The sequence below is a fragment of the Haliotis rufescens genome, unplaced genomic scaffold (genome assembly GCF_023055435.1).
Source record: "Haliotis rufescens isolate VD_foot unplaced genomic scaffold, xgHalRufe1.0.p SCAF_13, whole genome shotgun sequence".
Lineage (NCBI taxonomy): Eukaryota > Metazoa > Mollusca > Gastropoda > Lepetellida > Haliotidae > Haliotis > Haliotis rufescens.
The window spans coordinates 1,564,027-1,627,831 of record NW_025963813.1 but is presented as its reverse complement, the minus strand read 5'-3'; the positions used below and the strand labels follow the sequence as shown (position 1 = coordinate 1,627,831).

Genomic DNA, 63,805 nt, shown 5'->3' with positions numbered 1-63,805 from the left:
CACAGTGATTGACGACCTTGGCCTTAGTGGCTGGATGGTTGAACGGAGTATAGTTTAATTAGTATGGATAAAGGAGTTTAAGCGCGCGGACGTCGTAGAAGACAACCGACACGGGAAATTTGGATCCCGATCCGAGAGGGTGAGGGTTTGTTTACATTTATGTTATATAGGATGAGTAAGTTTGTCATCTCGGCTCAGTCAGTCAGTCAGTCAGTCAGTCGTTCAGTATTCAGTCAGTGGTCAGCCAGTCAGTCAGTTAGTCAGTCAGTCGTTCAGTAGTCAGTCAGTGGTCAGCCAGTCAGTCAGACTAGTGAGTGAGTCAGTCAGTCTAGTCAGTCAGTAGTCAGTCAGTCAGTAGTCCAGACGTCATGGCTTACTCAGAGAAGTCAATCAACAAGTCCCTCCTTAGGGAACTTGTAGGAGTTATACTCCCTCTCCTCTCTTTTAGGGTAGCTCACCATACCCTCAACGCCGATCTCTCGGCGGGTACAAAAGCGCTCACCATTACTTTTAATGGCAACCAGCGTAAACAGCCCCGACACAGGAGACAACCTACTCAACTACAACCTCAACAGCCTACTCATGACCCTGCCTCGGACACAGCCTCAGCCCGAGACTCTGACATGCATCAAACCAACCAAGCCCAAGCCCAAGCCCCTGGGACTCATGTGACTATTATTTCTCAAACTCTACCTGTATCAAACTCATCTAACCAGTCTATGGACCCTCCCCCCCCTCCCCCTATTTCACCCCTACCCCCCACCCCCACATCCACATCCACCCCCTCTGGCGCTACCACCCAGGAGAAAAAAGGAAGAGAATTAGTACCCCCCCCCCCCCCCCCCCCCCCCTATTAGACCATGCTACCCAGACTAAAATGACACCTATCCCCCATATCCCCTGTCTAGACCACACTACACAAACTCTTGAAATTGACCCCCCCCCCCCCCCCCCCCCCTCACCCAAAGCCACCACCATAGACTCACACACATCACCCATCAAGGCCCCTGAGCTCTTGACCACCCCAACTCAAACTGACCCCTTCCAAAAAACATTTGTCACAGAAACCCAACTAACCTCTGATCTCACGCAGCATGCAGACCAAATCCTTTCAACTCATTACCTCCTTCCAACACCACTAACACTTGAAGCCCCTGGCATTCGCATTTATAAAAGTGCCCATGACAGATCAAAACTCACTATTATTCAATATCTAAATCAAGAGCGTTTTGAACACGAAATTTCCACCATTCAAGGTCAAAATTCCTTCCTCATTGACATCCAAGAACAGGGCATCCAATTAACCTCCCAGTTTATCACAAATACAACAGCCCATTTTATAAAAAAAATCCTACCTCCCGCTCTCCCTCCATAACTACAAACTAACTAAATTTCTCCTCAGAGGTTCACTTACTTCTATCACATAGGCCCCACGTGCCCTCTTGACCGCCTTCGCCATCCCCGTCTCCCAAACCACTAATTGTTACACTTACCACAGTTAAAACATTTAGAACTTCCCAAATAAAATAATGTCACTTAAGTATCGCCAAAGTAAACAAACTTCTTCCCTTTCGGATCGGGATCCAAATCTCTAGCGCGGACTGACTTCTACGACGTCGCGCGGTCAAACCTTATTATCCAGCCTTAACAATCTCATTACTGTTTAACCATACAACCAAGCTAACCAATCCCAGCGAGATGCACAACGCACGACACAATACCGACACCGTACCCCCCAACCCACCCCCAGCGAATCTAGACTTACCATAAGCTTTTTACCCATTTTTCTTTGTTTATCTTAACCCTTTATGATTAAAAACTGCAGCTGAAACTGTCACTCTCACCCCACAATGCTTTACACTGACTAGGATAGCTATAGATACTAGGATAATTCTATCTCTACTCCCCCGCCTCTGTGATAGGTTATGTCCACCCCTTTTACAGATTTTTGGGAATGGTTGATTATCTTTATTACTATATTATTTATTGTTTCTTTCCCCCACCTTCCCCGACTGCAAAAATTGCCCGAGGCAGAAAGCGGTCGTAAAAATCTCCAATTTAGTAGTAGTCATCTCCGCTATCTCCACTAACTTCCACTACCAAAAACCATACAAACAACAACACGGCCGAACTCTTAGCAATTCTCACTGCAATACACTCCACTAAAACAATCAACAATCACAACTTCCTAATCATCTCCAATTCTTTAAGCGCACTTACCCCAAACAAAAACAAACACTCTAAAACCAGACCCGACCCGATTAACAATATCATTCACCTCACCAATCACCTTACCACATGCAAGAAATAAATACATCTACTATGGTCCCCGGGGCACTCAAACATCCCAGGAAACCAATTAGCACACACATCAGCAAGGACCGCCACCACAAACCCATCACTAGAAATCCACTTCCACACATCTAAAACAGAAATCAAAACCCTTTTCAAAAAATCTATCAGCACTCTTAACCACAACCAACTACTTTATAACTCTAACTCCCAATGGATAAAAACACTATACGTCAAGCCAAACATTAAATGTCGCAATTACAGCAATCACCCAAACATGGACAAAATATTAACAAGAATCATCAGCGGCACCATTAATCTAAATTACAACGTATTCAAACAAAACAGACATGCAGATGGAAACTGTATCCACAGCAACACACCCGAGGACCTTAACCATGTTTTCAACAACTGTCTCAACTACACCACCCAGCGCACCCAACTCTTCACTGCCATCCCCTCGTCTTTCCAACATAACATAGCCAAACTTTTCTCCCCAGATAACCCACAAAACATATCCAATGCTATAGCCACATTCATAACAAACACCGACACAACAAACCGTTTCTAGGATTATCCGCTACCAATACCTGCAATTCCCAAACCATATCCTCCATTTAACAACAACAGGATCGAGATCTAAATTCCTCAGCTAAACTCACTTCTCCGACGTCCGCGCCTAACCATAACCATACTATAAACTCAAAAAGCCCAGTTACCCAGCCCACTGCCTCCGGCACCCCAAGGCCACCAACCACGTCACAACATACAGGGCGGTCGGGTAGCCTAGTGGTTAAAGCGTTCGCTCGTCACGCCGAAGACCCGGGTTCGATTCCCGACATGGGTACAATGTGTGAAGCCCATTTCTGGTGTCCCCCGCCGTGATATTGCTGGAATATTGCTAAAAGCGGCGTAAAACCAAACTCACTCACTCACAACATACAAGTAACCAAGGTCCCCTCTACCCCCCAGCTCCCCCCCCCCCCCCAGTCATTGCCCCCATGACTTAAACAGCCTTTTAACCCGGCATACTAGCAGCTTAACTGCTACTCTATTACACCCCCTTAACACATCCCCCCACCTTACCCTAGTGTAGGTTACACCCATCCCATCCCAGTTACAGTTTTTTGGGTACGGTGTTTATGTATAGGATAAAGCACGACTCCGAGGTTATGCTTGGGGATTTAAAACCCGAGGCGACAGGGGAGAGGAAATGTAAGACCGAGGGCGAAGCCCCGAGGTCTTACATTTCCGATCCCCGATCGCCGAGTGTTTTACATCCCCAAGCATAACCGCGGAGGAGTGTTTTATCTAGCTTAGAAACCGTGGGGAAACTCTTTTTTTGCAATAAAATGCCAAAATTTGCTTTATATTGTCCTGAAAAATTCGATTGTATGAGAACTATGTTTTGATTCGCTGTACTGACGTAAGTTATAGAAAGTTGATCAGATCATGCATGTGCCGATTACTACACACTGCACGTGCAGATTGCTGGTACTTGGGAGAGGTTTTACAATTGTCATGTCATGTTAGAGATTTTTGTAGTAAGTTTTGGGCCATTTTAACGCTTTTAGTGCGGATCCAGAGGGCTCCATCATCCGCGAATTTTGATGTGTTTACTTTGGGGTGATAGTCCCTCGAATAGATCGTTAATCATAATATTGAAGAGTGTTGGGCTTAGGATGCTGCCCTGGGGAGTGCCATTTTCTAGGGGACATTGGTCCGATAGCGTTTGGTCTATGCCCACGGTGATCTTGCGGTCTGTTAGGAAACTTTGGATGTAGTTAATTATTTGACCTTTAAGACCTATTTTTTGTAGTTTTTGTATTAGCCCGTTATGCCAAACCATGTCGAATGCTTTGGAGAAGTCTAGAAAGATGCCTGTAGTATATTGTTTGTTATGTTGGCCTGTTTTAATGTCCTGCTCTAGTTGGGCGATGTTATCTAAAGTTGAGTGAAACCGCTTTGGTCTGGATTTATTATGTTGTTTTGTTCTAAGTAGTGTTGTAACCTGTTTTTTGCCATTGATTCCATTACTTTGCAAAAGTTAGAAGTTAGGGAGATTGGTCTGTATGAATTAGCCTGGTCAGCTGTTTTATTGGGTTTGGCGATTGGTTTGACCAGACCCACTCTTACAAATGTGGAAACGTCATAGAACAAACCAGATGACGTCAAAGTGAGATTGACCAATCAGAGAGTAGAACTACTAACCCTATATAAGGCAGTAAAAATCCAAGATGGTTGTTACTGACCTGATTTGAGTCCGTATGCCGTCAAGAACACCCACCTCACATATTTCACATGACAATTCTGGTACAGACATTCGTCATTCGACACTGTTTTGTTTTTTAATATATTATTAATTGTGATGTGAAAAGACATTAATTTTCAAAGAAACCCCGTTCGTAACTTTATTGATAAAAATATCGAGAGAAAAAGCTTCCAACGGAGGTAACTGATTTACAAATAGCAACGTCATAGAACATACTATCGGATGACGTCACAAGAAATGTGACGCCAATTACGTCACATAGCAATAGAATAGATAGCAGCCCGTCGTAGGGGGAAGGTAGACTGCTATCTAGTTACAGTTGCCCGCAGATTTCAGATAACATGCTGGCATTTTTATGATAATGCTATCCATTTTACCTATAAAGCTTGTTTAAACGTTCGCATTTAGTGTTTTATATATTCCGTTGTTAACATTCATGTTTACATGAAAATGTTGTATCGGAAAGATATCTACTAGTCCTTTCGTTATACCGGTTGTAAGTGTCTGGTTTTCATGTGCGATAAAGACATAAAATAATGTGAACTTACCCGCTGATTTCTGATAACATTATGGTGGTTTAATGATAATTCTATCCATTGTACCAAAATAAGGTTGAAGTGTTATCAAATTATTACTTCATAATTCAGGTGAGCTACAGAGCCTTGTGGCTCTATTTTTGCAAAAGGTACTTATTTTGTGTACTATTTTAAGTTATAAGCACACTCTCATGAACGAATTTGCAGCGTTCGTACACGCATACCTTGTCCTCAGTAGTACCATGTTGTCAAAATTAAATAGAGAACTTCACCTGGTCAGTTGTGTAGCAATGGTTTTTGTTGGTTTATATGTGCACAGCTGATACACGCCTTTGAATCACGCCTTGGATCAAGTAGATCTAGAAAGATTAGTGTTATCGGTACACAGCTTGCCCATATCATTGAACCATACTTATAACAGAAAGTCAATAGAACTGAGAACAGAGTTTCATGGATTTGCTCAAAGTTTCAAAATAACAAAAAGGTCACAATATGCATGAATGATGTTGGTAAATGACCAAATGTCACTGTTCGTCGTATTTAAAGTAGACACCTTGGTTAAAGTGAATCTCATTTCCCTATACCCTAAACATAGTCTCATAGTGTTCGGTCCGACTTGGCCCGGGCAGTGAAAATCAACTTTAACCTCACATGTGTATCATCAAATGTGTTTACATCTATATGGTGGTATTATATCTACCTAAATACCACTTTTTAGTGTCACAGTACATCGCATTTAAAGAAAACTGGTCAAACACTTTTACTTCATTTTCTTAAGAAAATCTCTGTCACATGTGTTTGCTCCGACTTGGCCCGGGCTGTCAAAAACATCTAAAAACCTCACAGATATATCATGAAATGTGTCTATATGTATATATATTAGACTAGTACTATATCTACCTAAATACCACTGTATAATGTCACAGATCCTGCTTTTTAAAGCAAGCACGTTGTTCAAAGTGAAGCCTTTTTCCCTCAACATTCTCAACATAGTCTCTCTCAGATGTGTTTGGTCTGTGTTCAGTCCGACGTTTAATAGGTCAAACTGTTGAAAAAAAAACCCGTTTTTATTCCTTATCCTATAATTAAAGCGTGTTGTGATCACTAAATATGTCTGTATCCTAAACATGTTTGGAATTGTTAAAAACCAAAACATGTTCATAATCTAAACGTGATTACAGCTGATACACACCTTTGAATCACGCCTTGGATCAAGTAGATCTAGAAAGATTAGTGTTATCGGTACACAGCTTGCCTATATCATTGAACCATACTTATAACAGAAAGTCAATAGAACTGAGAACAGAGTTTCATGGATTTGCTCAAAGTTTCAAAATAACAAAAAGGTCACAATATGCATGAATGATGTTGGTAAAGGAACAAATTTCGACCAAAACATTTGTATCTGTTCTTTGTACTGACTGAAACACATGTTGTCATGTATGTTTGTGTTATAAGAGTGAAGAACGGGGTGTTTTATTTCTATATAACAAACTATTTTGACTAATTTACACTGGTGAATGCATGATAGTTCGTACACAACTATATCGTTCATTAAAGAGATGGTACAAATTAGATGGCAGTTGTAAGTAGAACGTTTTAATTAGAAAAGAGAAAATATTACTCCCTATTGAAATGTTGAATTTGAATCATAACATTTGCTAAAAAAAGCGTTACATATTATATATAATTTAAAAGAGACCTGCGCAGTATTAGTAGAATGGGTTATAGAAAATGGTACACATATAAACATGAAAAATGGAATATATGCCTCAAATTTTACATACATGTGAATAATGACTTAAGATGGAGAAAGCATCAAACAGATGTGAGAGATGGCACAGGCTCATTACCTTGTGATCATGTTAACGTTATTCTTAACAGTTTTGAAGAACTGAAAAAATAAGAACTGAATTAAACTCGAAAGTGAGAGAAGAAATTAGTAGTTAATGTTTTTCATAAAAACCTTTACGTTTAATAAACAACGGATATTTTAGTACTTGTCTGGAGGAATCCCATTTTCAAAAGGGGCACGGGTGGCCCAGTCGTCTAAGGCGCCGCGATTCGCTGAGCAGAATTGCGTCCCTTGGGCACGCCAGAAACCTATGATTGTGGGTTCGAATCCCGGTTCGCCCCGATTATGTTTCTAGGTTTGTCAGCACCATACCCGTGCTCGTGGGTTTCACCGAAGTGGTAAACGTCTAAGACCTGCATCACTTCGGGCTTTCCTCCCACATTAAGCTGACACGCCGCGATATAACTGTAATACTGTTAAAAGCGGCGTTAAACCCCACTCACTCACACCCATTTTCAAAACCTTCTCTTACTCTGTAAGAGTATATGATGTAAACATCGAAACAAAACAATGAACGTGCAACAAAGCATATCCATGGACTTTTTCATCATCTTATTGTTCATATAAATGTGTTGAAGTTACTTAAAAACATTGTATGTATATTATATACAATGTAGGCACTTCTTCTTGTGTTACTTACACTACAATGCCTCCACAGAAACCACATGGGAGCCAAAGGTTGTAACATTTCAAGTTTCATTCATTACTATATCTACTATACTTTGCTTCCGTGTGTGAATGCGAGTAACCCGTGTCTCCTCAGTTCTCAGTGTCATAATGTTTTACACAGGTAGTATATTCAAGCAGCTTTGTAGTGTCTGTGCAATATCGTATACTTGGACACCGCAGGTGCACAGGAAAGCTGTTGAGTACAACCAGTCCCGATTAAAAGCTAGTTCAATTTGTTTCACCATGACCTTCTCTACAGTTATTTATGCATTATTATATTGTTTCCTGAACCTAATTTCTCATGTCCGTGACTGATTTTAAACCGTTTGTTTTGATGTACCACAGCCAGTGTCCCCAACCCTCGTGTATCAGAAAACATTTTAATGTTTCGCCCTCGTGATCTAACGTCCTAACATTTCAGAGCCCAACCATCATCTAATACACATGTTTCTAGTACATGTTTCCACAAACATAACTGTTTAGCGAATGTAAGAAATGTAACAGAAAGTGGATCTTCCAGTAACCTGACTTACTGTCGGTAATATCAGCAAACAATAGGACTGTTTATAATAACAACATAAGATATTCAATGAAAATTTTCCCATCTATCATACAATCTGTCGACACTGACACCGCGATAGACTCAACACAGTTATTTGCGCGCCGATTAGATAACTCCTGTCGACAGAGTGGGGAGTGGTTCAAAGCGAAACGGACAACACTTTCTTTTGCCTCATACAATGCCAATTCATCTGTCGAGTTTTCGCTTTATGTGTGTGTGTGCCCAGTGTATCCACAGTTAATTAGAATGTTTCATATCCACAAACATTATATACAAGCTAGGTACCCCGCCACTGTTAGGTATTTGCCCATAACAAATATTTATTTGATTTATTGCGTCAGTGAGGTTTATAAACACATGTATAACGAGATAGACACAATTTTATGGATAACAACTTCTTTAATACCGTGAAAAGCGACGTTTCGGTATAGATCCTTACACCGTTGTCAAACAAGACTTATGTCCTCCGTCAACTTCTCAGTAATGCCTATCAAACAATTTAACATGTATTACGCTTATTCACGCTTGGTGTGGCAGATAGAAACTGAACATTATGATAGCGTCAGCAGGGATTATAGAGGTCATAAGACATAACTTTAGTTGCTTTTCAGGCCACAGACACTGACATGTGAAGATAATACTTGAACATATTTAAGTTGCATTGCAGCAAGGTAGATTATTTACAATTTACAGTGCATAGTTTGTGTTCAATTTAGCAAACATAAACATGGATAGATTTACATATACATGGTGTTGATTATTTGTTGCTAATTTATGCCAAAATGAGAGTAGTTGTTCTTTGTTTATTTCTAAATTCACATTGTGGATGACAGACGTTTACACAATTTAAGGTTTAAAGGTGTTTAGGTTTTCATGTTGTGACCAAGACACCCTACATGCCCGATCATTATTTAATAAATACGTCAAGTAAAACCTACCTGTATCCCCACTTAGGCTCTGGTACATACTGCAGTATTCCCCTGTACGTGACCGGAGAAGCTTGTCCAGAACCATTAAAGTACGTGCATTCAAATGATGGCAGTTCCCTCGCATCCTGGATATGTCTAACCAATGCTATTACCCTGATTATAGGGACATCAATGTCGTCGTATATTGCCGAATACACATACGTGTTGAGAGTGTCTCCAACTCTCTGGAATCCCGTCTGAGATTCAGAATTGCTTTTTTCTGGGTTTCGCCTTTTGGTCCGGCTTATGTGTTGGATCTGCGTATGGTGATGTGCATCGGTATCTTGTGTAAACCCATGAGCTGACGTCATCATAGACAGGCTTTGCGCTAACTCCCGATCGTGTACAGATTGTTGAGCATTAAATAAAAACAGCAATTGAGGAGGGTGGTGGAGTGGTGAGTCGCCAAAATTTATCACAACTACAGAGGTGGGGAAGGGAGGGGGAATGAACAATATCAGTTCTGTGGTTTGAAAAAAATGTAAGGAGTTGTTTTGGTGTTGACGACTGGGTGCACAGCTTCTTTCCCCACAGACATGAGTATTTGCAATAAGCAGTCAATTCATGGGAGAATTACTTTCTTCTTTGGTCTCCTCCGATTAGTAAGACAGCCCACTTGTGAGACACCTTAAAACAACAATGTCATACCTGGTTGCACATGTTAATCAGGTAATTAACCCCTATCATGAAAATGGACTCAAAATGCTTGATACCCTCTTTTACTTTATTTCATTCAACAATTTTAATTCATCCATCCCTTAAATCCATTGTTTTAACATATTCGCCACTTAAAGTTGAAACAGATGCATATAGTCTGATTGATTATGTTTAACCTTTTTTGTTAACAATGTAGAACACGAACATGCTCATTAATATTGCAGCCAATATTAGGAGTGAGTGAGTATGGCTTTACGCCGCTGTTAGCAATATTTCAGCAATATCACGGCGGGGGACACCAGAAATGGGCTTCACACATTGTACCCACGTCGGGAATTTAAAACTAGGCGGAAGAACGTTTGTTAGTGTTGAAGCTGTGAATTCGAAGTATGATGTGTAAATATATTGTCTGTGTTGTCTTCCTTGACATAACTGTTATCACAAGGCCTTCATATGACGATAGTGTTTGGAGGTTTTGAAAGGTTTGCTGTGTAAAAAAAGGCTAGTTTTCTTATAACTTGTTTTCAAACGAAGGAGACTTACTACTTTTTATCTATTACGATAGTGTTGTGGACAACGACCACCCCATTAATAATAACTATTGCACACAAGTTCTACTGCATATGTAAAATGTCAATAAATAACGATGATTATATTTTATTGTTCGCTAAAATCGATGTGAGTACAATACCACTGTCGTCCGTGAATATGGATGGTTTTGTCTTCCTTGATTCGTTGTATCCGAGCGTGAATGGTTTATTATCACCACTACCAGCAACGATCCTTCTGTACTTTCGTAGGTTAGAAACTCCATCTGTATCATTGCTGATATGTTGATACACTACATGAGGCCATTTGTCACATCCCCATCATCATCCCTTAGAGTCATTACACCAACAAACCCGCCACAAGAAGCAAGCACATCCCATCACCCACCCAACACACACCCACCCTAACTACAACGTCCCAAAAACCACACATTCAACATGACACCCACATCCAACCTAACACCCACGCCCACCCCAACATACGCCCGAACCCACCCAATTCAATACAACTGCCGTTTTTAGCCCATACTTATACCCAATTTCACCTTCACCACCACCATCGTAACAGGGACATCTGTCAACACCATCACCCCCCACACACTTCTAACACCATCCGTGAAGATCCGGGGTAGAATAGGTCTCCAGCAACCCATGCTTTCCGTATAAGGCGACTATGCTTGTCGTAAGAGGCTACTAACGGGATCGAGTGGTCAGGCTCGCTGACTTGGTTGATGCAAATCATCGTATCCCAATTGCGTGGCTCGATGCTTATGATATCAATCACTGGATTGTCTGGTCCAGACTCGATTATTTACAGACCGCCGTCATATATAGCTGGAATATTGCTTTATGTGGCATTGAAAAACAAACAAACAAACACAGTCTAACATCATCATGTCTCACTACATACCGGGGGCACGGTGGCCCGGTCGTCTAAAGCGCTTCAATTCGCTGTGCAGAGTTGCGTCCCTTGGGCACGCCAGAAACCTATTCGAATTCGGGCTTGAATCCCGGTTCGCCCCGATTATGTTTCTAGGATTGTCAGCACCATACCCGTGCTCGTGGGTTTCACCGGGGTGGTAAACGTTTAAGACCTGCACCATTTCGAGCTTTCCTCCCATATTAAGCTGACACGCCGTGATATAACTGGAATACTGGTAAAAGCGGCGTAAAACACAACTCACTCACTCATAAAATACCATAGCAACAGGCCAAACCCACGTCTTTGCCTAATCCAACCACCTGCTACATATTTGTTATATATATGTCATAAACTGGATACGGACAAAAACAATTTAATGATCCTAACAATTAGAAACAACAACCGCTCATATCTATTTCAAATTTAAAAGAAAATTAAAGCAACAACATACATGTGTAAAAGACACAAGATTCCTACAAATAAAACATAACATGAATGTGAAATTAAACATATGAATAACACTAAACACGTTTTTAAACACACAAGAATACATGAATCATGAATCTTATGAAACTAATATGAATATTATGCTCCAGACTAAAACGTGTTCCCACATTCGCGGAAGAGTAATGAAATATCCTTCATGACGTTTGACAATGACTCGTGTCAACGCCATCCGTTGGATGTAGCGAAACACATAAATTTGGAAAAATAATGTTATGATGTAAAAATAGTCACGTTTTACCACAGGACACTATACATTACAAAACTTATGATGTAAAAACAGTCCCTTTTTACAACAGGACACTATACACTACAAAACTTATGATGTAAAAATAGTCACGTTTTACCACAGGACACTATACACTACAAAACTTATGACGTAGAATAAGTCACGTTTCACAACATGACACTATACACTACAAAACCTATGATGTAACAATAGTCACGTTTTACCACAGGACACTATACATTACAAAACTTATGATGTAAAAACAGTCCCTTTTTACAACAGGACACTATACACTACAAAACTTATGATGTAACAATAGTCACGTTTTACCACAGGACACTATACACTACAAAACTTATGACGTAAAATAAGTCACGTTTCACAACAGGACACAAAACACTACAAAACCTATGATGTAACAATAGTCACGTTTTACCACAGGACACTATACATTACAAAACTTATGTTGTAAAAACAGTCCCTTTTTACAACAGGACACAAAATGCTACAAAACTTATGATGTAAAACAAGTCACGTCTTACCACAGGACACTATACACTACAAGACAATGTTTAAAAGAAACATGGGGTATGGGATGAAAGAATATCTCGGAGTAATTTTGTAATGATGAAAAAAACCCTAGATTCCCTAAAATTAAAAAAAAGGAAAAAAAAAGAAATTATGTAAAATTCGTGTGCTAACATAGAACACTATTCGTACCAACGGATTATACCAAGTTGCCAGATATGTTAAATTCTAAAACTTTTTTTTATCGTGAAGACATTGGTGTATTATGTTTCATGGTGTGTATATCCTGATGTCATTATTAAAACTGAAAAATATATCCGTTTAACAATTGAAAAATATTCTGTACTGTCATTTAGGGAATAAACATGTGTTGTCAGATTTGCTAGTGTCACTGAATATTCGATATACAATGACATACACGTTCTCTACTGAGGTTCTCGGTCTGACATGATTTGTTGACTTTCGTTCTTTCTGTTCTCTTCTGATCGTGATTTCGTGCAGTCCTCTCGGTCCGACCCGCACAGAGCTTTTGAAAATATATAACGTCAAAGCCAGAGAACAAACAGTTTCGATTATCAGACGAAACGGATTCCTCTGCACGTAAAAGGTCAAATAGCTGTTAAATTAAATGAATGAATCACTATGCATAGACTCGTTAGTCCAGCCAAAATGTAACTCCAGAATTCCAGCCCAGTTCGGCAAGGGTGGAAACTGAACTTTTATTCTCCCTTGCCTCGGGAAGATGATGATGTATATTTCTAGTTACAACTGTGCTCATACATAATGAGTACAAGTACTTGCATGTCATGTCCTATATCATGCATTTCAATGTGACTTACTAACATAGTAAAATAATCTTTCCCAATACTACTCAACTAAAACATAAATCCAACTGAAGCCTAGAATAAAGTGAGGCTAAAACTAAACGAAACATTGGATTTTATCTTGTATTTTGTAGATCCTGTAAATATTTGTAAATAAGAAAACTTTATTTCCGACTGAGGATAGGCAGTCAGGTAACCGCTCGGGGCTATATTAAGCAGCGTGCGTACACTACCAGCACCAAAGGAAAGAAAATTATGATGCACCATCTGTCCAAGGGCGTAAGTTTCGGCCCTCGGATGGTAGCTCAGGGTGATGACGGAAGACAAAACTCAGGGGTGAAGTTTAAGACGACAGCAGCCATCTTTATTGTTGATAGTTTGGAATAAGTCGAAAAGGTACATGTTGATAATAACGTGACAGAACGCACACCGGGAACTAGTGGCCAGTTTTCCCGGGTGGAGACTCGCTCTGTCAAGTTCAAGTTCTTTATTAACTCAAACCGCCGACCGGTGGTATATGAGCAACATAATAGCGTACATATATACAAAAATACAATGTGATCAAGTGGCAACAGTGCTTTACTTTAGTGCAGAAAGTAATATTTTTACAAATTTAGACAGTTTTTTAAGATTGTCAGTTCTCATATTTGACATCAAATGCTTAAAGGAAATAATGTTTGACCAGTTTAGATATCTATTATCAATTAATGTTTTTCTTTGCTGGTCAAAATATTCACATCTGAAGAGGTAGTGGAACTCGTCGGCTATGGCTTACATGTGCGATATTCGCGTGCCCTCCCAGCGGCCAGTCTCAATCGGTAAATTATTATTTAGGGTTCTTAATTTTAAAATTGGAGTAAAGATTTCTGGTGATAAGAGAAGATATTGTTCAAGTTTGAAATTTGTTTTGTAAATTCTATAGCTGCAATAAATTGATCTTTTAAAATGATTTCAATTTTTGAGACTAACCAGCCGTGACTTACAGAATCCGGTTGATTAAAAACTACAGAAAGACCACACCTGTTTAATAAGCTCTTAATGGACTCCACGCAGTTGCTTCTATTGTTATTAATATTATATATATAATTTATGTATTTCAATATTAGGGTTGAACATTTTATAACAGGTCGATTATTACTTATATGGTTGTGCCAAAACGAGATCATTCTCTTATATATGAGTATACTTATTGGAAATCTCCCAAATTCACCATACAACATATAATCTGGTGTTGAGTTTCTAAGATTGAAGGCAAGTTTAATGAATTTCAAATGTACTCTTTCCAATACTGAATGGTTTTCGTATCCCCAAGTTTCACAACCATAGGTTAGAATAGGCAAGATAAGAACATCAAAGGCTTTGAGAAGGCAATCAACAGGTAGATTTAAATTCTGTGCTCTTTTTAATAAGCAGAAAATGGCTTTTGTAGCTCTGTCAGCGAGGTTTTTAATTGCACGTACAAAACGACGGTTTCGATGGAATAAAATACGAAGATGGACATAACTATTTACAATTTCTAAATCAACGGAGTTAAAATGAAACTTCAAATTCTGGGGTAGTTTGGTGCCTGATCCAAATATTAATATTTTAGTTTTGCAGGTGTTTAACTCTAATTTCCATTTTTTGCAATATTTGTGAAATGAACCAAGGGACTTTTGAAGTTCAGGTGCGTTGTCGGCGAATAAGACTGTGTCGTCGGCGTACAGGATAATAAGGAATTGTAAAATTATATCGAAATGTTCTTCTGGTATGTCAAGCTTTACACCGTTACAATTATCCGCGGATAGGTAATTTTCCAAGTCGTTCAGGTAAAGCTAGAATAGAAGTGGTGATAAGTTGTCGCACGCCGGAAGCGGTTACAAAATAGTCTGACAAGTTGTTTTTTGAGCAAACGCATGATTTAATATTTCGGTACATATTTTTGATAACATTCAAACATTTTCCACTAACACCTTGTTTTTGTAATTTATCCCATTGGCCGACTCTCCAGACTTTGTCAAACGCTTTTGAGAAGTCGATAAATGCGCAGAATAGCTTTTTTTTGATTGTTTAAGTGTATTTATCAGCATGTGTAAAAAGAATATATCACTTGCCGCCTGGCTGTCTCCCCGACTGACCATGTCAGTCGGGTTTTTGTAGAGCGAGGTATTACGTAACGTGTGGCAAGGTCATTGATCCACGTGTATGTATGGTACCGTATGTATATAAGTAAGATCCGGCGACGTAAGGAGGTGTTAATTGAAAATTTATAGATCGCGATAGAGATTAAGGGTCCTGCCCGGAGGGGCTTATGACAAGAGGGGATACGCCGAACGTTTGCTGAATATATTAAACAGACAAAGGGCATAGAATTTCGGTGCGCTTGGAAAAAATATTGAACCAGTTAGGTATTTAGATAAATGAAATGTTAAATAAATATTGAAATGGTTTGCACTATTTTAAATAAAAGTATTGAAATGGTTTGCACTATAACACATTTAAAGCGCTACTGAACAGGTCACTGATAAATATAACCGCTCGCAGTCACCTGACTGTCAATTATAACCCCGTTTGTAACAACGAGATGAAAACTCAATAATGATGTTTACAGCTGAGAAAATGGACACACATTATATATATTGTTGGCGATCCCTACCAGTCAGACAACGTGATCTGATATTCTACATGGTATATGAACAACTGATTTCTTATTACTTCATCACAATTCTTGAGTGGGTGAGTGAGTGAGTTTTGTTTTACGCCGCTTTTAGCAATATTCCAGCATATCACGGCGAAGGAAACCAGAAATGGGCTCCACACATTGTACCAATGTCGGGATTCGAACCCGGGTCTTCGGCGTGACGAGCGAACGCTTTAACCACTAGGCTACCCGACCACCCCTCACAATTCTTGAAACAGTCCCTTACATATATTAGATCCAAGCTTCACTCCTCTCTGTCTTGCCTCAAATCCCGGACAGCCACCGAAAACTACCCCCTTTAAACCTAAACTAACAAGCAAAGCATAATACCAACATATAAAATGTCAAAATGTATATAAAACGGTGTATAATATGAAACTATAGTTTCATATAACATTTTAGTTTCAAGAAAACGCTGCCAAAATTGTTAATTTGATCAGAGACCACAAAACAAAATTATTTTATGGTCTCTGATTTGATCGCTCAAATACATAATAAATCAAAAGTGCAAAACGATCTCCAATCGGTATAATTTGAAATGGGGGTACAACATCACAATAATCAAACTGAGATTATCACCAACACGTTTTTGAGTTATTGTGATTTCATCTCTTCGCTATGTAAGTGCAATAATCTTGGACGCGACGTTAAACCCCATTTCACCTCACCTCACCTCATCTCTTCAATGATATTGTGTATGAAGACACTTACTATTTGCTCGAATGCTGCACACTTGACCTCACCTTCATAAGTGTGCCCGTTATTATCGGTGACATTTTTTTTATATGCTTTTACACAAAACATATGATGAGTTACCTTCCAAATGAAATGATCATTTGGTTTTGAATATCTTTATTGTCTTTCCAGAAAATGTATTTTTTGTGTTTGGTAAGATTTCTTTGTCACATCAGTATATATGCAGAATTCACATTGAACCACATGGTCACTTTGTCAAGTGGAAGTGCACGATGCTTGCTGTATTCTAAATATCTCAGTCGGTCGGGTAGCCTAGTGGTTAAAGCGTTCACTCGTAACGCCCAAGACGCGGGTTCCATCCCGACATGGGTACAATGTGTGAAGTCCATTTCTGGTGTCCCCCGCCGTGATTTTGCTGGAATATTGTTAAAAGCGGCATAAAACCATACTCACTCACTCTTTACGAAAAATTATTGTCCTTCCTTGTAGCATCATTTCACACTTTGAAGAAACATTTTCTCATTCTCACCATGTACACACCTGAATACATGCAAACCGTCAAAAAACTGAAGGTTCTTTTAAATTAATTTGCATAGACAATGTCTACCAGCGACGCATTCCTTGTGAACATGCTCAGCTGAGAGATTTTATAAACCCGCAAAACTGTCACTGCCATTGTTGTGACTGTCGTGTGACTTTATGAGATTCTACCTCCAAAAATGAGTGAAAACGTGTTATTTATTGTCACAATCAGCAATACCACAGCTGTATTATGATGGTCATACTGGTATCAACAGCATGAGCAATGATCTACACCAATGAGTGTACTGAACCATAATCCTCAAAGTCCTAATTTGATACTGAAGTGGGGATTTTTTCAATCCAGAAATCCAGTGCCAATGCTAACTACAAGAGAACAACCCACAATCCACCCCACCCCACCCCACCCAACCCCACCCAACCAGTCACTGAATCCCATGGATACTCATTGGTCAAATGAACGAAGCCAAAGTCTTGTGTCCGGTCATGCTCACTCACTAAACATGATTTCATAATATTGCAGAAGCTGAATTTACTTGGGCATGGAAACACAATGGTATATTTGTTCAGTTCTTACCATTGTGATTTTACACTTCAAAAGTCACGGTCTGTCTATCAAAGTTTAACTGGGTTATTCTCTCGATCACACGTTTAACAATTTTATCAGAATACTTCAGCAACGTGGCGTCTGTTGCTCGGAAGGAGCCCCACTCCTTTGGTGGTACAATACGGTAGTGGTGCAGAAGGCACCGAGAATACTGACATATGCAACCATCGTGTCCTTTCCGAAATCGTTCAACTTTATGTATACCAGCGATTTCAACACCTGTTGGCCTGATGATCAGTTTTGATCTATCCTGAGGTAAGTCGATTATTAAATGACTTGTGTACAACAGGTGCGTGAGATTGAGTCTTCTTGCTTCTTGCTTCAGAGTGAAATTCCCCATATGAGGTTGAAGGTTCAAAGGGAAAAAGGTATTTCGGACAAGCAGACAAGAACACGATGGTCGACCTTTCAAGTTGTCAACGATCATGTCTGAAGTATTGGCATACACCTTTGGTATGTAGACTTCATCCGTGTCTCCAGTCAGTATAAAATCGGAGACGTGCAAGTTTCTGTACATACACTCTTGAATGACAGCAAGTTGTGCAAAGTAATGAATCTCAGATCGGTTTACAGGTACATCCCATGGCAAGATTTCTAAAACTCCCAAATTACGATAATGTTTTAAAACATTCATAGCAGATTCGTGTATACTGTAATTGTAAACAATGAAATGTCCAACACCGAACATGAGGCTGATTTCAAGTGTCTGTATAAGCTGTAATGTGTCGCTGAAATTTGAATGAAGTGCTGAGAAACATCTTGTAAGCTGTCTTTTTTTCTTCAAAGGATAGATAACTCTCAGCATGTTACCAGCCTCTGCGGATTTATTTCCACTGATCCTTACTGCTGCTGGCCATCCGTCTTTGGGAAACCCACACTTAATAAATCCGGAATGGTATCTGAAAAAAGAACATTGATAATAATATATTTACAAAAGCGCAAGGAATATTCAAAGGATAAATGTAAAATTTGTTTTGGAAGATACTGAGTGTCTGAGAGTTGTTAGTGGTATCCCACTGAAGTTGTCAGTATAAATGAGGTTTTATAAAGTCTTGCCGTACTGCACCACTCACGTACAATAGGTGGAATCCAGGCCATATCACCTTTTACAGCAGGGTTTGAATCATATTTCCTCAGACTTACATAAAACCACAAAGCTCTATTGCGTCCTGCGTTGATACATGACATGTTGTATGTACCCCATATACATGCACCGTATTCTATAGTTGACCGCACAATTTTGTCGAAGAGGGTTGTAAATGTGCGAAAAGCCATCCCGACCAGCATCTTGTACTGTCAGATGAGTAGACCCAGTGCTCTGCTACCAGGGCTGGCGGCTGCTCTCGCCATACGCTTATAGTCCAGGTGTTCCGTCAGTAGAATCCCCAAGTAACAATATGAGTAACCCTAACCCTAACCCTAATATGAATAACAGTTTGTAAAGTCTCTTCACCATTCTTAAACGCAACGTGGATGGAGGTCTGAAGTGGATTATCTTCGATTTGTCCTTGATAACGGTCGTCTTGTTGGTATGCCACCAGGTATTTAGACGGTCTTGTGACATGTTTAGGTCGTTTTCATTTTCAGCGAGTAGCACTAGGTCGTCAGCGTACGCCAGAACATTAATAACAGTATCTTCAACACACACAAACACACCTTAAATTAATGCTTCTAAAATACATAGCAAATCATTAACTTACATATTAAAAAGCATCTGAGATGACATACAACCTTGTTTCAGACCACATTTTACATCAAACCAGGAGGGACACAACCCATTCACATGCACACAGCACTGAACATTTTTGGAAATGGATAAAAGTGCATTAATCATAAAACCATTGACATCAAAAGATGACAACAACTTATCCCATAAAATGCTTCTATCTATATAATCGTAGGCATTTCCGTTGGTTTTCTTTGACTTTTCCTTGTTTCGACTATAGAGGTGAGGATATATGTGTGTTCTGTAGTTGATCGACCCCGTCTAAAACCGTTCTGGCTGTCGTGCAGGAGATCATTCGTTTCCACATATGATGTCAGTCTATTGTTCAATACTCCACAGTATATCTTATAGCAGTATATCTTATAGCTGGCTTGGGTGATGCCGCGGTATGCCAAGGGGTCACGTGGGACTCTTCGGGACAGGTGAGATGATGCCTTTACACCATACTAAAGAGACTATGTCCTTACTAACATGCGTTAAATAATGGAGAAAACGTCAACAGTTTTTATTTCTAGGAACTTCAGATGGAATGTCGTCTATTCCAGGTGATTAACCACGTTTCGCACTTGATATCACGCGCTGCACTTCATCTACAGTTATGGGTATATTTAGAAGACTATCACTGCTTTTGCTCGCATCCACGGGTGGAGTTTCGTCTTCACCAGCGTTACAGTTTAACAAGTCTGAATACATATCTCGCTTAACATTCTTTCAGGATCCGCACACACACTTCCCTCAACCAATTTGTCCTCCATGGGAATTGTCCGATTCCTATCGTACCCCACTCCAACTTTACCGATCTTCCTCCAGAATTCTGTCTGATTGCTCTCACACATGTCTTCGAGTTCCTGTAGAGTGGTTCGTTGGTACTGGCGTTTCGCTCGCTGCACCTTCTCATCGACATGGTTTCTAGCATGGATGCATCCGAGGGAGAGGGTTCTACTAATTGCAGTACCGCAGGAAGAGACCTGTAGACGTGAGCTCGAGGTTGTGTTGAAGATGGTCGTTGCATAATGGCCGCTAGGAGAGACAAAACTTGAGCTTTGACTGTGTCAGTTAAAAGGGCTGAAGTAGTGATGTTTCACAGGTCTGTTGAATAAACTCCAAGCGCTTCTGTCAATATTTCTTCTACTCGATCCTTGATACATCACTGTGGCGTTTACAATATATATTCTTTTCAACGTACATTAATGGTGTGTTTTTGAGTATTTGTCAATTGCGTTGGACTCATAAGCAATAATTGTAATTTGTGGTGACATGTAAACATAAAACGCCTCATGTAAAGCATGTTGTAAATAAGATGGTAAATGATAATATTCAATTCGAGTTATGGGGGGCACGGGTGGCCCAGTCGTCTAAGGCGCCGCGATATAACTGGAATACTGTTAAAAGCGGCGTTAAACTCAACTCACTCACTCACTCAATTCGAGTTACAATACAACTATACATCTGTAATCCTAAACATTATGTTCCTAGAATAGCCAGGAGGAAAACTGATTAAATAAGAGAAGACGTTTGCCATTACATACATGCACTGACAACATTTGAGCATATCTATATATGTAAATGTTACGATGCTCTACCTATCTACACGAACTATTAAAAAAATGGGCCTAAGGTAATGGAGACAGAGGCTGAAGATATAATACCATCATAAACAATTCATGTAGTCATTTTGCTTCATTTTAGCGGGAAAGAAACCCTGCAAACACCAAACGTTAAGTTACAAACATTCACTCAGTAGAGTAGGAGGTATGCAAATAAATATATATCTACTGATATTATAAAACACTCTAGCGAATGTAATTTTCACAATTTGTAATATCAAAAACTACATTTGATCCATTGTTTTTAAGCTAAAATACATTATTTGATATAATAAATTATTTTACTGAAAATCGGTTATGCAATATCAAAAAATATAACATATCATAAATCAAATTAACGAGTGTCAGATTAACGAGACTTGACTGTATATTCATTCTTTGGAATCAATAAATATTTAACTGATATCATTAAATAAGAAATAAATAGTTAAAAATGTGCCTTATATAGTGTTACTTTTGGTCGTATTGAGTAACGCGATTGCATCACGGTTATAGTGTTAATTGCTACTCTGTTCCTGCACCAATATTTATTTCATCTTATGAAAAACTGTTTAAAAATATCAACTTAAAGTTAACTATTATCTGTAACCAACTGAAGGAAATAATACCAACCCGACCTGCATTTATTTATCCCTGGATCGTTATCATAGTTAAGATATGTCAAAGTGCTCATACTAGAACATCGTACTGATTACGGAATGCCACATCATCTTAACGCATTTACAAGTTAATCGTTTGAAAATCAGGAACTTTAGCTGTCTGTGAGCGTGGCTTAGTTAGGTTACATGTAAAAGAGGAATCGTCAAACGAAATAGGATTTTTAACGTATCCAATACTTTCAACTATCGTGATACAAATTTCCATCTGTCCGGCATAGCACTTACATCTATAGCATGGTTCTATATCTTAGTAAATACCACTTTAAAATGTCACTTAGACTAGCATTAAGTCTCTGAAATCTTATATTACACAATATCGTTCTTGATTCCCTATGCTGATTAGAGCTAGCTAGAGCTGGCTAGACTTGCTTTTGTATGCGTTTCTAGATACAGTGAACTACGGTTATAACGAACTCAAAGAGACAAACTAATTTTAGTTCGTTAAAACCGTAGTTCGTTATAAGCATATATAGAGCATAACGACAGCATATAGTCGGGACCAAAAAGTGGGTTCGATATATCCGTCAGTTCGTTATAAGCGTTTTCGTTATAAACGTAGTTTACTGTATATTTTGTTCATAAAATAACTATATTCCACAGTCATGGCGCAGGACTAAATGTCACTGTTCGTCGTATTTAAAGCAGACACCTTGGTTAAAGTGAATCTCATTTCCCCATACCCTAAACATAGTCTCATAGTGTTCGGTCCGACTTGGCCCGGGCATTGAAAATCAACTTTAACCTCACATGTGTATCATCAAATGTGTTTACATCTATAGGGTGGTATTATATCTACCTAAATACCACTTTTTAGTGGCACAGTACATCGCATTTAAAGAAAACTGGTCCGTTTAAGTCAAACACTTTTACTTCATTTTCTTAAGAAAATCTCTCACATGTGTTTGCTCCGACTTGGCCCGGGCCGTCAAAAACATCTAAAACCTCACAGATATATCATGAAATGTGTTTATATGTATAGACTAGTACTATATCTACCTACATACCACTGTATAATGTCACAGATCCTGTTTTTTAAAGCAAGCACGTTGTTCAAAGTGAAGCCTTTTTCCCTCAACATTCTCAACATAGTCTCTATCAGATGTGTTTGGTGTGTGTTCAGTCCGACGTTTAATAGGTCACACTGTTGAAAAAAACGTTTTTATTCCTTATCCTACAATTAAAGCGTGTTGTGATCACTAAATATTTCTGTATCCTAAACATGTTTGGAATTGTTAAAAAACAAAACATGTTCATAATCTAAACGTGATTACAGCCAAACTGTGTTACGAATATTAATATTCATGATTTAAATGTTTGTCAGTTTTACTGAGACATTTGCCTGTAATATTGTGCTTTGCGATGGTTACAGCATCAATACCAAGGGCTCACAAGTTTAAACTTGACAGATCAAATAAGTACCACTCTACAATCCACGCACGACTCATGGATGCTGGTGTATTTATCAAAGCAAAATGTGAATCAGAGAATCCAGTATTTAATATATTAATATGTTTAGATTTGAAGATATTAGCAATAAAAGGTTGTGTGACTGATCATTTCAGACTTATTATTGATTTCATTGCCCTAAGAAATGCCCCCAAAAACCTTTGTAAATTTGATATACCAATTGTTACGACAGTTGACTGTTGCTGTTGAGTCGCGAAAGAGTCGGGTATGAAACTACCACTATTCAGTAAATACCCAATCTCATTAAAATCCGATCTTAGTACCTGCTGCTGCTGCTGCTACACAAAACTCTGAGATCATCCCATTACAGGTTACGTCATTGAATAAATGTAATAACCATAAGAAGATCCAGTTTTGTTAGTTGCATCACTATTTGCACTCAACATCGTTTTCCTAAATGATGGTGCAAAACTGCTTTTTTTTTCTTTTTTACATAATCACTTTTAAAAGGGTAACGCTATTATCATTTGCAGAAGCCGGAGTTCTTCCATTAACTCCCCGGGGGCACGGGTGGCCCAGTCGTCTAAAGCGATGCGATTGGCTGTGCAGAGTTGCGTCCCTTTGTGCACGCCAGAAACCTATGATTGTGGGTTCGAATTCCGGTTCGCCCCGATTATATTTCTAGGTTTATCAGCACCATACCCGTGCTCGTGGGTTTCACCGAAGTGGTAAACGTCTAAGACCTGCATCACTTGGGGCTTTCCTCACACATTAAGCTGACACGCCCTGACATAACTATAATACTGTTAAAAGCGGCGTTAATCCCAACTTACTCACTCATTAACTGCCCGACGAACTCTTCTGCAAATGATAATGCCCTGAAAAATAGCGTTACCCTTTTAAAAGCGTTGCCGTTAGTATAGCTAAAATGGATAGAATTTGTCATCAAATAAAAATAAACAACAATATCGCTTTTAAAACATTTACTGTAATCATCACACAACGAATATCACTGACCCACTCTTACAAATGTGAAAACGTCATAGAACAAACCAGATGACGTCAAAGTGAGATTGACCAATCAGAGAGTAGAACTACTAACCCTATATAAGGCAGTAAAAATCCAAGATGGTTGTTACTGACCTGATTTGATTTGGTGTCAGGAACACCCACCTCACATATTTCACATGACAATTCTGGTACAGACATTCGTCATTCGACACTGTTTTGTGTTTTAATATATTATTAATTGTGATGTGAAAAGACATTAATTTTCAAAGAAACCCCGTTCGTAACTTTATTGATAAAAATATCGAGAGAAAAAGCTTCCAACGGAGGTAACTGATTTACAAATAGCAACGTCATAGAACATACTATCGGATGACGTCACAAGAAACGTGACGCCAATTACGTCACATAGCAATAGAATAGATAGCAGCCCGTCGTAGGGGGAAGGAGGACTGCTATCAAGTTACTGTTGCCCGCAGATTTCAGATAACATGCTGGCATTTTTATGATAATGCTATCCATTTTACCTATAAAGCTTGTTTAAACGTTCGCATCTAGTGTTTTATATATTCCGTTGTTAACATTCATGTTTACATGAAAGCGTTGTATCGGAAAGATATCTACTAGTCCTTTCGTTTATACCGAATGTAAGTGTCTGGTTTTCATGTGCGATAAAGACATCAACTAATGTGAACTTACCCGCTCATTTCTGATAACATGCGGGTGGTTTAATGATAATTCTAACCAAAATAAGGTTGAAGTGTTATCAAATTATTACTTCATAAGTCAGGTGAGCTACAAAGCCTTGTGGCTCTATTTTTGCAAAAGGTACTTATTTTGTGTACTATTTTAAGTTATAAGCACAATCTCATAAACGAATTTGCAGCGTTCGTACACGCATACCTTGTCCACAGTGGTACCATGTTGTCAAAATTAAATCGAGAACTTTACCTGGTCAATTGTGAAGCAATGTTTTTTGTTGGTTTATATGTGCACAGCTGATACACGCCTTTGAATCACGCCTTGGATCAAGTAGATCTAGAAAGATTAGTGTTATCGGTACACAGCTTGCCTATATCATTGAACCATACTAATAACAGAAAGTCAATAGAACTGAGAACAGAGTTTCATGGATTAGCTAAAAGTTTCAAAATAACAAAAAGGTCACAAAATGCATGAATGATGTTGTTAAAGGAACAAATTTCGACCAAAACATATGTATCTGTTCTTTGTACTGACTGAAACAAATGTTGTCATGTATGTTTGTGTTATAAGAGTGAAGAACGGGGTGTTTTATTTCTATATAACAAACTATTTTGACCAATTTACACTGGTGAATTCAGGATCATTGATCTCATTTGTAAAATATGTTGAAGGTTATTAATTTTGTTCGTACACAACTATATCGTTCATCAAAGAGATGGTATAAATTAGCTGGCAGTTGTAAGTAGAACGTTTAAATTAGAAAAGAGAAAATATTACTCCCTATTGAAATGTTGAATTTGAATCATAAAATTTGCTAAAAAGAGAGTTACATATTATATATAATTTAAAAGGGACCTGCGCAGTATAAGTAGAATTGGTTATAGACAATGGTACACGTATAAACATGAAATATGGAATATACGCACGCCTCAAATTATACATACATGTGAATACATGTGAATATACAGAGATGCCACACAAGGGTTGCAATGATAGGCATACATGAAGAAACCTATTTCCTAGTCCACATCATATTTAAGTGCATGAAATGAACAAACCAAAATTGTTTTTATTTCAATACCTTGTCATTCAGAATGTATCGATCCTTGGTTGGACACCTCCCTTCACAGACGTTTCCCCTCAATTTACTACGAAAAGAGGGTCAATTCCCCACACCCATCAATATATTTGTGAATGAATATTAATGTTTTGTATGAATTGCATACACATCTCACAAAGATGAGATACATTTTGCTTAATTGTTTCTAGTGGCCAGTGGAGGATATTGGAAATGACTTAAGATGGAAACAAAATAATGAACCTGCAACAAAGCATATCCATGGACTTATTAATCATCTTATTGTTCATATAAATGTGTTGAAGTTACTTAAAAACATTGTATGTATATTATATACAATGTAGGCACTTCTTGTTGTGTTACTTACACTACAATGCCTCCACAGAAACCACATGGGAGCCAAAGGTTGTAACATTTCAAGTTTCATTCATTACTATATCTACTATACTTTGCTTCCGTGTGTGAATGCGAGTAACCCGTGTCTCCTCAGTTCTCAGTGTCATAATGTTTTACACAGGTAGTATATTCAAGCAGCTTTGTAGTGTCTGTGCAATATCGTATACTTGGACACCGCATGTGCACAGGAAAGCTGTTGAGTACAACCAGTCCCGATTAAAAGCTAATTCAATTTGTTTCACCATGACCTTCTGTACTGTTATTTATGCATTATTATATTGTTTTTTTAACCTAATTTCTCATGTCCGTGACTGATTTTAAACCGTTTGATTTGATGTATCCCAGCCAGTGTCCACAACCCTCGTGTATCATAAAACATTTTAATGTTCCCCCCATCGTGATCTAACGTCCTAACATTTCAGAGCCCAACCATCATCTAATACACAACATATGTCTTCTACATGTTTCTAGTACATGTTTCCACAAACATAACTGTTAAGCGTGTATAAGAAATGTAACAGAAAGTGGATCTTCCAGTAACCTGACTTACTGTCGGTAATATCAGCAAATAATAGGACTGTTTATAATAACAACATACGATATTCAATGAAAATTTTCCCATCTATCATACAATCTGTCGACACTGACACCGCGATAGACTCAACACAGATATTTGCGCTCCGATTAGATAACTCCTGTCGACAGAGTTGGGAGTGGTTCAAAGCGAAACGGACGACACTTTCTTTTGCCTCATACAATGCCAATTCATCTGTCGAGTTTTCGCTTTATGTGTGTTTGTGCCCAGTGTATCCACAATTAATTAGAATGTTTCATATCCACAAACATTATATACAAGCTAGGTACCCCGCCCCTGTTAGGTCATGCCCATAACAAATATTCATTTGATTAATTGCGTCAGTGGGGTTATCAACACGTGTATAGCGCTTATTCACGCTTGGTGTGGCAGATGGAAATTGAACATTATGATAGTGTCAGCAGGGATTATAGAGGTCATAAGACATAACTTTAGTTGCTTTTCAGGCCACGGACAGTGACATGTGAAGATCATACTTGAATATATTTAAGTTGCATTGCAGCAAGGTAGATTATTTACAATTTACAGTGCATAGTTTTGTGTTCAATTAGGCAAACATAAACAGAGATAGATTTTTACACTTATTTTTGTACTATTTACAATCTGGAATTTTAAGACATTTGTCTTATTTTGATAACATCTAGGTAACAAATCATATCTGTCGCTGAAATCCACGAGCACAGGTATGATGCTGTCAAACCTAGAAACATAACCAGGGCGCCCAGTTTTGACTTACCAAGTGCCTTAAAGTGAGATTATTCCCAGACATGTTAAAAGCGATTGATCCCACAAGATAGAGCTGAGAACTGTCTCTCGGACGGTAATGGGTGATGGTGTCTTTGATAGTGTTACTGGGATTATGTTGAAGTTACCCTTTGCTCCAACGTTCTAACTTGTCAATCGTCTCAACAGGACCATGACTTTGGTTACATATCGACTTCCTGTATTTGGTCGTTAATGGTTTCAGAAAAAGAGGTCCACAATGGACCATATTCACACAGTATATTCAATTATAGAAACTAAAAAACGTATGAAAAAAATAAACTTTTACTTCTTTTTATAGATTTAAAAAGAGCCTATGATTGTGTAAATAGAAATCTGCTATGGCATAAATTTCACGATGTTGGTGTAAATGGAAACATGCTGGTGGCGCTTCAGTCACTTTATTGCAATGTTAAATGTAGTGTGAGAGAGAATGGTATGTTTACGTCCTGGTTTGATGTTAATCGTGGCTTGAAACAAGGGTGTTTACTGCCTCCTTTGATGTTTATTTTTTTCATCAATGACTTGCTGAATGCTATGACTGATTCCAAATTTGGCATTAATATTGATGGTACTGTTATTTCTGTCTTAGCTATGCTGATGATGTTATTTTATTTGAATCTGAAGATGACTTGAACAAATTGTTACAAATATTGAATAACTGGTGTGAAACCAATGACACTGTTATTAACGCTGATAAGTCTCATGTTGTACATTTTAGAAATCCTAGCGTCCAAAGAACCACACAACAGTTTTGTATTGGTAGTTAGGCTTAAGTATTAATTGTTACAGCTACCTGGGTTTATTGTTGACTGAGCATCTTGATCATAACACAATGGTAGGTGCGGCCATATCAGGTAACAGAGCGTTAGGCCTACTTATTTCCGAGTTTCAGACAATAGGTGTGCAGTTACATCACGCCTTGGATCAAGTAGATCTAGAAAGACTAGTGTTATCGTTACACAGCTTGCCCAGACCATTAAACCATATTTATAACAGAAAGTCAATAGAACAGAGTTACATGGATTAGCTCAAAGTTTCAAAATAACAAAAAGGTCACAATATGCATGAATGATGTTGTTAAAGGAACAAATTTCGACCAAAACATATGTATCTGTTCTTTGTACTGACTGCAACAAATGTTGTCATGTATGTTTGTGTTATAAGAGTGAAGAACGGGGTGTTTTATTTCTATATAACAAACTATTTTGACCAATTTACACTGGTGAATTCAGGATCATTGATCTCATTTGTAAAATATGTTGAAGGTTATTAATTTTGTTCGTACACAACTATATCGTTCATCAAAGAGATGGTATAAATTAGATGGCAGTTGTAAGTAGAACGTTTAAATTAGAAAAGAGAAAATATTACTCCCTATTGAAATGTTGAATTTGAATCATAAAATTTGCTAAAAAGAGAGTTACATATTATATATAATTTAAAAGGGACCTGCGCAGTATAAGTAGAATTGGTTATAGACAATGGTACACGTATAAACATGAAATATGGAATATATGCCTCAAATTTTACATACATGTGAATCTTATGAATCTGGAGAGGGTTTCGTCTCTTTTATTTCAATGTTTAATGTGCAAGACAGTGGATAAATGGCATGTGTAATCAAGCGTACCAACTTCAAGATGTGTAAAGTATGGGTCTTAAGAGGAAAATGCTAACATGTAGCCAACAACACTGGACCAATTGTTGGCAGCACATGTAAATTCACCAACTGTATCGTTACCCAATATGCCATTTAAAGTATGGGTACCAATAGGACGACACAGTTCTGGCAATTTCTTGCTATAATTGTTGTAAACGAATTGATCTTTAGAGGATGTTGGCAAGACAGAACTATCACTTGTGTAATCGTCATTCATTCTCATTTCAGTGATCCATTAATATACTTTTCACTTATATCTGTTTTGGTGGAGTATCGAGAGTAGTTGTTCTTTGTTTATTTCTAAATTCACATTGTGGATAACAGACGTTTACACTATTTAAGTTTTAAAGGTGTTTAGTTTTTCATGTTGTGACTACGACACCCTACATGCCCGATCATTATTTAAAAAATTAAGTCAAAGTAAAACCTACCTGTATCCCCACTTAGGCTCTGGTACATACTGCAGTATTCCCCTGTACGTGACCGGAGAGGTTTGTCCAGAACCATTAAAGTACGTGCATACAAATGATGGCAGTTCCCTCGCATCCTGGATATGTCTAACCAATGCTATTACCCTGATTATAGGGACATCAATGTCGTCGTATATTGCCGAATACACATACGTGTTGAGAGTGTCTCCAACTCTCTGGAATCCCGTTTGAGATTCAGAACTGCTTCTATCTAAGTTTCGCCTTTTGGTCCGGCTTATGTGTTGGATCTGCGTATGGTGATGTGCATCGATATCTTGTGTAAAACCATGAGCTGACGTCATCATAGACAGCCTTTGCGTCAACTCCCGATCGTGTAAAGATTGTTGAGCGTAATTCAACAGGACAAACACTGACAGCAAGCCAGTCATCAACAAAACCACTAATAGCATTCTTATATCCATTGTCTTCTTCCCTTGAGGTTTCCCCCGTCCCATTGTGCACACACTCCGTCACTTCTGCAATGAAAGATCAGCGAATGTAGACAAGAAATATAACTGACGTGTATGTCAAATGAAAATACAGAAATACTGATGTATTGAACGATTAACACAACACCGTTCGCAAACAAATATCCCTCATTTCACGAAAGGCTTATACAACTACCTCATCATCTCCTTCCACTCCGACCACGAATATCCCGAATCACACCGAATCGGAAACTTTCGAAATTCGCGATGATTCGGGCAATAATGCAAACTTTCGTGGAGAATCGGTAGGAGGTACCAAAGACGTATATGTATATACGTCCGTGGAGGTACGAAGCAGTTACGAAAACTCGTGGCTAATCGGGTTGAAAAATATGAAAAGAAATGCCAGGAATGGGTTAAGAAACATGTACGAATTAGAAGATTCATGAACGGATCATGCACGAATTGTAAGAATCACCTGCGACTAGGTTACGAATATGCCGAAAGCATGTACGAATGCAGGACGATCGCAACGAATAAGATACGACTATAACGACATATTTACGAATAGTTTGCGAAAATCGGTACTATTCCTGACACTTCGGCATGTCCCATGTTATTGGGTCCCGAAAGGCTGGCCAACCCATTATTTCCCCCAAGGTGGTTCAACGGAGAGCACGTTTTGCTCTGGTCCTGGTCCTTGTGGAATAGTGATGTTCTCACTTAATTCTTACATGGTTCGTAGTGGACCCGGGACATTCGTGGCTGTTTTGGGATGTTTTCGGGTTCAGGACACGAAATGTTGGGAGCCACGAATCGCTAAGAATAGCCAAGAATGCAAAATAATCGATTACGAAGCTGTTACGGAACATAATAATTAATTATGAATTGATTACGATACACCCATGAAACTGAATTCGGGGACCCTTCCACGAAAGTATTTGACAAACAAAAACTTTCTTGCCGACTCGACGAACTCCCGCGAACTGTACGAATGTTTGGGAATCAAATGAGATTTATTTAAGAATTTCAAGAAATGATTTATCTACGAACATGAAAAATTTCCTATTCGGGGTGATTCGGGACATTCGTGGTTGTAGTGAAATAGGGGCACAACACAGCCACGTGAAATGTCGGATGCAAGAGAATACATGTCAGCATGATCGTAATTGTCTAATCGGTGCTAAACCTGAATATGTTGTTCACGACTCATGTCGTTATGTTATGCTGTTGGGATAATATAATTAAGGGACCGACCATTTGATAGATGTGGGCCTTGGATAATGTAAGGATACTTTTAAGTTACAGTTGCCAAAACATATATTTTTTAATTAAAACTATGAACCTAAATATTTAAAAAAACATGTTACCTTAATATACTTTTGGTGGCAGACAATTTTCTTTTTAATTGTACTATTTATATATTTCAAGCATTTCCTGGGTCAGTATATATTTTTCGACAAAATCACAGCCCCCTTCCACCGAATATCAAATGATCGACCCCAAAAACATAATCAATATATAGACTGCAAGACTTCCTATCTTGATACACAAAGTCGAGTTAAAATGTAAATAAAATCGAGAAAACCCTTTCCATATTCGCAAGAAATATCTGCCAAAAGCAAAGGCGATTGTACGATTCCGACTATATCATGAGCATGTGTATGAATCACTATCAAATAGTGATGACAGGTTTTCGCGAAAAAAGTGAGCGTATCCTGCTCCACCGGTGACACCCGTCACAAACACATGCAAAGGCAAGTCAATCGTTCATCTGAAATAACAGGGGTACACATGGTACAAGTCGAAAAAAGGAATAGCATCGGATACAAGCTTTGTGACGGATGCGTCAAATTTGGAAATGTCCTCCACATGTCAACCATAAAACTGTTTGAAAGCTTCCCCGAGGCCTTCACTGTTGTACCCCTCGTGTAACAACTTCTTCTAGCTAATTTATGAAAGCCGCAGTTGTAATAAACGGAAAGGATATGGAAGAAGTAAAACAAAAAAGGGACGGGGCTTAAAGCGAACCAATGACGTTTTTATAATGCCCATTACGTTATAAGTGTCTCGACCCATCGTCCAGTGGATAGAGCGTCTGTCCGAAGAGCAGAACGTCGGTGGTTCGATCCCCGGCCGTGTCATACACACGCACACACTCAAACTCACACTCTGAGGGTGTACTTAACACTTTATCAAGAGAACGCTTACAGTAGCACCTTCGCTTCCTCAGCTGTGTGTGTTGATGTCGGCTATTTTGCGAATTTCCACAATATCTCCAGGGCTCGCATTTCGTTAAACCTACACTAACCCCAGGATCCTTTCCCCTGGTTCTCGCAATCTTAATTGCAATCATTACCTGCCCTTAATTAAAAGCAGCCAGTTTGATTGGATACGTTACTAGGTCTAACGTACCAGAATGCGAGTTGCAAACCAGTCTCAATGTTGGGTTGGCCAGTCCAAATGATTGTGATCAGGTTTGCCAGAAATTCAACATCGAAAAACTGATTCACACGCAAAAGAAAGCCATAAAAAAATCTTTCAAGGATGTCTTCATGTCCCTAACAACTGGCGGTGGCTTTGGTTTCTAGGTTATACGAGTTACCTCCCTTACCCTTTCCCTTTCCCAGCGTCTCCACACCCCAGGGACCACATTCAGGTATCAGGGGCCACCTATTTTTCACAGGCACCATGTGCACGTACGATGGACAACTTGCGTGTAACATGGGTCACATAAAATAACAGGAACGGCATCCATGTATCTAGGACCACATGCATGTACTAGGGACAACTTGCGTGCAACATGGGCCACATAATATAAAAGGAACGGCATCCATGTATCTAGGACCACATGCATGTACTAGGGACAACTTGCGTGTAACATGGGCCACAAAATATAACAGGAACGGCATCCATGTTTCTGGGACCACAGACAAATTTAATTTGAAAAAGTGATTATGCTTCAGACTGTTGAAAAAAGAAAGAAATTGCCTGCCACAAAAAAGTGACACTGTTCTAGGAGCACCTCGTGTCAACACTGCAATGTGACACTGTTCCAGGAACACCTCGTGTCAACACTGTAATGTAACACTGTTCCAGGAACACCTCGTGTCAACACTGTAATGTAACACTGTTCCAGGAACACCTCGTGTCAACACTGTAATGTAACACTGTTCCAGGAACACCTCGTGTCAACACTGTAATGTAACACTGTTCCAGGAACACCTCGTGTCAACACTGTAATGTAACACTGTTCCAGGAACACCTCGTGTCAACACTGTAATGTAACACTGTTCCAGGAACACCTCGTGTCAACACTGTAATGTAACACTGTTCCAGGAACACCTCGTGTCAACACTGTAATGTAACACTGTTCCAGGAACACCTCGTCTGTTATGTGGCACTGTTCCAGGAACACCTCGTGTCAACACTGCAATGTGACACTGTTCCAGGAACACCTCGTGTCAACACTGTAATGTAACACTGTTCCAGGAACACCTCGTGTCAACACTGTAATGTAACACTGTTCCAGGAACACCTCGTGTCAACACTGTAATGTAACACTGTTCCAGGAACACCTCGTGTCAACACTGTAATGTAACACTGTTCCAGGAACACCTCGTGTCAACACTGTAATGTAACACTGTTCCAGGAACACCTCGTGTCAACACTGTAATGTAACACTGTTCCAGGAACACCTCGTGTCAACACTGTAATGTAACACTGTTCCAGGAACACCTCGTGTCAACACTGTAATGTAACACTGTTCTAGGAACACCTCGTGTCAACACTGTAATGTAACACTGTTCCAGGAACACCTCGTGTCAACACTGTAATGTAACACTGTTCTAGGAACACCTCGTGTCAACACTGTAATGTAACACTGTTCTAGGAACACCTCGTGTCAACACTGTAATGTAACACTGTTCTAGGAACACCTCGTGTCAACACTGTAATGTAACACTGTTCCAGGAACACCTCTAGTCAACACTATAATGTGACACTGTTCCAGGAACACCTCGTGTCAACACTGTAATGTAACACTGTTCTAGGAACACCTCGTGTCAACACTGTAATGTAACACTGTTCCAGGAACACCTCGTGTCAACACTGTAATGTAACACTGTTCCAGGAAGACCTCGTGTCAACACTGTAATGTGACACTGTTCCAGGAACACCTCGTGTCAACACTGTAATGTGACACTGTTCCAGGAACACCTCGTGTCAACACTGTAATGTGACACTGTTCCAGGAACACCTCGTGTCAACACTGTAATGTGACACTGTTCCAGGAACACCTCGTGTCAACACTGTAATGTGACACTGTTCCAGGAACACCTCGTGTCAACACTGTAATGTGACACTGTTCCAGGAACACCTCGTGTCAACACTGTAATGTGACACTGTTCCAGGAACACCTCGTGTCAACACTGTAATGTGACACTGTTCCAGGAACACCTCGTGTCAACACTGTAATGTAACACTGTTCCAGGAACACCTCGTGTCAACACTGTAATGTAACACTGTTCCAGGAACACCTCGTGTCAACACTGTAATGTAACACTGTTCCAGGAACACCTCGTGTCAGCACTGTAATGTAACACTGTTCCAGGAACACCTCGTGTCAACACTGTAATGTAACACTGTTCCAGGAACACCTCGTGTCAACACTGTAATGTAACACTGTTCCAGGAACACCTCGTGTCAACACTGTAATGTAACACTGTTCCAGGAACACCTCGTGTCAACACTGTAATGTAACACTGTTCCAGGAACACCTCGTGTCAACACTGTAATGTAACACTGTTCCAGGAACACCTCGTGTCAACACTGTAATGTAACACTGTTCCAGGAACACCTCGTGTCAACACTGTAATGTAACACTGTTCCAGGAACACCTCGTGTCAACACTGTAATGTAACACTGTTCCAGGAACACCTCGTGTCAACACTGTAATGTAACACTGTTCCAGGAACACCTCGTGTCAACACTGTAATGTAACACTGTTCCAGGAACACCTCGTGTCAACACTGTAATGTAACACTGTTCTAGGAACACCTCGTGTCAACACTGTAATGTAACACTGTTCCAGGAACACCTCGTCTGTAATGTGACACTGTTCTAGGAACACCTCGTGTCAACACTGAAATGCCAGCGAGTGGTACACTGAGAGATACAGCACGTATGAAAATATTCATCTTCTGTTTTAGCTTTTTTTTTTGACAGATTAACGGCGTGTCTGGGTTTTTAGGACACAACCTAAACACACCATCTACTATCAATCACAAACGTCATATTTAACGCCCCATGTCTCCAGGCTAACGTACACACGTGAAGCGTACAGAGCCAATATACAAGATAGCCAGTGCAACCTCGTTGATTCTTTTGAGAAAGCCGTGAACAAAGGTCATAATCAAGGCCTATTGTAGATTCGACCACATTTTGTAGCGGGCTCGGGCAGCCGTAAATCACTCGTCTACACTTCGTCGTAGATCTCTGGTTCACCTGCTTCTCTATCAGCTAGATGTCGTAAATGTACAGCGATGAAATCCTGTCTGCACCAAGTCGACATATTCAGGTCCATTTGGACAAGGTGTTGCCTAGGTTCAGATCACTCTACAGAGCTTTCAGGTCAACCCTACTCAGCTTAAAACACTCACTCAAGGTTCAGATCCCTCCCCGTTGGGCTCAAATCAATCCCTTACATTTTTACAGTATTCTATTTCTCATGTTCAGTTTTGGCATACAGTAAAGCTTTCATATGTTAATGTGACCTTGTTACCGGAAATCTTAGAAGCTGATTGTTCAATTGTCGACACACCTTGTTATTTGAGTAGGTGTGCATGACAACGAATCCACTTTTATGATCATTATAATCAAATCAGGGTTATGTCAAACTTCGGCGTATGAAGATAATAAGATGCATCTATACAATTGTAAATAACCAAATATGGTATATGTTAGTTATGTTTCAACTGGTCCTTCTTCTTGAGAATACAATGTATATTATTTGATTTGCATCTCTGGAGTGGTCTCAACCTGGCCCAAGTCACCCTTATAGGGTGATCTCAGCCTTGTCCCAAATCACCCTCATAGAGTGATCACAGCCTGGCCCAAGACACCTCACAGAGTGATCTCAGCCTCGTCCGAAGTCACCCTCATAGAGTGATCTCAGCCTGGCCCAAGTTACCCTGATAGAGTGATCTCAGCCTCGTCCCAAGTCACCCTGATAGAGTGATCTCAGCCTGGCCCAAGTTACCCTGATAGAGTGATCTCAGCCTCGTCCCAAGTCACCTTATAGAGTGATCTCAGCCTGGCCCAAGTGCCCCCCGAGTGATCTCAGCTTAAGCCGGGGATTGAGTTGGGCCTCCTACGCCGGAACAGTCATGTGGAACATCTATTAAAGTGTACAAATAATTGCTTGCGCTCGCGGAGAAGTATGCATGCATGCGTTCGTGTGTGTGTGTAATCGGGGAACAGATACCATCGTAGAGGTAACGTCAACCCATGTCCACCTCAAGACCCGTGCACAAATTATTATATAGACATGCAATCGTGTAAAATATGCCACCCATTCGACATGCACATACATGTATAATATTAAAAATATTACATCTGCAATAAGCTGTACCCTGAAATCACAAAGCTGAATGAAAATAAAGTCAAAGTATAAAAGAACGAGAGGTAGAAAATACTCACCTCACCTGTCCAGCGATCTCAAGCCTTTGACTTGTCGCAATGACGAGAAATTACGATGACAAATAAGACGTGTTGACAGGTATATGATCCTTTGAGGACAAACTCGTATATTTTCTCTGAGGGAGCGAGTCATAATATTGTAAATGTATAAATAATACACTTTCAAGCACTTCCACCCCTCATATTAATCTCTACTCGGTCTTATCTGTGGGGATATCGGCGATGCGTTATATATATCAGTTGGGTGGACATAGAAGATCGAATTATTGATTGTAGTTTATACATAGCTGGATTCCACGGTCGTTAACTGCTTATAGACCTCATTGCGCGCCAAGCTAACACTGATATGATAAAGTGATAATCTGTGCTGGTATTACTCGGCATTTGTCAACAAAGGCGTCAGCAAGACAGAGATAGCAATTTGATTTCGTTGAAGGTATGATGTGTATTTAAGTGACTTGATTCCTTTGTCTGTTGATTCCATATCTTTGTATAGCTTTTAGATAACGTGTTAATAAATATTACATATAGTGGACTAAGCTAACCTGCACAGTTCATGTTGTATCCTGCCTTGTGCTCGGCATTTATGGAAACAACTTGACGGCTCGGAGTCAGTATACTGGGTGTGAGTGGGGTATTCATGTTAAACTGTGACATGGTACCTCAGTGGGCTAGCACTATAAAACCGGCTTAAATCTGGACCAATGTAAGCAGCCTCACACAAATGTACATGCACGTCGCAATGTGGTGAAGCAATCTTGAACTTTCCTTTGTCTGGTGTTTGTATTTCACGGCGTTCAGTTTAATGTGGGCGGAAAGCCAAACACAAGTAAAGCAGGTGTTAGACACTTACCACCTTGGTGAACCAACAAGCATGGGTATGGTGCTGACACATGGGTATGGTGCTGACACATGGGTATAGTGCTGACACATGGGTATAGTGCTGACACATGGGTACAGTGCTGACACATGGGTATAGTGCTGACACATGGGTATAGTGCTGACACATGGGTACAGTGCTGACACATGGGTATAGTGCTGACACATGGGTATAGTGTTGACACATGGGTATGGTGCTGACACATGGGTATAGTGCTGACACATGGGTATAGTGCTGACACATGGGTATAGTGCTGACACATGGGTATAGTGCTGACACATGGGTATAGTGCTGACACATGGGTATAGTGCTGACACATGGGTATAGTGCTGACACATGGGTATAGTGTTGACACATGGGTATAGTGCTGACACATGGGTATAGTGCTGACACATGGGTATAGTGTTTACACATGGGTATAGTGCTGACACATGGGTATAGTGCTGACACATGGGTATGGTGCTGACACATGGGTATGGTGCTGACACATGGGTATGGTGCTGACACATGGGTATAGTGTTGACACATGGGTATGGTGCTGACACATGGGTATAGTGCTGACACATGGGTATGGTGCTGACACATGGGTATGGTGCTGACACATGGGTATGGTGCTGACACATGGGTATGGTGCTGACACATGGGTATGGTGCTGACACATGGGTATAGTGTTGACACATGGGTATAGTGTTGACACATGGGTATGGTGCTGACACATGGGTATGGTGCTGACACATGGGTATAGTGCTGACACATGGGTATGGTGCTGACACATGGGTATGGTGCTGACACATGGGTATGGTGCTGACACATGGGTATGGTGCTGACACATGGGTATGGTGCTGACACATGGGTATAGTGCTGACACATGGGTATAGTGCTGACACATGGGTATAGTGCTGACACATGGGTATGGTGCTGACACATGGGTATGGTGCTGACACATGGGTATAGTGTTGACACATGGGTATGGTGCTGACACATGGGTATGGTGCTGACACATGGGTATAGTGCTGACACATGGGTATGGTGCTGACACATGGGTATGGTGCTGACACATGGGTATGGTGCTGACACATGGGTATGGTGCTGACACATGGGTATAGTGTTGACACATGGGTATAGTGCTGACACATGGGTATAGTGTTGACACATGGGTATGGTGCTGACACATGGGTATGGTGCTGACACATGGGTATGGTGCTGACACATGGGTATGGTGCTGACACATGGGTTTAGTGCTGACACATGGGTATGGTGCTGACACATGGGTATAGTGTTGACACATGGCAATGGTGCTGACACATGGGTATAGTGTTGACACATGGGTATGGTGCTGACACATGGGGTCACAATCGGGGTGAATCTGGGAGTCGAACCGACGACAAGCAGATTCTGTCATGGCAAAGGGGAGCTACTCTGTACAGTGGGACTCGACGTCTTAGGTCACTTGGCAACATGTACCTGTACCTGTAGTTTGTATCTCAGCGAATGTGTTCGGGAACTATTCCGATAATATTTTTGCACCTGGGCATTCTTTTTGACGAATAGGCAAACCTTTATGCCATAAACGGTAGGGATATAAATGTTTGAGTGTTTGCGCATGCACTGAATCATAGTAGAAGGACGATCATTAGCAGGCCACCTTTAGGTTCCCTGGTTTCATGAGGACAACTTTCCCCACAAACTTGACACACATTTCTCACACATCTTACTGTTCACGTAACTGAACAAACATAACAAACTGCTTGCTAATCTCGCTATACTCCTTCCTCGCCATATACTGCTTCCTGAACACGTTACACTCCTTCCTCGCCATATACTGCTTCCTAAACACGTTAAACTCCTTCCTCGCCATATACTGCTTTCTGAACACGTTATACTCCTTACTCGCCATATACTGCTTCCTAAACACGTAACACTCCTTCCTCACCATATACTGCTTCCTAAACACGTTACACTCCTTCCTCGCCATATACTGCTTCCTGAACACGTTACACTCCTTCTTCACCATATACTGCTTCCTAAACACGTTACACTCCTTTCTCGCCATATACTGCTTCCTGAACACGTTACACTCCTTCCTCGCCATATACTGCTTCCTGAACACGTTACACTCCTTCTTCACCATATACTGCTTCCTAAACACGTAACGCTTCTTGTCGCCATATACTGCTTCCTAAACACGTTACACACCTTCCTCACCATATACTGCTTCCTAAACACGTTACACTCCTTCCTCACCATATACTGCTTCCTAAACACGTTACACCCCTTCTTTACCATATACTGCTTCCTAAGCAAGGTACATTCCTTCCTCGCCATATACTGCTTCCTAAACACGTCTCACTCCTTCCTTAGTATAACTGCTTCCCGAACACGTTACATTCCTTCCTCGCCATATACTGCTTCCTAAACACGTTACACTCCTTCCTCGCCATATACTGCTTCCTGAACACGTGACACTCCTTCCTCGCCATATACTGCTTCCTGAACACGTTACATTACTTCCTCTCCATATACTGCTTCCTAAACACGTTACACTCCTTACTCGCCATATACTACTTCCTAAACATGTTACATCCCTTCCTCGCCATATACTTCTTCCTAAACACGTTATACTCCTTCCTCGCCATATACTGCTTCCTATAAACACTTAACACCCTTTCCTCACCATATACTGCTTCCTGAACACGTTACATCCCTTCTTCACCATATACTGCTTCCTAAACACGTTACAACCCTTCTTCACATATACTGCTTCCTAAACACGTTACATCCCTTCTTCACCATATACTGCTTCCTGAACACGTTACAACCCTTCCTCGCCATATACTGCTTCCTATAAACACTTAACACCCTTTCCTCACCATATACTGCTTCCTAAACACGTTACATCCCTTCTTCACCATATACTGCTTCCTAAACACGTTACAACCCTTCTTCATATATACTGCTTCCTAAACACGTTACATCCCTTCTCCACCATATACTGCTTCCTGAACACGTTACAACCCTTCTTCACATATACTGCTTCCTGAACACGTTACACTCCTTCCACGCCATATACTGCTTCCTAAACACGTTACATTCCTTTCTCGACATATACTGCTTTTTAATACTTCACATGTCTTCTTCACACTTCTTGCTGCCTCCTAGCACATAATGTTACTCCTCACACAAAATAATGCGTTCTCCTCACAGCATACTGCTTCCTCACACATTATACTTTTACTTTACATACATGTACTGCTTCCAGGGGCGATGGGGTAGCCCAGTGGTTAAAACGTTCTTCACGCCGACGACCCGGGTTCGATTCCAAACAGGGGTACAATAGTGAAGCCCATTTCCGGTGTCCCCTGCCGTGATATTGCTGGAATATTGATAAAAGCTGCGAAAAGCCATACTCACTCACTCACACATACTGCTTCCTCACGCATCATACTGCTCCGTCATACATCACATAGCTTCGTCACAGATCAAAGTGCTTCCTCACACATTGTATACTCTAAGTAAGTAGGGGATCAGGACATTTACATGTTAATATCAAGTATTAGAACACGATAAGTGTTGACGACTAAACTCCAATGCAAAAACATTTATATCTGTAAAACCTAACACAAAACCACATCCTTTAGTTTGCCTCACGCTGTAGCACCACACACCTACATAGAGTGTCATTACTGATTTGGGGCGGTCGGGTAGCCTAGTGGTTAAAGCGTTCGCTCGTCACGCCGAAGACCCGGGTTCGAATCCTGACATGGATACAATGTGTGAAGCCCATTTCTGGTGTCCCCCCTCCGTGATATTGCTGGAATATTGCTAAAAGCGGCGTAAAACCAAACTCATTCACTCACTCATTACTGATTTTGACACCTTCAAGGAAAAGCGATTAATCTCTTTGGACCATTATTTCTGTCAATATTATTTATTCGGCTTATCATACAGTTGTGCATTTATTGTAGTAGCTATCATTATCAAACATATTTACTATAGAATTTCTCAGTGATTGCATGACACAGATTGGTTATTTTGTTTAGTCTATTTTCTCAAAATCACAACATCCTGTTACAGTTTTGAAATAGCACTACAAAGATGAATCGACGTGTCACAGACACTGTCAATCCATGCCACTTTCTAACGTGTCACATTACACCATACACATTTCTGAGTGATTTATGATACCTTGACTGACTGCTGGCATACATTATGAAATAATCTACTGCAGGTGCTTGCAGTTGTTGTGAGGTGTAGGTGAGAAAAATAATGTTTTTGTACATTAGCACTAATTGACTACAAAGAAAAATCGACTGCACGGATGTTGATCGGGTGGGGTTGCGCCCGCGCCCCGAAAATGGAAAGAGAAAATATTTTAAATCATAGAATTATGTTAAAATTATATTATTGATGTAAATTCAAGGTTTCTCGACAAGCGCCCACTGGCCATACGTGAGATCGCTACCGATATTAAACAATACAACACAGGTCTCCCCATTACTATTGAAACGATCGCGTATATTCTGTCCCCAGCTAGTGGTAATATCCAATCAGCGTGCATGCCCAGGTGGCCCTTTCAAATTAAGCCACGGCCGCTTTTAAGATCGGTTTGGGTTGTTACAAATGCAGACCTTAAAATGCGTGCTTTTAATTAAGGAAAATAGCCATCTGTTAATTATTTATATGATGTATAAAATATTCCTCTAAAATCACTTTTACGTTTCTTTTATTGCAGAGTACGTATATTATAAAAAGTATTTGTACTGTTGGCGGCAAAAAAACCCATTTCAATATATATAATATTGTCATACCTCATGTTACCTGTGTCCTACAAAGTAGATGTCATTATTTCAAAGTACCTGATTAAGCAGATTGCTCGGGAAATTCTTATGCAGTAATGTAAGTACCTCTGTTTAGTGTGATGTAAAACTATATTGTGTATAATCCAGGCACATATTAAGCATTTTACCTTTCCATACCCGTACAATTTTATGCCAAATAAAATAGAACGATTGAGCTGCACAAATTTACTTTTATGAATTATTACCCATAGGGTTAGAAATAACCAAGTTAATAAAAATCATATGTGCACGAGTGCAAATATCATTTCACTCGCACCTGTGTATTGTTTCCGTGATCTGGACGGCATTGTTGACGTCATTCGAATCTTATTGTGACGTTAGTGGGAAAGACGTCAACAATGCCGTCCGGATCACGAAAACAATACACTGGTGCGGATGACATTGGACAATTGTGGTTGGCGTTTTACAATTATATATAATAAATTGTATCAATTGTTTCAAGGACTATTAGCCCGTGCTAAGACAGCTGTGTGAGTTGTTCATGCAAGCTGTTCATTATTCATACGAAATATTTCATCCTAGCCTCATCCCCGCTGGATTGGCCAGTGACAATGCCATTTTACCTATCTCTTTGTATTTGGCCCCGTGACTACCGGCAGCTTCTTGTGTTTCTTTAAGTCCCTCTATCATGACAGCTCCACTATGTCTAAAACATTTTCTTAAACACATGCTCATGATATATTCGGGATCGTACATTGGACTCAACAGAGATTTCTTGTGATTATGGAAAGGGTTTATAGCTGACTCAGAACCCAGGATAATTATGATGGGCAATTATAAGCAAGTGACAACCTCGGGTCAGTCATTCCTTCAAAAATAGGAATATCCGAATTGTATAAAATATTAAATACGTTTTTGGCCAGTATATCTGTTTTATCTATCAGTAGGCATGAATAAAGTTATCTGTCGTTTTTACTTCCCTGCCCATAGTAAATCAAGTTTCTTTTCAAAAGTAACATTTAATGATTTTATTGATAACCTTGTTTTCATTCACGGCATGAGCGAATGGTTCACGAGCCTAAGGGGGCACCTCTGATGTCTTACTTGTTTGACTTATGTGTTGAACACAACACATTTCGCAATCTATTCAACCTGTTGTTGTTTTACACAAAATACATGTATCTTTTCTTTCTGTAACAAATATACCAAGAATAAACCTGTTTAAACTGTTGTTATTGTTTTAAGTGATTACCAAATGCCGAACGATTGTGCGTCGTCAAACGTGTCCAGTGCAGCAAACTGGCCAAACAGGATTATGGTTAGTCTTAAAGGTCAAAGGTCGTAGTTGGGTCAAAGATCAAAACATGAAAAAAAAAATCAATATTAAATTATACTATACTACCGCCTTATAAAATGTCATAATGATACGCAAAGAAGTGGCTGAGTAATTTGCAAAATGGTTATTTTCAATATGGCCCCATTGGCGGCCATTTTGAAAATCGAACTTAAATTCAGTCAGTCACTATTTCGCCTTCTACGCCCAATGAATCTGTTTCGGCAGATAATCGAGAAAAAACCCTGGTGGGTTCTAAATGCCGGATGTGCAAATAAACGTATTTTTTGTTGCTCTGCAATGTATATATTTACAAACTGATAATGATGCACAATTCTAGAACATACGATGCATAGGTACTTTGAGATCAGACTTCAGACCAAATATTAATTTAGTCAGTTAACGCTGACTGTCACGGACAATGCACTGAAGTCTTTTCGAACTTTTGGGATTCCTGGACGAGATCATTGATTGGTTGTTTTGTTGGTACGGTTAAACGTTATGATACATTCCGATTGCATGACAGGAACAGTTCCGAATGACAGACCGGATATCGGAGTTAGATCATTGCAACTCGCGTGTACGTCTGGGTGGAACAAAGGCGTCAACATTGATAGACGACTTGAGGTGAGTTGTCCTTTCCCGGTGGTCAGGAAACTTGGTGTCAGGAGTGGGATAAACCTCATAAGAATTCTGAATGCCCAAAAGCGGGTTGGCTTAAGTAGGAAAAGCACATGACGGGACTTCCGAAACGACCGGAGCTCAAGCTCTCGGGAAATGTGGCAGAAAATTTCAAGAATTTTGAAGTCAGGTTCAACGACCATTGTATTCAAAGTTATTATAGGGATTTAAGGAAGAACCTCGATACCGAAAAGGTAGAATTTTACCAGAAACCACAACTTGAAATAGCATCGCTCAGATCGTCGATACCAGATAAAGCATTGCAGTTGATCAGATGCACAAATGTACCCCAGATACGAGGGTCGTTCAATAAGTTATGCAAGACCAAGTAGCAGAATATCTTTTGCACTTTTATTTTTCAACATAATCTCCATTCACCTCAATACACTTATTCCATTTGTCCTTCAAGCTTTTAATACAACCTGTACAGACATCCGCAGATTGGCCCACTAACCACGCCTCTGTGGCAGCCTTTATGTCCTCTTTATGAGCAGGAAACAGTCACTGGGGGCTAAGTCTGGGCTTCTAACCACGCCTCTGTGGCAGTCTTTATGTCCTCTTAATGAACAGGAAACAGTCACTGGGGGCTAAGTCTGGGCTTCTAACCACGCCTCTGTGGCAGTCTTTATGTCCTCTTTATGAACAGGAAACAGTCACTGGGGGCTAAGTCTGGGTTTCTAACCACGCCTCTGTGGCAGTCTTTATGTCCTCTTAATGAACAGGAAACAGTCACTGGGGGCTAAGTCTGGGTTTCTAACCACGCCTCTGTGGCAGTCTTTATGTCCTCTTTATGAACAGGAAACAGTCACTGGGGGCTAAGTCTGGGCTGTACAGTTAAATCACCCACCCTGCAGCACAGACTTCGCACCCAGGGCTATACTAATAATTAGCAAGTTCATCCTCATCAGTTTGAAGAAAACCAGTTCATGAGTTAACCGACTGTGATTGTCATCGTCGCAAAATGGTATCATTCATATCATGGCTGATGTCCCACGTTCATGAACATTTGAATGTGTTTGCGTATTTAAGTAATATGCAACTTGGTGCAATGTATATTAGCTATTATTCTTGTAATCATATTTCACAATATACCACAATAATTTCAAAACTACGTACGTCCTGTAAACGTTAAAGTAAACGATAAGGAACGCTACAGAGCCCGCTCCATGTTCCCGACAATCCTCCAGGTTGTTACACAACATCGTGTGCTTATTCTATTTATCATCACACGTCATGGAATCGGGGGCGGTTGGGTAGCCTAGTGGTTAAAGTGTTCGCTTGTAACATCTAGGTCCCGGGTTCGATTCCCAACATGAGTACAAACGTATGAAGCCCATTTCTGGCGCCCCCACCGTGACGTTGCTGGAATCTTAGCATACTCACTCACACTCGCTCTCATTTAATTAAGCTATCTGACAGGTCAGTTGCCGTCTTGTAAAAAAAACCTTACAAGTCGTCTGGCCGGCTTGTAGGGCGGAACCGATGGCACAGTGCCAACACTTACCTGGAACTCTGAGGTGCGGCAGTTTCGCTACAGTCCGTTTGGCCGCTTAATATTGCTGGAACGTTTTAATGTAGTACATGACTTATTGAATTGTTGAATTGCTTTCACAAGTGTATAAGAATCTGCTTCAACTAAAGTAAGATTTTCTTTGCTTTTGTTGAGAACCTGGTCACGCACGAAGGTCTTTAAAGGGAAGTAATAAATATTATTAATGATAATTGATTTGTAGAGCGCCTGACTTCCAGCGAGACCAAAGTTCTTGTTCACCTTCGATCGGTCTCTGAGTCTATATCTAAGTCTTTGGAACTGTCAACATATGAATAAGCAGACATAATGTTTAGGAAACACCTGCAATTTTCAATGTCATTGATAATGGCTAATATGAATAACAATGCTAATAATGCTAAATATATTAATAATAAAATGTTAAAGGTTGCTGCAAGGCCCTTTTGATTGGTCTAAACATTTCAGATTTTTTAGGTATTTGTTGATGTGCAAGTTATCTCTGACGTCATATGACAACGTGTTGACAGTGGCTCATCACGACGCAAAAAAGGAAATTTTCAACTTACAGTGACTTGCCTGATACCTTTCGGCCGTTTGCTGATATTTCTATCCGTCTTAACAACATTTGCTGATGACATACAGAAATGACATAAGGGTATTCAAGGTTCTTTTTCCAAATTTGACGCATCAGTGATGAACATGCTATCGGTGCAATTCCCTATCTTAACTTTACCATCTGTTCCTATTTTGTATTTCAGGTGAAAAGTTAACTTGCCTTTGCATGTGTTCGTGACACACGATCGCCAACCTTTACGCAAAAATTCTGGTTTCACCACTACATGTGTTTGATCGTAATTCATCGACACATGATCATGACACAGTCGGAGTCGTACAATGGACTCGGCAGAGATTTCTTGTGGCTATAGAAAGAGTTTTGACGCTTATATTTATCCCACCATGCATAAGGCGTAAAAGGTGTTGAAGATGTTGCCATGATAGGACTTTTGAACAATAGGTGTCCCACTTGACACCTCAGTCTGACAGCACGGCTATTTTCTCAGAATACCCAATAACCTCTAATCAAATCCACTGATATCGACCATGTCATTGTCAATGTTGCGCACTACAAAAACAAACATTAATGGTGTCACAGGCGAACAATATTGAGATAATGACGGATAATGATATCCACTAATTATGCAATTAGCATAAACTGAAGAAGGGAATGAATGAATAATATATTTGTTTACTCTTTCAAAGTTTTGTCACAATAGATACCTCATATTCCACGCATTCCAATGACAATAATTAGGTTCGTTTGAAGCCTTAGAGAAGCGTAGCTAATCATGTTAAAGAAAATGAGTATCATTCCAGCGAGCCTGAGGTGAGTCTGGCAGTAGACAAGGATGGACGTGTATCGAGGTTACATGCTCATCTGCCCGTACGTTGTGTTCTTCATCGTATTTGCTAGACATGCTATTCCCATGTGTCACCAGCATTCCTATGTGCGCATCCAAGATCTTCAGGACAAGGTAGCCGAAATTGAGCCACTCTGGAAGGACAAGAAGTTTCATACACGGGGCTGTGCAGAAAGGTGTTACAGAGACTCCAAGTGTGTCTCTTTCTTCTACAACGCTTTGTCTGGTTCATGTCAAGGACACACAAAGATTTACACCAGCCACGACATTCTGGTTCCTAAACCGGGCTTCAAGTACTCCATTGATGGTCTTTATGCCAACAATGCAAGTAAGTTGAGTTATGTGTATTACTAACGTGATGGTGAAGATCGGAGGTTTGTGGATTACAATCAGCTTGTGCTGGCTTAGAACTAGAGTCGGGTGTGACAGACGGTAACGTTCCACAGACAACCAGACGTGTCCCGAGCGAACTTTTACCGCATTGTAACGACCAGCTGTAACCGTTTGTATTGCTGGAATATTGTTAAAGACCATTATCATAGAAACATGTATTCACTCGCTCACATGCAGGAAATCGTTTTGGATAATCTGACGATTCCCATATATACACACGGGTCACTCGTGTGAGCACAAATCTTAGTATATATTAGTGTTTAGTCCCCCTCTCATTCGTGACCAACTCGTGTTATTCCGGGACAAGCCGAATAGCGACTAGTGCCCTCTCATTGCCATTTTTGCGACCGGGTTCCGTCTTAGCGCTAACGGGCATACCTAAAACAATTGTCAACTCGTTGCGTTCACACATTTTCCCCAGATTTATTATTTCATATGCAATTTAAAGCACATCGGGACGTGCGGAATTATACAGTATGATTGAACACATTTAACTGTGTCTTTGGTATATTTTTAGATGCAAGACATATGTAAATTCAAAAATTATTTCTGAGGGATTCTTTGACGAAGAACTAGAAATCATACGCGCATTCTGATCTGTTTGTCGTATTTTCGCACATGACATTCATCGATAGGGGGACGAGTCTTCTTGCAGGTTACGGAAAGGAGCGAGTGGTGACGAATGGTCCCCCTCTGTGACATTGCTGGATTTTGCTAAAAGCGGCATAAAACCACTCAATCATTCCTTTATGGCCCTGAATTGGTTTTGACACGCTGATCAGTCATGTCAAGGGTCAAGGTCGTCATGAATGTGATAACCTGAATAGGATGTTTACCGACTAACTCGCCGCGAGTGGCCTACGTTTGCCATATTCAATTAAATGCCGTTCTACAGATTTCTTTTAAGTCTTATGCATGCAGTGGATATTTGAATACGTACGTATGAAAAGTGACGACAACCTTATGACATCATTAGTAGATCATGGTAGACACATATTTCGTTGATAAATTGAATCCACCTTTGAAACATCGCATTTGATTGTATACTGGATGTGTCGAAGTTTCCGAATCAATGTGACAAAGGCAAAACAGCAACGCCAGCCAGAGAATTCCCAGTGTCGATTATCTATCGAAACAGATTCCATTGGGCGTAAAAGGTAATAATACATGAATGTATCACTGACACTCAGTGAAGACACCAAGAAATGAAGCTGATACCTGATATATTCATTTAGATTCGGCAATAAAAGTCCGCTCTGGTCACCATATTTTTAAGAAATAGTTTTGACGCCATGTCGCTTCATATTGACTATTCAATGCTGTTTCTCACGATGTTACACAAATTAATAGAACGTTGCTCTTTATGATAAGGGGCATCTTCCCGAGGAAAGCGTGTCCACTAGCCTATATCAAAGCCCACTTACTAGGCAACTTTTCTTGGCTTGACCCTGGCGCCACCTCGCGATGGTCACGAGTTGTGCCCCTTGTAATGAAAACGCAATATCCAATCAGATCGCTGTTCTTACCTCGTATAGCTTCACAAAGATGGCGACTACCATAGGCGACGACCTTTTCGATCAGATAACGAAAACATTCGCGAAACAAACACACAGGCAATCGTTTTGGGGTTTAAAAGATGAAAAAACATATTTGTGTCAACAAAGACCGGCCGCTCTAAATAACTTTCATACGAAGATGTATCAGTCGTGGATGTGGATTTTGTGAAACGTTCTCTGATTGGACTATCATATTTAACACAGGGAAGCGGGCTTGATTATGCAAGGGTGGAAACAAGACTTTGATCAAAAGGCTAGTGGACACTCTTTTGACTCGGGAAGATGGATAAGGGGAAAACATTAAGGAAACGAAAATATATTTTTAGATCAATAGGTGAGGTAAAATGGGTTTAACGTCGCGTTTAAGATTATTGCTCCTATAAGGTTACGTGCATGCACGTGCGTGCGTGCGTGCGTGCGTGCGTGCTTGCCGATTTATAGTGCTAGCCCACTGAGATACCATGCCGCAGTTTAACATGAATACCCTATTTAGACACAATCTACTGACTCCGAGCCGACCAGTCCTTGTTTTAGCCCCATAATGCCGAGCACCAGACAGGGTACCATCAATGTCTTTTGGCATGACGCGGCCGGGGATCGAGCCTCGAGTCCACGGAGGCGGTCATTTTGAGATTTATAAGTTTTCAGATCTTTTCAGTCTATTTGTTGATGCCTTGGCCTGTGTCCCTCTTACACATTTGAATACACGTCGACAGGTTACAGTGACTGTGAAGATATTATGACTCGGTCCCCTTCCCTGAAATCTGGCATCTACGTCGTCAACCCTCCTGGTGGACATGAGCAGTTCCAAGTCTACTGTTATTCTGGAACAAGAATATGGACGGTAAGCATTTTACAATAGCCGTTAAAATGAAGTTATGTATAAAGCTCACCTGTTTGTCCGCGGTGTGTCATGCGTAGGTAACATTTTATTCCCACCAGTGAAGGCACCTGATCATGGTACTAAGTTTGTTCAAGGCATCATGATTGGTAGTACAAGAGCCCCTACTCTTTTGGCAACGACCATATTGCACCGTCCCTCACCGTCGCACTTTGGTGTTTGGACATATCAGGGATATCATACCATGCATAACATATTATATCTTTTATATACTGAGTCAAATTAAAAACTTCACATTTTAAAAAGTTATCCCATATATGATATCCAACGGACAAATGTATCAGAAAAGGTAATTTTTAATCATTAATGTCCAAAGAAGGATTTTAATTAACGGTGGTAACCATAATTTGTTCCAAGCACCTACGGTATTCGGTAATAACATCAACAGTTTAAATCATAAGTCCCAAGCACGAGAATCTGATGGCACACAAGTTCAGTAGCGTGTATGGCCACAATGTGCGTTGACAACTGCCACACAACGCCTCCGCATGGACCTTGTGATGCTTGTGAACTCATGATTGGGAGGACGACGCCATTGTTGCTGCAAAATGGTGCCAAGATCTTGCAAATTCTGTGGTTGGTTCTGGAGAGTGCGCAGACTTCTGCCAAGAGCATCCCAGACGTGTTCGATGGGATTGAAGTCGGGAGACCTTGACGGCCAGTCCATGACGTTGACTCCCGCATTCTGAAGGAAATTCCTTGTCAAAATTGCTGTGTGGGGTCTGGCATTGTCGTGTTGGAAGATCAAACCGGGTCCATGTGCTGCAATAAAAGGCAGGAGTTCTGGTGCCAGTACCTGGTCGCGGTAAGCAGCAGCGTTGAGGTTGCCACGGATGACAAAAAGCCTGGAACGTGCATTTCCACAGAAAGCACCCCACACCATGACACTTCCGCCTCGAAATCTGTCAACTTCCTGTACACAACACTGGGCGGAACGTTCATGGCGGCGCCTCCACACCCTCGCCCTACCATCAGCAAATCGAAGATTAAATCGGGATTCATCACTGAAGACGACTTGATTCCAATTCCTCTGAGTCAATCGTAAGAGTCGCTGTGCCCACAATTGACGTTGACGTCTGTGTAATTGAGTCAGAATCGGCCCGCAGTATGGCCGTCGTGCTTGAAGGTGAGCAGTTCTCAGACGGTTTCGAACCGTTTGCACACTCAGTCTACCCCTAAACAGTTCATTTCCGGTTGATGTAGCCGTCAAAAATCGGTTACACAGGTGACGTAAGACAATCTGACGATCCTCGTCATGTGACGTCACACGTGGTCGACCTGGCCGAGGGCGATCAGCGGTGGTACCCGTTTGCTGTAGACGCGTCTGTAAGTCATAAACAGTCCCTCGACTACAACCCATCGTCTGTGCACATGATTTTGATCGATTCACCTGCACAAAAACGGATGTTATCTGAAGATAATACGTGGCCATTACTGTTTAAATACACAATAAGTGCCCACAATGATAACTGGTCAAAATTTGGTTCAGTATATATCCAATATTGATATGTCATGTCAAGGGTCAAAGTCATAGCCCCAAAGCGTTTATTTACTGACCTACTAGAAAATGATTACTTAGTCATGAGTTACCTAGTATGTATAAGGTTACGGTCACAGTGAAGGTAATTCTTAAAGTATGTTTGCCATTTTCACAAAATGCTTTTTATCGATAGATATGTTTAAAGTCCTTTGTATATAGTTATGCTACTGGAATATATAATATAATATATCACTGACTTAATATCATGGGAAATAATAAAGACACGACAAAGAACAATTTGCGACAGAACATTATTTGATGTCCGTGAAACATGAATTCATCATAACAATGTCCTCAGTTAACTTATCTCAGGCTAAAAGTAGGAGGGGGGGGGGGGGGGGGGGGGGGATGTTCTGTTGTAAAAAGGAATCTGTAACAACTCGCGCAAAGTGAGGGCGTGCGTTTTTCTGCAGTAAAGTGACGTGACGTCCATGGGTCTGAAGGAACGGGGGGACAACTTCGTCACGGCACCGTACACCTGTCGAGTTGCCATTGACGACCACTACAAGGGTCTTGTGGTGTGCAGTGATGCCTCACCACGCCATTTCTCTCCTACTACCAATTGCAGGACGTGGAACACACGCGTCAGCACAACTTTCCATCCGATGGCGATAAACAAGCTGGCGGCCATCACTACTGTCAAGATGGAACCTGGACTCATCTCTGACCAGGACCAACCCCCAGTCCTGTGACCGGGACCTCAGACGTTGTCTTGACCCTGGCTGACCTGCAGTGCGGTGACGTGTCAGCAAAAATGGACGTACAACTGGACGTCGTGATCGGACGTTATGCTCTCGTAATCGCCTCCTAACAGTCCTTGCACTAATCGGGCGTAAGCAAGGAATGCTGCGGGCTGTCAACAAAGTTGTTTTTTACTTTACGTACTGAAAATGAATCATGATAAAGTCGGAATCGTACAATGGATGGTTGCTTTTTTTCCATCTGATTTCATTGAAATTACGTCACAATGTTGTATTCACTGACAAGGAACGTCTTTGTCATACGAAAATACTTGTGTTCTAATAAACATTTCGAAACGTTTTAAACACAATTGCACACACCTATTGGTGTGTAAGAAAGAGTTTTTTAAGGTGAAAATATTTTTCACGATCTGATTTCGTATTTAAATAACATATTGATCAGATAAAAGACATGATATAATTTCTCTTTGTTGTGGCGAGTCGGTCAATAAAAGTATCGAGTAACAGCATATGTTTCAAATCGAATCTCTAAAACAACCAAACATAGCTAGAAAAGTCGGGCAACAAACAAACATTAACTTTTCTATGCAAATGTTGCGGATGCTCCATGTAGGTCAGGGCGCTGTTTACCCTTTTCGCAACGCCCGGTATCATAACTCTTTGATGGTGAATCACAAACACATGCTTGTGACATAGTCGGAATAGTGCAGTGGACTCTGCTGTCAACAGAGATATCGTAAGATTATGGTTAGGTTGTGTTGCGTGTATTTGTAGAAGACATGTATTTTACCAAACGATTCAATATTGCGGAAGTGCATTATTTTTTTATTGACGTTGGTCGAGTACTTTCTGCTGTGAAGTCGTGTTTCATATGACATGTATTTCCACTTTCATATGACATGTATTTCCGGTTTTATATGACATGTATTTCCAGGTTCATATGTGAGTTATTTCCAAAGGGGGTGTGACATCATTTAACCGGAAGTGCGTATAACTTCCTATTTAATGGCGCTGAGGCAAAGGACTTTCTGCTTTACAGTTATCTTGCATGTGTTTCCTGAAATCGGAAGTGATGTCATTAAACTTGCAGTGATGGCATTATTGTAGACACGCTTTTAGGTACGTCATAGTGTTTGCTAGTGGTCAGGTATATGCTGGGCTACCTGCTCTATGCATGCATGCATACAGCTGTTTGGTTGCATGCATTTCACCAAGTTTACGGTGGTATGCAATCATTTCTGGGGTTGCTTCTGTTGTCGCAAGCACACTCCTTTGTTGGAATACCTGTTGATAACCATTGCAGAACCATTTGTATTTAAAATACAATTAAATGTGGTATATGTTCTATTAAAACTGCAAAAACATGTTTTGGTCATGATCTTCAATTCTCTCAAAACGCATAATTGCTCTGCTGCCATCTCCACTGAACGTGCCAGACTGAGGACGCTATACTCTGAAGCTATGTGTGTTTCTCCTTGTGGTGACATCAATTGGGTTTCAAATCATTTATAAATCATTCGAATATCAATGCCGACAGCACACTTAGTTCAGTGTCTGTCTAATGATTTTAAACTGTTGACAACATATCCAGGTGGCGAAAGTGTCATGTATCTGTTCTTTTCAATGTCACGAGATTTAATATATGTGCAGTTGGTTGTGGAGCTCAACAACATATTATGTTTTCATTTCTTGTACTTGCGATATTTTAGGTTTTAACCTTCAGTTGACCATTGTGTTTTGTCGAAGATTGCTTGTGTTTTTGCCATATTAACATAATTTGAAATTCTCGAAACATTTTTTGGATTGTAAACGTCAACTCTCTGCTGGACAGTTGAAGCTGAACGTAAAGACCTGAACCTTTGAAGGCGTCATTAAAAGCATTTAACTTCGGTAGACACAATTTTTGTGTTTTCTCTTTTTCTTCTCAGAATCTATTGAACAAAATTGCCCGGTACTCAAGAGAGGTTCGATTCCAAGATAAGATCAAATTGTCATAAGTCTATAAAGTTAATAGGGTACGTGTAAAAAAAGGGAGTAAAAATGCTTTGTTGTTGCAGATTTAAAACACACATTGTTGAAATGTGGTTAAGTGTTTCGTATTTTGTCATAGTTTATCACTTAATCATCATTATCTGACTGAGTCCGTGCAGATATATTTAGATATGCTGACAACCGATTTTGTTAAGTGTCTGTCTTTGTTGACACAACACATCCAGCTGAGCTGATTTGTTAGAGCTTTGTTTGGATTTAGACTTATTTTTCATGGATAAAATTGAATATATTTATGAGACAAAACAAAACAACGTTTAAAAATTCTCTCCATAATCCTCTCGCCTTGGAGAAATTAACGAAGAAACGTTACTATTTGAGGGTAAACAAACGTTTGCAAGTTTTTTTGTTTTTTTGCCAATTAAACCAAATAGACATAGGTTCTTCACATAACGTGCGGGGGCACGGGTGGCCCAGTCGTCTAAGGCGCCGCGATTCGCTGTGCAGAGTTGCGTCCCTTGGGCACGCCAGAAACCTATGATTGTGGGTTTGAATCCCGGTTCGCCCCGATTATGTTTCTAGGTTTGTCAGCACCATACCCGTGCTCGTGGGTTTCACCGAAGTGGTAAACGTCTGAGACCTGCATCACTTAGGGCTTTCCTCCAATATTAAGCTGACACGCCGTGATATTACTGGAATACTGTTGAAAGCGGCGTTAAGCCCAACTCACTCACTCATATAACGTGCTTACACCTTTCGCGAGCACCTGGTGTCATCACTGACTTTCACAACTCCGATGCCTTTTACGCCAAATGTTTCGGTGGAAAATCAAGACTGGGTGTTCTCTTGCATTGACAAGTTATATTATATTGCTAATTGATAGTGGTAATAAAGATGGGGGATATATTGTGACATTTCAACTTAGTGGTATTCACCATCAGGCTCCATAACGAAACTGCCATACATTGTAACAGGTGATCCAAAGACGACAGGACGGATCTGTAAACTTTTACAGAACCTGGAACGAGTACAAGGAAGGGTTTGGTGACCTGAATGGAGAGTTCTGGCTAGGTGAGTTGACCTTGGAAGCCTCGACAAATCTGTGTTCCCCGTTGGGATTCTAGGCAAGAACAAGTCCTCTGCAACCTATGCTGGTCGAAAGAGCCGACTAAATGGATTGAGTGGGCAGGCTCGGTGACTTGTTAATTGCGTGTTTAATGTTCCTATGGCGTGGATCGTTGCTCACAATAACGTTCAATGGATTGTCTGGTTCAGATTATTTACAAGACGCCATCATGCAGGGCGCGGCGACTGGAACAAACAAAAACGTTATTGATAAGGGACTGAGGTGTGTGTGGGTGGGGGGTGGGTGGGGGGTGGGTGGGGGGTGGGGATGGGTAGCAGGGGAAGGTGTGTGTGTGTGTGTGTGTGTGTGTGTGTGAATGTGTGTGTATGTGTGTGTGCGTGCGTGCGTGCGTGCGTGCGTGCCTAGACTATTATTTAGGACGGTTTAATATAGTGCAAAATGTGTGCAAAATGATATGCTCTTGTTTTCCCGACAGATATCCCTAATTATTTATACTAATGCTAGTGAAAGATGAACTGCCTGCACCTGTTGTTGTATTTTGCATTTATGTACGTAATCATTCCAGGCAATGAAAAGATATGGCGTATTATGCACGGACGGCAGTACCAGTTAAGAATAAAGCTCCGGGACTTTCAAGGTGAACCCAAAAGGGCTGACTACAGAGAGTTCTCCATTGGTAGTCTGGCTGACAACTATGTTCTACACATCTCTGGCTTCACTGGCAGCGCAGGTAAGTTACTCGCCGCATTGAGAGAGAGAGAGAGAGAGAGAGAGAGAGAGAGAGGGGGGGGGAGGGAGAGAGAGGGGGGGAGAGAGATAGAGGGGAGAGAGAGAGAGAGAGAGAGAGAGAGAGAGAGAGAGAGAGAGAGAGAGAGAGAGACTATGATCCAAGATCAGGAAAACCTTCAACTGCCACCACAAAGGAGATAAAATATGTTGATAAATACATGAGATGCTGACCAAACAATGAGCAATGATCCAAGCCGACTGATCACGCTGATACGTCATTACCAAGTCACCGAACCTGACAACCCGGTCAAGTAGCCAGCATCAGGACCAGTTCTGATCGTGATTCATCCCAGGCTCCCAATTCACTCGCCTCCTTCGACCAGAAATGAGATGCTGGGGACACATTCTCCGCGGACCCGAGGGGCACCAAACTGATAGAATTCTACGCCCCGCATCACTTTGGGCTTCATACAATGTATCCAAATTTTAAGTCATAAGTCATAGTTACGTCTTTATGTACTTATTAAGTATTGTCCTTATGATACTAATCTTTTAGCTTTTATAAGGGTATGTTTTGGCAGATCTGGTAGCGTTGTTGTCAAACGTTTCTTCTTTTATTCACAAAAACAGGTGACTCAATGATAGGTCACGGCGGCTGCGCCTTCTCCGCCCGAGACCGCGACCTCGACACCCAATCCTTCAGCTGCGCCCAATCATACAAAGGTGGCTGGTGGTACTGCGCATGTCACGAAGCAAACCTGAACGGGGAATACAACAACACAAAGTTCGCACAGGGCATCAACTGGAACACCTGGCATGGCTATTACTACTCTCTGAAAAACACAGAGATGAGAATACGACCGTGCTGTTAATACTGTGTGCACCATAGACATTCATGACCAACTCGTGCCGTCCGGGGACAAGACTATTGGACCTTCTTGAAGGTTACGGAAAGTCTGATGCCGTCCGGGGACAAGACTATTGGACCTTCTTGAAGGTTACGGAAAGTCTGATGCCGTCCGGGGACAAGACTATTGGACCTTCTTGAAGGTTACGGAAAGTCTGATGCCGTCCGGGGACAAGACTATTGGACCTTCTTGAAGGTTACGGAAAGTCTGATGCCGTCCGGGGACAAGACTATTGGACCTTCTTGAAGGTTACGGAAAGTCTGATGCCGTCCGGGGACAAGACTATTGGACCTTCTTGAAGGTTACGGAAAGTCTGATGCCGTCCGGGGACAAGACTATTGGACCTTCTTGAAGGTTACGGAAAGATGCGATTGGGGATGAATACTCAACAGTCAGATGCCTTTTAATTTCTGGTCGTTTTTTTTGTTTAAAACATTTTTGTTGCTGATGATGCTGGACAAAGTGTATTTATTTGAAGAAATAAGATAAATCGCACTCTTGACATGCTGAATGCTCTGAAAAATAATGTTGGTGGTTTTTTCCAGAAACTGCTTGCCTCCTTATTTTAGAGAAGCGTTGAATAAAAAAAATGATTCTTCTAAAAACAAAAATCCCAATACCACCAAAATCGGTAACTTCCTTTCATGCTTATTCAGTGTAGGAATGATAATTTGTAATTTACCTTTTTGGATGCACAATCTTCACATTTGAAAATATGATATGCACATTGATATGTTTCACACTACATGCACACATAATCGTTTCGTTTAGTTTTTGAAAGCTGTGATCAGCAATATTCCAGCAATTTGATGTTAGCCTGTAAATAGTCCTCCCCGCTTCGAGCAACTGTGGTATACATCAGTATAACTCTTGTCTTAACATCAGGATGATCTAAGTAACTTCTAACCAAACAGAACAAATGTTCTTTACAAATCATGTGTTAACTGTCTCGCTTGATCATTGGAAACAAAACCGACTTTTTAACATGAGACAGAAAGCCATAATTTGCAGCATATTTTTAGAAGTTCAACGCCAATTGGTTTGTGTCCCATTCGAGTTATTCCGTTCAACTTCCGTATTTTCGAAAAACAGTTAATACCCTTTGCGTTGTTGTGTGTTTAAACATGACATTATGATCGTTGTTTGGATAACGACCGGTCACGGGAATGTTAGGTCGGTTAGGTCTACTATCGCCTACAGTGCGTCCCCTGGGGTGCGCACCATGCTGGAACTGTACCAGTTTGTTTCTCTCGGTCTTCTCCAGTTGCTGCAACACTCGGATCAAGTCGAAGATGTTTGGATGGACACGCTTGACCGTCTTCTTGAGGTGACTGTGCCATCCTTCTAGATGTTTGTTTGTCCTTGGACCTGTGTTGTCACCGTGGTTCCAAATTGTATGACTGGGCCTTCATACTTGATTAAATGTTGTTACTGATATTATACTTTGTTGTTAATTATATGCTGACTTCTCTCTTCTCATGAGAGATAATCAGGTAAATACATTGTAACAACATAACAAGATCAGAGAGTTACAAGTTTTATCTTGATATGTTGTTGCAGTATCTTTGTTTGAAAGTTTTAACCTGTAACGAGATAGTGAGTGGACTAATCCGTTTGTCAGTTAGGGATGTATTTTTATTAGTGAAGGCAAACTACCACAAATTGCTACAATTTCTGTAGGCAAAGTGAGTGTAGGAAAAGTGCACTGTAGGCGATAGTAGACTCCACCGTTAGGTCATATCTGATAATTACACCCTTCACGACACAGGCGATCGACAAAATCGACAAAATCGATAAAGTGTCTAATCTTCTTCTGAGACTCCTGTAACGGAAACATTTCAGGGATATTTTTAGATTTCAAGATTGTTTTTACTTTGTTCACAACTAACAAAACATACACACTATATATATATATATGTATTCCGAGGTAGCTCATTATTCTTACATTTCATCATATGCATCTTGATATTTCAACATAGCATCTTGAAATTATAAGAAAAAAATAAAAGTGCTAATGACCCTTAAGAACTTCCGTACTTCTCCGTTCCAAACGTTATTATACCTACGAAAAAAGGGTTCGCAGTGTGGGTCGAGATAACATCTAGCTGTTACGGTGAGTGCTGTACGGAAGCGTAGTAGGGCCACGGTGAATTTTTTTTGTCGGAGTATCTCCTACGTAGGACTTATTATCCCCTACGTAGGACTTACTATCCACCATGTAGGACTTACTATCTCCGATGTAGGACTTACTATCTCTTACGTAGGACTTAATATGGACTAGAATAACTATCTCCTACGTAGGACTTAGTATCTTTTACGTAGGACTTACTATCTCCTACATAGGACTTACTATCTCCTACGTAGGACTTAATATGGACTAGAATAACTATCTCCTACGTAGGACTTAGTATCTCCTACATAGGACTAACTATCTCTTACGTAGGACTTCATATGGACTAGAATAACTATCTCCTACGTAGGACTTAGTATCTCCTACATAGGACTTACTATCTCCTACGTAGGATTTAATATGGACTAGAATAACTATCTCCTACGTAGGACTTAGTATCTTCTACGTAGGACTTACTATCTCCTACGTAGGACTTAGTATCTCCTACATAGGACTTATTATCTCCTACGTAGGACTTAGTATCTCCTACGTAGGACTTACTTTCTCCTACGTAGGACTTAATATGGACTAGAATAACTATCTCCTACGTAGGACTTAGTATCTTCTACGTAGGACTTAGTATCTCCTACATAGGACTTACTATCTCCTACGTAGGACTTAATATGGACTAGAATAACTATCTCCTACGTAGGACTTAGTATCTCCTACATAGGACTTACTATCTCCTACGTAGGATTTAATATGGACTAGAATAACTATCTCCTACGTAGGACTTAGTATCTTCTACGTAGGACTTACTATCTCCTACGTAGGACTTAGTATCTCCTACATAGGACTTATTATCTCCTACGTAGGACTTAGTATCTCCTACGTAGGACTTACTTTCTCCTACGTAGGACTTAATATGGACTAGAATAACTATCTCCTACGTAGGACTTAGTATCTTCTACGTAGGACTTAGTATCTCCTACATAGGACTTACTATCTCCTACGTAGGACTTAATATGGACTAGAATAACTATCTCCTACGTAGGATTTAGTATCTTCTACGTAGGACTTACTATCTCCTACGCAGGACTTAATATGGACTAGAATAACTATTTCCTACGTAGGACTTAGTATCTCCTACATAGGACTTATTATCTCCTACGTAGGACTTAGTATCTCCTACGTAGGACTTACTATCTCCTACGTAGGACTTAATATGGACTAGAATAACTATCTCCAACGTAGGACTTAGTATCTCCTACGTAGTAGATAGGAAGTCCTACGTAGGAGATATTAAGTCCTACGTAGAAGATACTAAGTCCTACGTAGGAGATAATAAGTCCTATGTAGGAGATACTTAGACAAAAAAAATCTCCGTGGCCCTACTACGCTTCCGTAGAGCTGCGTGCCAGATTTGAAAGAGACTAATATTTATAGACGACGTCCGCTGTAACTCCCCTACTTGAAGAACGGGACCCTGGGCGATGTGTACTTGGTTACAGCTGTATGTTTCAGTCTGCTGCTATATTTAACAGTAATCACTTCCGTAATACAAGTCAAAATTTCAGGTGAGATTTCCCATTTCTAAGCATAATAGTAAATTTGCTTTATCACATATTTTGATGTTTTGAACACTTGCAAAATAGTTTAGTTCAACTGTGAGCGTAATGTGAGGGTTTCAAATTTGGTTTGTATGCAGCGGCGTGTCTCAAACCTTTTTCTATTAAGATTTCGGTAATAGTTGTCTAATTTTACTTAATTCATTATTGCATGGGGTGTATTGCGGTTTCGGGTTTCTTCGTCCTGATCAGGTATTGCCTATTGCCAAATCATTCAATTTGGCTCTTCACGCCAAAGGCCCGGGTTCGATTCTCCACATAGATACTATTTCCCCCTCGTGATCCCAGAGAGATAGGATCCCAGGCACGCTCCGGCGCAGTTGGTGGCTTAGCAAAACACCACTGCCACAGGCTAATTTGCATATCACTTGACCGGACCTTTCTCTTGTTTGTAAACAAACGCGCTTTTTCAGAAATTAGAACGGACTAATGCAAGTATTTGGGGGCGCTTTACATATTGTTTAGCATAATTACAACTGCTACAGTGAGTTGCATGACAATACATGTTTACACATCAACGATGACAGCACGTGTAGCCGTACAATCAATGTAAATATAGGATAACTACGCAAACGGATTTTTTTTCACGATTTAGGATATTTTCTCAGTGAAAGTAAACCATGACATATGTTTATCTAGATATGTAAACTTGTCAAAAATGAAACAGATGAAAACATATGCAATGGACTGTGTAAGATGTGACGAATCGTCCCATGGTGCTGGTCTGTGGCAGAGGTACTATGCTGGTCGCATGGAGTGAGTGAGTGAGTATGGTTTTACGCCGCTTTTAGCAATATTCCAGCAATATCACGGCGGGGGACACCAGAAATGGGCTTCACACATTGTACCCATGTCGGGAATCGAACCCGGGTCTTCGGCGTGACGAGCCAACGCTTTAACCACTAGGCTACCCGACCGCCCCTGGTCGCATGAAACTCTGGGTAGGAGAGTGGATCCCTTGGACAAATATTATACGATTGTGGAAAATGTATTATTTATAGCTGAAATTGATAGAATTATCACTAAACCGCCCGCATGTTATCAGAAATGAGCGGACCACTGTAACTTGATAATGCCCTCATATTGCTTGACGACGGGCCTTTATGACAATCAGTCAATGTCCCAGAAAAGGAACCGGTGTGGTTGTCAAGATCGATAGCTATGTGGGAACTTTGTAGATACACATAAACAAAATTATACTAGAATGTATTGTCCTAAGCTATAGCAGATGCTCACCAAGGACATGTCGGATACTGAGTTGCAATGGCTTATAGTTAAGCATTGCGGAGCTATGCCCCTTTTTGTCTTTGCACATGTAGACCTCCCTCTCGTGTTTTGACGTCATAGCGCAAACTTTCTTTTCGCCACATAAAACAAGTACGTTTTCGTATCGAATGTGTCACGTTATATATAATCGTACAATTCTAATATATCTGTCAAGATGTTGTTCGGATGTAAGACAGTATTTTGTTCGCTCATAGTTTACATGAAGCTGGCAAATAAACATTTCGTCGCACTGTACTTAATCTATGTACGATCAAATGTGGCTACATATTTCAGAGACCCGTGAAGATCCGGGGTAGAATAGGTCTTCAGCAACCCATGCTTGTCCCTGTGAAGATCCGGGGTAGAATAGGTCTTCAGCAACCCATGCTTGTCCCTGTGAAGATCCGGGGTAGAATAGGTCTTCAGCAACCCATGCTTGCCGTAAAAAGCGACTATGCTTGTCGTAAGAGACGACTAACGGCATCGGGTGGTCAGGCACGCTGACTTGGTTGACATCACAGAGAGCAATCCCACTCAGGAGTAAGCATCTTGAGATTGGACCATCCTTCTGACATCCCCTTAAGCGATGCCACGTCGAGACCGACGCTCGCCTAGACCACTGAATGACGACCTCGTCAACCACCATCTGTCTGACTACACCGACGATCTGTTGGAACGACTTCACCTGGACTGAACAATCTTATCAAATGTATATATTGGCATTTTAAACATTTTAACTTGACTTGCGTTATTTGAACATTAACTATGGTTATGAAATTGATGAGCGGTACTCCTTTGTTCTAGTTATATTTGCCTGCTAACAGGAGCGCCAAATCACGTGTCCGTGAACCATGTTTGAGGCCTTTCTCCGGGAGCGCCGCGAGAAGGGAGGGGGCACGGGTGGCCCTGTCGTCACAGGCGCCGCGATTCGCTGTGCAGAGTTGCGTCCCTTGGGCACGCCAGAAACCTATGATTGTGGGTTTGAATCCCGGTTCGCCCCGATTATGTTTCTAGGTTTGTCAGTACCATACCCGTGCTCGTGGGTTTCACCGAAGTGGTAAACGTCTGAGACCTGCATCACTTCGGGCTTTCCTCCCACATTAAGCTGACACGCCGTGATATTACTGGAATAGTGTTAAAAGCGGCATTAAACCCAACCCACTCTTCCAGGGCGATACCTCATATTCAGCCGACCCGATCTAAGTACACAGATATTAGATCAAACCAAGCCAGCTTCTGTATATACAGCTAGACAGCAAATCTTTATACTTCCGTCGAAGCACG

The 63,805-nt window shown here is 40.5% G+C and overlaps 2 protein-coding genes across 3 annotated transcripts; one reads left to right on the top strand and one right to left on the bottom strand.

Annotated features, from left to right (window-relative positions):
• Positions 1 to 17,699: 17,699 nt before the first annotated feature.
• Positions 17,700 to 37,275, bottom strand: LOC124148607. Its single transcript, XM_046519789.2, has 3 exons — positions 37,093 to 37,275; positions 29,927 to 30,441; positions 17,700 to 18,788 (listed from the first exon to the last, which is right to left on the bottom strand). The coding sequence occupies exons 2-3, from the start codon at positions 30,418 to 30,420 to the stop codon at positions 17,870 to 17,872; spliced, it is 1,413 nt and encodes a 470-aa protein (XP_046375745.2). The 5' UTR covers positions 30,421 to 30,441; positions 37,093 to 37,275; the 3' UTR covers positions 17,700 to 17,869.
• Positions 37,276 to 47,685: 10,410 nt separating this feature from the next.
• On the top strand, positions 47,686 to 58,952 carry LOC124148636 (microfibril-associated glycoprotein 4-like). 2 transcript variants are annotated; one of them, XR_007220316.1, is made up of 6 exons: positions 47,686 to 48,041; positions 50,379 to 50,506; positions 55,768 to 55,864; positions 56,446 to 56,610; positions 57,240 to 57,818; positions 57,872 to 58,952. XR_007220316.1 is itself a non-coding variant. In XM_046519832.2 (5 exons), exons 1-5 carry the CDS (start codon positions 47,702 to 47,704, stop codon positions 57,479 to 57,481), a joined length of 972 nt encoding a protein of 323 aa, XP_046375788.2. In that variant the 5' UTR covers positions 47,686 to 47,701; the 3' UTR covers positions 57,482 to 58,952. The 2 variants fall into 2 exon arrangements, 1 of the variants encoding a protein (XP_046375788.2); XM_046519832.2 differs by having other exon boundaries at positions 57,240 to 58,952.
• Positions 58,953 to 63,805: the final 4,853 nt, after the last annotated feature.

Bases quoted from the DNA above. Each gene is read 5' to 3' on its own strand.
- LOC124148636 (XM_046519832.2), top strand. From the start codon at position 47,702: ATGGACGTGTATCGAGGTTACATGCTCATCTGCCCGTACGTTGTGTTC. The intron at 48,042-50,378 runs GTAAGTTGAGTT...ACACGTCGACAG, and splicing joins TCTTTATGCCAACAATGCAA to GTTACAGTGACTGTGAAGAT. The intron at 50,507-55,767 runs GTAAGCATTTTA...ACATTGTAACAG, and splicing joins CTGGAACAAGAATATGGACG to GTGATCCAAAGACGACAGGA.
- LOC124148607 (XM_046519789.2), bottom strand. From the start codon at position 30,420: ATGGGACGGGGGAAACCTCAAGGGAAGAAGACAATGGATATAAGAATG. The intron at 18,789-29,926 runs GTAGGTTTTACT...TTCTTTTTTCAG, and splicing joins GAGCCTAAGTGGGGATACAG to ATACCATTCCGGATTTATTA.